The 71,292-nt window shown below is 47.8% G+C and overlaps 1 protein-coding gene across 1 annotated transcript; it reads left to right on the plus strand.

The window, feature by feature from the left end:
- Window positions 1–48,783: 48,783 nt before the first annotated feature.
- On the plus strand, window positions 48,784–51,878 carry LOC139412434 (uncharacterized). Its single transcript, XM_071159225.1, has 4 exons — window positions 48,784–48,882; window positions 49,136–49,547; window positions 49,704–50,225; window positions 50,344–51,878. The coding sequence occupies exons 1-4, from the start codon at window positions 48,784–48,786 to the stop codon at window positions 51,876–51,878; spliced, it is 2,568 nt and encodes an 855-aa protein (XP_071015326.1).
- Window positions 51,879–71,292: the final 19,414 nt, after the last annotated feature.

Below are 71,292 nucleotides of genomic sequence, written 5' to 3' on the forward strand. Positions count from 1 at the left end.
AGGGAAGCGGAGAGAGAGTGGGGGGGAGGGAAGGAAGGAGGGAGGGAAGAGAGAAGGAGAGGGATGTAGAGAGAGAAGGGGAGAAAGAGAGAGAGTAATAACAGTAGAAGTGATTAGCTCAGTGGGAGAAACAGTGCGTTTGTAGTCCCGTGATTATTATTGTGTTCCTCATCTCATAATGAGTTTGAACAATGCAGTTAATGGCATTATTGGCGCGCCACCAGGACTCTGGACATGTACAGTATACAAGCCTGATAGCACTTTTTCACCAATCAATCACTCCAACGCACACGGCAATATTCAAATCTATGCTATTAAAAATGTTGGAACAACAGTATCAGATTTATGCTCAGTTATTTTACTATGGATTGATCATCACAAACACCAATCGTGGGCATATCTGATTGGGGGGTGGGAGTTGGTTCAATCCATTTTGATTGCTCTGCAGTGGGACGTCTGAGTGTCGGCTGAATGGACAGCTGCATGCTGTGTGCGTATGTGTGTATGTGTATGTGTGTGTGTGTGTGTGTGTGTGTGTGTGTGTGTGTGTGTGTGCGTGCGTGCGTGCGTGTGTGCGTGCGTGCGTGCGTGTGAAACTCAGATGACTAGCTGTGGAGATGAATTACAGTATTGCTACTTACTTCAATATTTCCCATCTCTGTTATGTCTTCATTACAATACATCAACATATACAAATCGTTGGCGTTCCGCCAGACATGGCAAACTATTGTCTGATACTATATCCTGAGAGGAAAATATCTTTAAGACATACATTTTCTATTATTTCCTCCTCATTCTCTACAGATTTTATTTTCTGAAAGTAAGGTCTCAGATACTGTAAGCAATCATTATAAAACATCGCTTAAGTAATAGCCTTAAACATAGTTTTGCAGACAAGTCTCCCTCCAAGAGACCATGCTACTTAAGGGAATTCGAAAGATACACATTTTATTTAAAGCAAGATTGAAAAGGCAATTCTATGCATTGGAAGAGCAGAAAATAATAATTCAAAAGGCATTTGAAGGAAGCCACAGTGAGCAGATACTGATGGGAAAGAGAAGCTCTATCCTGGCTGGTGTAAATTAAGACATTTGGAGAGTTGTCTCTCTCCATGCAGGTAGCCTGGTGTCTCCTATATAAATGAAGAGATGTGTCTCTCTCCATGCAGGTAGCCTGGTGTCTCCTATATAAATGAAGAGATGTGTCTCTCTCCATGCAGGTAGCCTGGTGTCTCCTATATAAATGAAGAGATGTGTCTCTCTCCATGCAGGTAGCCTGGTGTCTCCTATATAAAGGAAGAGATGTGTCTCTCTCTTTACGCAGGTATCCTGGTGTCTCCTATCTAAATGAAGAGATGTGTCTCTCTCTTTACAGGTAGCCTGGTTTCTCCTATATAAATTAAGAGATGTGTCTCTCTCTTTACAGGTAGCCTGGTGTCTCCTGTATAAATTAAGTGATTTGTCTCTCTTTTTACAGGTAGCCTGATATAACATATCTGTACTGTTAGCCTGGCATAACATATCTGTACAGGTAGCCTGGCATAACATATCTGTACTGATAGCCTGGCGTAACATATCTGTACAGGTAGCCTGGCATAACATATCTGTACAGGTAGCTTGGCATAACATATCTGTACAGGTAGCCTGGCGTAACATATCTGTACAGGTAGCCTGGCGTAACATATCTGTACAGGTAGCCTGGCGTAACATATCTGTACAGGTAGCCTGGTGTAACATATCTGTACAGGTAGCCTGGCATAACATATCTGTACAGGTAGCCTGGTTTCTCCTATATAAATGAAGAGAGTTGTCTCTCTCTTTACAGGTAGCCTGGTTTCTCCTATTTAAATGAAGTGATTTGTCTCTCTCTTTACAGGTAGCCTGGTTTCTCCTATATAAATTAAGAGATGTGTCTCTCTCTTTACAGGTAGCCTGGTGTCTCCTATATAAATTAAGTGATTTGTCTCTCTCTTTACAGGTAGCCTGATATAACATCTCTGTACTGGTAGCCTGGTGTTACATATCTGTATAGGTAGCCTGGTGTAACATCTCTGTACAGGTAGCCTGGCATAACATATCTGTACTGGTAGCCTGGCATAACATATCTGTACAGGTAGCCTGGGATAACATATCTGTACTGGTAGCCTGGCGTAACATCTCTGTAAAGGTAGCCTGGTGTAACATATCTGTACAGGTAGCCTGGCATAACATATCTGTACAGGTAGCCTGGTGTTACATATCTGTACAGGTAGCCTGGCGTAACATATCTGTACAGGTAGCCTGGCATAACATATCTGTACAGGTAGCCTGGCGTAACATATCTGTAAAGGTAGCCTGGTGTAACATAACTGTACAGGTAGCCTGGCATAACATATCTGTACAGGTAGCCTGGCATAACATATCTGTACAGGTAGCCTGGTGTAACATATCTGTACAGGTAGCCTGGCATAACATATCTGTACAGGTAGCCTGGCGTAACATATCTGTAAAGGTAGCCTGGTGTAACATATCTGTACAGGTAGCCTGGCATAACATATCTGTACAGGTATCCTGGCATAACATATCTGTACAGGTAGCCTGGTGTAACATGTCTGTACAGGTAGCCTGGTGTAACATCTCTGTACAGGTAGCCTGGCATAACATATCTGTACAGGTAGCCTGGCGTAACATATCTGTACAGGTAGCCTGGCGTAACATATCTGTACAGGTGGATATAGCGTGGCGTTAGACAGCGTGTTCAATCTTGAGGTAGTGGCAGTCTGGGACGCTCCCGGACACAGCAGCCGAATTACCAACGTTCAGCACTGTGACAGTACTGAGATTACAATTGAGTTTCCCTCCCTCCCTCCCTCCCTCCCTCCCTCCCTCCCTCCCTCCCTCCCTCCCTCCTTCTCTGACTGCTCAATAGCAGGTGCTGTGCTAAGAAAGCTGTTACAACCATCCCTGAGTGGTTGTGTCAGCACCGCTGCCAGGGTTGAGCTCTCCAACCTGCTCACAGTTTCAGGAAATAAAAGAGAAAAAAGGAAAGAGAAAAAAAGCAACTCTCTGCTCCGGTCCCCAAATGACACCCGCTGGGAGCTATCGCATGCTAAATTTCTGCGGGTGGTTCTCCCTGCGTTCTGTCTCAGGCCCCTGGACTCCCATTTACAGACAGAGCCATACTGGTCCTTTCTGCATGGAGGGGCCTGACCAGCTGTGTTCAGCAGAAAAAAACCAACAACAACAAAATAAATAAATAAACTAATTAACAAACACATAAGAAACGGCTCATTTTGTCGCCTTAGAAAATGCTCGGATAAGGCACTTTTTGTGTGCCATCTGCAGAAAAATTGTAGTGCCGGACTTTGATTGCGGTGGGGCATGAATTGGGCATAACTGCTCTGAAATTCCTGACTGTTGTGGAAAAGTCACCTCACTGCCGCAAATCCACCCCCATAGGACTCACATTCACAGACGTTTGATGGTACTGTACTAAACGTTTGACTTGTAGAGCTGTTTTCTTTTACCCTGTGCCTGCATGCACTGATACGGTCTCTCGTCTTGAACACAAATGAAGATGATCTGTCGTTATGATCTCTCGTCTGGAACACAAATGTGACACTTAAGACTCAAGGGTTTTGCAGCGATAGCTATGCAAATGAACCTGCTTTGAGAGCAGAGGCAGCACCGTGCGCATCGTCTAGAGGTCACAATAATCACAGGGGGCTTGTGTGCAAACAAGAGACGCTAAGCATCTCAAACCTCTGCAAGCGACGCAAACACACACACCCGCACATACATATATGCAAACAAGACGTAATAAATCTCTTAAACCAGTTTGTATCACGCTCTAGCACACACACACACACACACACACACACACACACACACACACACACACACACACACACACACACACACACACACACACACACACACACACACACACACACACACACACACACACACACACACACACACACCAACAAAGTCAAACTCAGGTGATTGCTCAATGCCTGTTCTTTTACCTTCTAAACTTCTCTATTAGATATCCTTCCTTCCTTCTAGTCTCTACATGCCAATGTTGAAACCCTCTCTCCCTCTATGAATGAACTTCAGTTTTGTATTTTATTTCATTCATGTTTTGTTGACTTGCATTTCAATGTGTTTTGTAGATTTTTAAAGGATCACAATTATAAATTCATACTGTAGAGAGACACATTCTTCTTAAATCTATTGACTAGAGAGTCACCCAAGCTGCCAAGTACAGAACAGTTGAAATGACCTGACAAGGACAGGAACATGGATTTGGCCTCTCAGCATAATCCATGAAACCTTTTTTAGGAGAGAGATACGTTAGCATATAGGTAATCTAAATTTAGCATACACCCCATCATGGGCCGTTTCGTTTTACGTGGCCAATAATGATGAATTCCAAAGGTGACCTGATGGGTTTCCTTTCAGCAGATTGATCTGCCCATGTGAGGGGTGTCACAAAACGGACGGGCGGACACAGTACACCCTCAGTACACCCTCAGCACCATCCCAGTACACCCTCAGTACACCCTCAGTACCACCTCAGTACACCCTCAGTACCACCTCAGTACACCCTCAGTACCACCTGAGTACACCCTCAGTACACCCTCAGTACCACCTCAGTACACCCTCAGTACCATCTCAGTACACCCTCAGTACACCCTCAGTACCACCAGTACACCCTCAGTACCACCTCAGTACACCCTCAGTACACCCTCAGTACACCCCCAGTACACCCTCAGAACACCCTCAGCGGCCAACATAAGACATACTGTAGGCTATCTAACACTTTCACGCAGAGAACCATCTTCAGAGTATTTAGACTAAAGTCAGAATGGTCGACTATTCTGAATACAAAAATAATCATATGCGCTGTCTGTTCTTGTCTCTTTTAATATATTCCCCAAACTAGGAATTCTTCTTCTTTATTTTGGAACTAATTACAGTTTAGAAAGGCACAACATTTAGAGAAAACAAAATGTTTGAAATCTAAAAAGAAATGTGAGAAACAAACAGAGAGAGTGGATTTCCACAGTGTGTTTCAGAGCAGAGCAGTTGGGGAACAGAAACATTGTGCATCTTTTGTGTGTGTTTGGGGAAAAATCAGGACTGTAAGATTCTCCTTCTCTAGAACAAGTAAATAACCTCCGCAATTTATCACAAGTACAAGAAGGAAATGTCAAGGGCACAGGAGTCCCTTCTCTCTAGGTCATGCAGAAACGTGCACACACACACACACACACAAACACACGCAAATAAACACATGTACACAAACACAGTGTATGGTGCTGTGACCGCCACATATGCACTAAATCCAAGTTGGGGCATTGACAAATCACAGGGAGCTGGAAGAGGGGCCCAGGTGGGACTAATTGAAATGAACTTTACTTGGGAGGGAAATACCTAATTAAGGTGAATTTTCTGGGTGTGTTTGTGTTGCAACATCATGGGGCCTAACTTTGAGCTCATCTTTACTTAGGGAAACCTGGTTACAGTATGCAGATCACAGACACAACTAAATATCAAACAGTAGAAGGAATAAGGTGGTTGCTTCTCCTCAGTGAGAATGTGTTGTTTGGTGCTTGTTTCAAGTTACCTGGCTGAGACACTCAGTGGGTTGAGACGAAGCTATTCATTATCTACCTGGCTTACTGTCTGTGTGTGTGTGTGTGTGTGTGTGTGTGTGTGTGTGTGTGTGTGTGTGTGTGTGTGTGTGTGTGTGTGTGTGTGTGTGTGTGTGTGTGTGTGTGTGTGTGTATTAATCTGTACCTCCGTGTTTTATTTAACCATGCCTATCATTTGTATCAGTCAAAGAGTGTGTCTACTACTAGTGTTTGTGTTTGTATGCCATTTAGCAACTCTGTCTGTCTGTGAGTGTGGGGTTTGTTAGCTGGGGACACTGCACAGTCCCAAAAGCACTTGCAGGCTCCACAGACAGTAACTGGGTAATTCCTCAGTGGCTGTTTAGAGTGTCTCCAGCAGCGCTAAGTGTTCTCCTGTCTGTGCCTGATCAGAAAACAGGCCTACTTTAGTCCGTTTGTTTTAAGGTCCTCCGAGAAGGCTCTCCTGTCCTTCTCTCGCTCTCTTTTTCATGCTCTTTTTGTTTTATCCTCCCCATCTCTCTCTCACACACACACCCAGGCATGCATGCACTCAGAAACACACATACAAATGCGCTCTCCTCCCTGTTAGGCTGCAGACAATACAGGGAGAGCATGATTCATTGAAAGAAGCAGCGAGGACTACAGTGCCACTAATGATTAGGCAGCAGAGTAGACTAGTGTTCTACACTCAAGACTATATTTCAGTTTGAAATAGGCTACATATTATTGAAACAACATGTCTGCCTCAATTAGATAAACCCCAGTCTAATAATGAGATAATATCGTTCAACAATCCTCTTTATATTGTGTCAGACTGACACAAAATATAGTATTTATGTTAATATTTGAATGTATCCAAAAATATCCAAAAGTGGGCTAATGGTCGAATCAGTTCTCAAATATTTCTCCCACTAGTGTTGAATGCTTGAATATTTTACTCTTGTCACTTGCACTCACAGACCTCACCTTCTACAAGCCACAAACATGCTCTGGCACATTCCCAAAATACTTCACAAATGCATTCGAAATAACCCAGTGTCCTATTGGTTTGTCTTGTGTACATGTGCGCGTACACAGATATGCTTGTGTGGTATGTGCAAGGAAGATGTGTCAGGACGGGAGGGAGTTGCCCTTTCACACAAACTCACACACACACACATAATACATGGGTGCATTAGACTCACACACACACATAAATTATTAATCACAAGTTGTCCACATCACAGCCTAATGAATTCAATCACGACCATAATGAGCATATGTTATAGGGCTGTGTGTAATGAATGTCACAAGGAGGCGTCTGTATTCCTCACCTCTCCACCTCAGACACTAATTATAATACACCCATCACAATGCTGCGTCTGTGCGAAGACACTGGGCGAAGGGGGAACAGTGTGTGTGCGCACATGATCGTGTGTGTGTAGTGTGTAGGCCGAGGATGATCTATACGCAGGGCAAGCTGTACCCTCTCCTCCCTCCCCCCTCCCCAGCCCGCCATGGAGGGGTAATATGTACACAGCGCCCTCTTTACGACCCTGACGGTGACCGCTCACTAACGACACATACTGTGTAAAATAACTGACTGACAGACACACACGAACACACAAACACATGCATGCACACACACACACACGCACAAACACTCACCCACATATTTAGGGGTGATTTAGAGACGAATACTTCCAATCTTAACAACACCTGACCGTGACTTTACAGCCTCATCATGTACTAGACAATCTCAAGCTATTTTACATGATGAGATTGACAACAGATGACTACTGAAGGTCACTGTAGAGATAAACTACTAATCTGCCATGTTTACCATGGCAACTAGAATAATGGACCTTATTCTGACCTTACCAAGACCTACACCAGTTGATAGGAATAACAGATCTGACATGCCTGTCCATGCACCAAGCCATATAGCCTGCCTCACAATACATTATCCTTGTGTTTTCCAATGTCAAGAGAAAGATACTTGGCCAGTAAAATGTTTACCTTTTTAATAATGAGCCTCAGAATCCACTGCAATTACATGGAAACACCTGAGATATAAACTTTATCTAGACATACTGTCTGTGTGGGTTCTTCATCGAGTGGTCTGCTCTCTTCTGCTCTGTTCTGCTCACCCCAGTAAAGGTGAAGTTTCCTCACGGGAGCTGACAAGTGTGAAATTGCAATAGGAAGTAGTGCTTCAAACCCTGCCATTTACCCCTCTCATTAACATACCCTAAACCCCCAGTCTGCCTGGTTGATAAGCCAGTCCCTGCCTCTAAACATGAGCTCACCAAGGTAATAACATACATATTATGCATGACATTGCTTGCCTAAGAAATCTCTCTCAAACACACACATCCATTCTTAAGATTCAATGGTGTTAGTTTGCCCAGTGGTGTAGTATTGAGTAAAGGGCCAGGAACAGAGGTATTGGATTGAGCTGGATAGTAGAGAGAGAGCTGCATGGCTTAAAGGACATCTATAGCACCAGGCTTCTGGTCTGAGACACAGATCTATGTCTCTCTGAGGAGAACTGGCCTCTCAGTTTTACTGCCAACGGTACGGGGTGAAAGGGGCCACAGGTCATGACCTTCCTCTTTGAAGCCACTGCTTTTCTCTCTTCTTCTGTTTCTTTTTATTTGCCTCTTCCTCTCTTTCTTCCTCCCCGTTCTCTTCCTACATCTTCCCCTCTACCTTCTATCTCTCTCTTCCTCTCCCTCCCCCTTCTCTATTTCATTTAACTCCCAATCCCCCTCCCCCTCCCTCTCCACCTCACTTTATCCTTTCCTCTCTGTCTCTATACCCCCTCTCCCCCATCGCATCCCCCCTACTGTAGTTTAAGTGAATTGATCACTGGGCTGAAGGTTAGCAAGTCTTCAGGCCACTCCTTTGGTCATAGAGCTGAGAGAGAGTGGACTCTGAGCGGACACTGATGCTGGTTCTTTGTCTTTGCGGAGCTGAGCGACTGCCGGCCGTGACCGTGTCACTGCGGCAGCGTAATTGATACAGGCTCACGCTGTTGGGCTTAACAGAGACCCTGCTGTGTTTGCACACAGCCTGAGATCACACAGCTGTAGGGCTCACAGTACAGACAGGGAGAGCTCACACAAGATCATGCACAGCGCGCTGGCGAGATCACAGCTACAGAGACACAGAGAAGATTGTAAGAGATAGAGAGAGGTGCCTGGTTGGTTAAAGGTGCACTATGTAGCTCTGCTGTTTCCTGGTTGCTAAAATTCTAATAGTTTGCCTAATTTCTGTTTATGTGACAAACAAGCAAGTATAGTGTAGAGAATCATTGTACCATCTAAACTGCTGTGAAATATATTTTCCATTAGCAAAAATATTGTATTTTCAGCTGTTTGAAGCTGGTGTACAAAACTGAAAGTAAAAGACGCAAAAATCTGAGCATACAAATAGTGCCCATAGAATACCTACCAAGGAGAATGCATATCTATAATTCACATTTCTATGTGAATTTGGTTGGCTGGCCCCAAAAAGTTACATATCGCAGCTTTAAGCTGATATGATTAGAACATCTCAGTATGTGTAGCAGGTCATTTTACGCCCTCTACAAGAAGTGCCAACAATAACTACCTCTACAAGAAGTGCCTACAATAACTACCTCTGTGTAGCTAAGACGAAAGCAGTATTCACTCATTGTTATACAACTGATAAGGCTCTTCCCTTAGTCTGCTCCTTAGTAGCATGTTCATTCAATCATGTCCCTAGCCAACCAGCTTGCCTGGTGAAATCTGGGCCACACCTGAACAGAGATACCCTGCACAGCAGTATCACCTCAATACTGCACTAAAACCCCACCAAAGATCACTAGCAAGCAGGTCCTTGCCGCTTACACACACGCACACACACACACACACACACACACACACACACACACACACACACACACACACACACACACACACACACACACACACACACACACACACACACACACACACACACACACACACTCACACTGGTTTTATCCTTCCGCCTGACATTCAGTGACATTTCAGAAGTCGTTAAAGGTGTGTGCACAGGGACCAGGAGAACGTGGCCAAAGGCGCTCCTCAGGCGGAAAGAGACCGCCGTCGCTGTCAGGACATAAAACATGGCTGGATGAACTGATTATGCTGTCAGAAACATCCCACCCACACATTTCACCCAACTTCCCTCTCTGAAGATGTATTTAGTGTGTTGACAAATCATCTGTTCAGTATTTTAGACACACATGAAATGGATGCCTCCGGCAGGAAGGCTGGGCGCATGGCAGGTTGTTCAGTGCTCAAGGTAGTAGTGGCCTTTAACACACAGCTCTACGATCAGATTAGACTAGCACAATCCCAACTTTAACCATTAGTGGGATAGTAAAATACCCGATTGTAGATCTGTCCAGCTAGAGGACCAAGAGTACGAATAGAAGCCATATGTTGATCTAATGAACTGTAGCCGCTGGGTTGAGCAGTCTACAGCCTGCTCGGCTTTACGTCTGTGACACAAACACACACACACACACACACGCACGCACGCACACACACACACACACACACACACACACACACACACACACACACACACACACACACACACACACACACACACACACACACACACACACACACAGGGTTCTCAACAGATAAGAGTCTCCACTTTTACGAGCCTCTTCCTCCCCACTAACAAACAGACTATTAACGGGCCGTCAGCCGCTGGCTCCTACCCGGCTTGCTGACAGCTAATGTCCTGCTATTTGTCCATCTCTGGCATCCGACTCCAGAAAGGGCCGGCTGTAAAAAAAAAAAGCCCCAGTGACCCATGCCGTTAGGGGCCGACCCTCTTCTCCCAGTCTTTACTGCAGTGAATGTTTGTTTTTGGTTGGTTGGGTTTCCTATGCTGTGATTAGTGGGCTGTGTTAAAGACGGACTAGGAGGGGGCCGAGGAGGTGGGCCGAGGAGGGGGGTGAGGAGGTGGGCCGAGGAGGTGGGCCGAGGAGAGGGCCGAGAAGGTAGACAGAGGAGGTGGACCGAGGAGATGGGCCGAGGAGAGGGCCGAAGAGGTGGGCCGAAGAGGGAGCCGAGGAGGTGGGCCGAGGAGGGGGCCGAGGAGGTGGACCGAGGAGGGGAGTGAGGAGGTGGACCGAGGAGGTGGGCTGAGGAGGTGGGTCCGAGGAGGGGGCCGAGGAGAGGACCGAGGAGGTGGACTGAGGAGATGGGTCGAGGATGTGGGCCGAGGAGGTGGGCCTGAGAAGGGGGCCGAGGAGAGGGCCGAGGAGGTGGGCCGAGGAGAGGGCCGAGGAGGTGGGCCGAGGAGGGGGGTGAGGAGGTGGACCGAGGAGGGGGGTGAGGAGGTGGACCGAGGGGGGGGCCGAGGAGGTGGGCCGAGGAGGTGGGCCGAGGAGGGGGGTGAGGAGGTGGACCGAGGAGGGGGGTGAGGAGGTGGACCGGGGAGGGGGGCCGAGGAGGGGGGCCGAGGAGGTGGGATGAGGAGGGGGGACGAGGAGGGGTGTTAGGAGGTGGACCGAGGAGGGGGTGAGGAGGTGGACCGAGGAGGGGGGCCGAGGAGGTGGGCCTGAGGAGGTGGCTGAGGAGGTGGGCCGAGGAGGGGGGTGAGGAGGTGGACCGAGGAGGGGGGTGATGAGGTGGACCGAGAAGGGGGGCTGAGGAGGTGGGCCGAGGAAGTGGGACGAGGAGGGGGGTGAGGAGGTGGGCCTGAGGAGGTGGCCGAGGAGAGGGCCGAGGAGGTGGGCCGAGGAGGGGGGTGATGAGGTGGACCGAGGAGATGGGCTGAGGATGGGGCCGAAGAGGTGGGCCGAAGAGGGAGCCGAGGAGGTGGGCCAAGGAGGGGGCCGAGGAGGTGGACCAAGGAGGGGAGTGAGGAGGTGGACCGAGGAGGTGGGCTGAGGAGGTGGGCCCGAGGAGGGGGCCGAGGAGAGGACCGAGGAGGTGGACCGAGGAGGTGGGCCGAGGAGGGGGGTGAGGAGGTGGACCGAGGAGGGGGGTGAGGAGGTGGACCGGGGAGGGGGGCCGAGGAGGGGGGCCGAGGAGGTGGGATGAGGAGGGGGGACGAGGAGGGGTGTTAGGAGGTGGACCGAGGAGGGGGTGAGGAGGAGGACCGAGGAGGGGGGCCGAGGAGGTGGGCCTGAGGAGGTGGCCGAGGAGAGGGCCGAGGAGGTGGGTCGAGGAGGGGGGAGAGGAGGTGGACCGAGGAGGGGGGTGATGAGGTGGATCGAGAAGGGGGGCTGAGGAGGTGGGCCGAGGAAGTGGGACGAGGAGGGGGGTGAGGAGGTGGGCCTGAGGAGGGGGGTGATGAGGTGGACCGAGAAGGGGGGTGATGGGCCGAGGAGGGGGGTGAGGAGGTGGACCGAGGAGGGGGGTGATGAGGTGGCCGAGAAGCGGGGCTGAGGAGGTGGGCCGAGGAAGTGGGACGAGGAGGGGTGTGAGGAGGTGGACCGAAGAGGGGGGCCGAGGAGGTGGGCGGAGGAGGTGGGATGAGGAGGGGGGTGAGGAGGTGGGACGAAGAGGGGGATGGGGAGGTGGACCAAGGAGGTGGACCGAGGAGATGGGCCGAGGAGAGGGCCGAGGAGAGGGCCGAGGAGGTGGGCCGAGGAGGTGGGCAGAGGAGGGGGCCGAGGAGATGGGCAGAGGAGGTGAGCCGAGGAGGGGGCCGAGGAGAGGGCGAGGAGGGGGCCGAGGAGGTGGGCCGAAGAGGGGGTGAGGAGGTGGACCGAGGAGTTGGACCGAGGAGATGGGCCGAGGATGTGGGCCCGAGGAGGGGGCCGAGGAGAGGGCCGAGGAGGTGGGCCGAGGAGGGGGGTGAGGAGGTGGACCGAGGAGGGGGCCTAGGAGGTGGGCCGAGGAGAGGGCCGAGGAGGTGGGCCGAGGATGGGGCCGAGGAGGTGGGCCCGAGGAGGGGGCCGGGGAGTTGGACCGAGGAGGGGGCCGAAGAGGTGGGCAGGGGAGGGGGCCGAGGAGGTGGGCCGAGGACGTGGGCCCGAGGAGGGGGCCGATGAGGTGGACCGAGGAGTTGGGTGAGGAGGTGGACCGAGTAGGTGGACCAAGGAGGGGGCCGAGGCGGTGGGCCGAGGACGTGGGCCCAAGGAAGGGGCCGATGAGGTGGACCGAGGAGGGGGGTGAGGAGGTGGACCGAGGAGGTGGATCGAGGAGATGGGCCGAGGATGGGGCCGAGGAGGTGGTTAGAAGAGGGGTGTGAGGAGGTGGACCGAGGAGGTGGGACGAGGAGGGGGGTGAGGAGGTGGACCTAGCAGGTGAAGCGAGGAGATGGGTCGAGGATGGGGCCGAAGAGGTGGGCAGAGGAGGGGGCCGAGGAGGTGGGCAGAGGAGGTGGCCGAGGAGAGGGCCGAGGAGGTGGGCCGAGGAGGGGGGTGAGGAGGTGGACCGAGGAGGGGGGTGATGAGGTGGACCGAGAAGGGGGGCTGAGGAGGTGGGCCGAGGAAGTGGGACGAGGAGGGGTTGAGGACGTGGGCCTGAGGAGGTGGCCGAGGAGAGGGCCGAGGAGGTGGGCCGAGGAGGGGGGTGAGGAGGTGGACCGAGGAGGGGGGTGAGGAGGTGGACCTAGCAGGTGAAGCGAGGAGATGGGTCGAGGATGGGGCCGAAGAGGTGGGCAGAGGAGGGGGCCGAGGAGGTGGGCAGAGGAGGTGGCCGAGGAGAGGGCCGAGGAGGTGGGCCGAGGAGGGGGGTGAGGAGGTGGACCGAGGAGGGGGGTGATGAGGTGGACCGAGAAGGGGGGCTGAGGAGGTGGGCCGAGGAAGTGGGACGAGGAGGGGTTGAGGACGTGGGCCTGAGGAGGTGGCCGAGGAGAGGGCCGAGGAGTGGGGTGAGGAGGTGGACCGAGGAGGGGGGCCGAGGAGGTGGGCCTGAGGAGGTGGCCGAGGAGAGGGCCGAGGAGGTGGGCCGAGGAGGGGGGTGAGGAGGTGGACCGAGGAGGGGGGTGATGAGGTGGACCGAGAAGGGGGGCTGAGGAGGTGGGCCGAGGAGGTGGGACGAGGAGGGGGGTGAGGAGGTGGGACGAGGAGGGGTGTGAAGAGGTGGACCGAAGAGGGGGGCCGAGGAGGTGGGCGGAGGAGGTGGGATGAGGAGGGGGGTGAGGAGGTGGGACGAAGAGGGGGGTGGGGAGGTGGACCAAGGAGGTGGACCGAGGAGATGGGCCGAGGATGGGGCCTAGGAGAGGGCTGAGGAGGTGGGCCGAGGAGGTGGGCAGAGGAGGGGGCCGAGGAGATGGGCAGAGGAGGTGAGCCGAGGAGGGGGCCGAGGAGAGGGTGAGGAGGGGGCCGAGGAGGTGGGCCGAGGAGGGGGTGAGGAGGTGGGACGAGGAGGGGTGTGAAGAGGTGGACCGAAGAGGGGGGCCGAGGAGGTGGGATGAGGAGGGGGGTGAGGAGGTGGGACGAAGAGGGGGGTGGGGAGGTGGACCAAGGAGGTGGACCGAGGAGATGGGCCGAGGATGGGGCCGAGGAGAGGGCCGAGGAGGTGGGCCGAGGAGGTGGGCAGAGGAGGGGGCCGAGGAGATGGGCAGAGGAGGTGAGCCGAGGAGGGGGCCGAGGAGAGGGCGAGGAGGGGGCCGAGGAGGTGGGCCGAGGAGGGGGTGAGGAGGTGGACCGAGGAGTTGGACCGAGGAGATGGGCCGAGGATGTGGGCCCGAGGAGGGTGCCGAGGAGAGGGCCGAGGAGGTGGGCCGAGGAGGGGGGTGAGGAGGTGGACCGAGGAGGGGGCCTAGGAGGTGTGCCGAGGAGAGGGCCGAGGAGGTGGGCCGAGGATGGGGCCGAGGAGGTGGGCCCGAGGAGGGGGGCCGAGGAAGTGGGCCGAGGAGGTGAGCCGAGGAGGTGGGCCGAGGAGGGGTGTGAGGAGGTGGACCGAGGAGGTGGGACGAGGAGGGGGGTGAGGAGGTGGACCGAGCAGGTGAAGCGAGGAGATGGGTCGAGGATGGGGCCGAAGAGGTGGGCAGAGGAGGGGGCCGAGTAGGTGGGCAGAGGAGGTGGGCCGAGGAGGGGGCTGAGGAGAGGGCGAGGAGGGGGCCGAGGAGGTGGGCCGAGGAGGGGGTGAGGAGGTGGGACGAGGAGGGGTGTGAAGAGGTGGACCGAAGAGGGGGGCCGAGGAGGTGGGATGAGGAGGGGGGTGAGGAGGTGGGACGAAGAGGGGGGTGGGGAGGTGGACCAAGGAGGTGGACCGAGGAGATGGGCCGAGGATGGGGCCGAGGAGAGGGCCGAGGAGGTGGGCCGAGGAGGTGGGCAGAGGAGGGGGCCGAGGAGATGGGCAGAGGAGGTGAGCCGAGGAGGGGGCCGAGGAGAGGGCGAGGAGGGGGCCGAGGAGGTGGGCCGAGGAGGGGGTGAGGAGGTGGACCGAGGAGTTGGACCGAGGAGATGGGCCGAGGATGTGGGCCCGAGGAGGGTGCCGAGGAGAGGGCCGAGGAGGTGGGCCGAGGAGGGGGGTGAGGAGGTGGACCGAGGAGGGGGCCTAGGAGGTGTGCCGAGGAGAGGGCCGAGGAGGTGGGCCGAGGATGGGGCCGAGGAGGTGGGCCCGAGGAGGGGGCCGGGGAGTTGGACCGAGGAGGTGGATAGAGAAGATTGGCCGAGGATGGGGCCGAAGAGGTGGGCAGGGGAGGGGGCCGAGGAGGTGGGCCGAGGACGTGGGCCCGAGGAGGGGGCCGATGAGGTGGACTGAGGAGTGGGGTGAGGAGGTGGACCGAGGAGGTGCACCAAGGAGGGGGCCGAGGCGGTGGGCCGAGGACGTGGGCCCGAGGAGGGGGCCGATGAGGTGGACCGAGGAGGGGGGTGAGGAGGTGGACCGAGGAGGTGGATCGAGGAGATGGGCCGAGGATGGGGCCGAGGAGGTGGGCAGAAGAGGGAGCCGAGGAGGTGGGCCGAGGAGGGGGCCGAGGAGGTGGACCGAGGAGGGGGGCCGAGGAAGTGGGCCGAGGAGGTGAGCCGAGGAGGTGGGCCGAGGAGGGGTGTGAGGAGGTGGACCGAGGAGGTGGGACGAGGAGGGGGGTGAGGAGGTGGACCGAGCAGGTGAAGCGAGGAGATGGGTCGAGGATGGGGCCGAAGAGGTGGGCAGAGGAGGGGGCCGAGTAGGTGGGCAGAGGAGGTGGGCCGAGGAGGGGGCTGAGGAGAGGGCCGAGGAGGTGGGCCTAGGAGGTGTGCAGAGGAGGTGGGCCGAGGAGATGGGCGGAGGAGGGGGCCGAGGAGGGGGCCGAGGAGGTGGGCCGAGGAGGGGGTGAGGAGGTGGGCCGAGGAGTGGGGTGAGGAGGTGGACCGAGGAGGTGGACCGAGGAGATGGTTCGAGGATGTGGGCCGAGGAGGTGGGCCTGAGGAGGTGGCCGAGGAGAGGGCCGAGGAGGTGGGACGAGAAGGGGGGTGAGGAGGTGGACCTAGGAGGGGGTGAGGTGGTGGACCGAGAAGGGGGGCCGAGGAGGTGGGTCGAGGAGTTTGGACGAGGAGGGGGGTGAGGAGGTGGACCGAGGAGGTGGACCGATGAGATGGGTCGAGGATGGGGTCGAAGAGGTGGGTCGAGGATAGGGCCGAAGAGGTGGGCAGAGGATGGGGCAGAGGAGGTGGGCAGAGGAGGTGGGCCGAGGAGGGGGGTGAGGAGGTGGACCGAGGACGGGGGTGAGGAGGTGGGCCGAGGAGGTGGGCCGAGGAGGGGGGTGAGGAGGTGGACCAAGGAGGTGGACCGAGGAGATGGTTCGAGGATGTGGGCCGAGGAGGTGGGCCTGAGGAGGTGGCCGAGGAGAGGGCCGAGGAGGTGGGACGAGAAGGGGGGTGAGGAGGTGGACCTAGGAGGGGGTGAGGTGGTGGACCGAGAAGGGGGGCCGAGGAGGTGGGTCGAGGAGTTTGGACGAGGAGGGGGGTGAGGAGGTGGACCGAGGAGGTGGACCGAGGAGATGGGTCGAGGATGGGGCCGAAGAGGTGGGCCTAGGATAGGGCCAAAGAGGTGGGCAGAGGAGGGGGCCGAGGAGGTGGGCAGAGGAGATGGGCCGAGGAGGGGGCCGATTAGAGGGCCGAGGAGGTGGGCCGAGGAGGTGGCAGAGGAGGGGTCCGAGGAGGTGGGCAGAGGAGGGGGCCTAGGAGGTGGGCAGAGGAGGTGGCCGAGGTGGGGGCCGAGGAGGGGGCCGAGGAGGTGGGCCGAGGAGGGGGCTGAGGAGGGGGCCGAGGAGATGGGTGAGTAGGGGGCCGAGGAGGTGGCCGAGGAGGTGGTTGAGGAGGTGGGCAGAGGAAGGGGCCGAGGAAATGGGCCGTGTAGGTGGGTGAGGAGGTGGGCAGAGTAGGTGGGCAGAGGAGGGGGCAGAGGAGGTCGGTGAGGAGGGGGCCGAGGAGGTGGGCCGAGGAGGTGGGCCGAGGAGGGGGCTGAGGAGATGGGTGAGGAGGGGGCCGAGGAGGGGGGTGAGGAGGTTGGTGAGGACGGGGCAAGGTGAAGGCCCCTCCCCAGTGGAGAGGCTGTCAGGTCCAATACTAACACAAACACAGACAGAGGCAAGGCCCTGATTACAGGGCTAAAGCAAGGAGCTCTCATAGACAACTGGAGTCTGGAAGTAAGTGCACGAGGGCGTGTGTAAAGAATTTCTCGGAAATGGTAAGCTTGCTGGGTAATTGAAGGAAATATATACAAACAAACACTATTTTATTCTCATTTTCCAGCATATTATTAATCACAGCATGACAAGCTACACCAGACCTCCACAACACCCTATCTTCTTTTCTCCTGGCTGCAACCCTCAGGATAAGCCATTCCTCTCTGTGTACGCAGATAAAATAAAATATGATTTGATGTGGTGTCTGCTAGCCTTGCTAACGCCGGCTAGCCCATACCACAGCAGCCCTATATTTCTCTTCCATGTAAATCTGTCTCTCTGAGTCCCTACTAAGAGTGAAAGTCAGCCAGGTCACTGTCAGACCTCAGCCCATCAATCCGAGACGGCGTGGTGACGGCAGCATGCACTCCGCAAAGGGAGAACCTAACATTCCCACAATTCACGCAGAGGTAATGGAATCTCTGGGACGCCTGGGGGGGACATAAGTCAAGGCGAAGAGAGATGGTGACAGTGACAAAAGCCTGGAAGAGTAGCAGAGAGAGAGAGAGAGAGAGAGAGAGAGAGAGGGCAGGTAGGGGCTTTATGATGAATGTTAAAAGCTTGGCAGCTTGAGGTTTGGGGGTTTAAAGAGGAAGCAGATTGGTTCATATCCCGCATGGCCTTTGCACTATCTGGTTCTTCATCACTATCACAGCCCCCCCCCCTCTCTCTCTGCCCTGCAGAGGCCTACACGGCAGCTTTATAAAGAGGTGCAAATCAATCTTAACCTCCTCTCTCTCTGGTGCTGCTCCACTCCCCACAGGACACAGGTTGCATAGAGCCCTGAGGACCAGCTCTCACTGCTGCACGGAAATATCCAACCTACTGTATGTAGTACAGGAACGTTACAGTAAGATGACAATCACTACAGTACACCTCTATTCATCCTGAGAAGCTGAACTGAAACCCACTCTCCTGACCTGTTACCGGTTTATACAGTTCATTCATGTTGTCGTTTTTTTATAGATCCAAACATAAAAGTTGTTTCCACATTGCAAAGTCATTTGCTACCATATGCAGTCCTGTATGTGTGGCTACCTTTATTTTCTAATGTCTTTGTGAACTGTATGTATTTACATATCTGTAGACATACTGGCAACAGAAATGGGCTTTATGACTAGTACATGGCCCATACATGTCCATGAACAAACATGCAATATGCATTAAGCCTGTCACCAATAAACAATATACTGTAAATCAATGCCTTAATAGCATTTACAATAAATACATGTAGTCACTACTGTAAAGAACATAAAAGCAAAATAATATATTGCTCTATGGAGAGCTGCTACCTTTGTTTTACAGGCACTTTGATGAATAATTCACAATAGCAGTTCAATTATTTACATGAAGGTTATAGTGAACTGCTCTGCAAACAGCGACGCGGTAGGTTAGTGCAGCACTGTCTCCTGATTATGGGGCCATGTTTCTAACCTCACATGATAACGTAATGTTGCTGCAACACGTGTTCTCGCTCGCTGCTATATGGGTTTCCTTACAGTTGTAATCATCTGGGCCTGTAGCTTTAGCACCAGGGTCTCTCACAATGTTAATAGACCCTAACAGACATCTCCAGTGATCTAAGCCACCTCCATTTTTCAAAAAACATGCACCCATACAGTCCAATGCCCCTAGTACCAAATTTGACCCCTAGACCCTAAATTGACCCCTAGCCTCTTACCCTTATACACTTGTTTAGATGCAGGTTGCATAAGTTTGGGCATTATAGCCAAACTGACACCTAGCCTAGCTGTGGCTATCCTATTGTGCCATATGGATAACACCTACCTACTCCTTTCAGAGCTACTGAAAGTTCTTACAGGGTAAAGGCTAGAGTCCGATTTGGGATTTGGCAATAGCAGAAGTACGTTAAATGACTAAATTGGCCTGTCTGGCTTCAGCCAGACTGTAACAGGACTAAACAAGGACATCTGGTCCCCATAATCCTCTTACCAGGACAATACTGTGGAACAGTCCCCACAACAACTATAATGGTGAATCAATGGTGTCCCTGACATTGTGACATGGCAATTACATTTAACTGGTGTCCATTGATTATCCAAAAGCAGCTTATCCTGGCAAGGGTCAAGGAACAGCTAGAGTCCCAGCTAGAGAGGGCAGAGGGGATGGCTGTTCTGGGTACAGTTTCCCCTTCCCCCTTCAACTGACTGAACTGTGTGTGTGTGTGTGTGTGTGTGTGTGTGTGTGTGTGTGTGTGTGTGTGTGTGTGTGTGTGTGTGTGTGTGTGTGTGTGTGTGTGTCACTATCCATCTATCTACCTCCTATCAGTCTCTTCTATTCAGAAGGTCTACTTCCGTCCATACTGTGGTCTCTACAATTCCATGAACCTCATACAGACACTTTGGCTCATATTTCACAAGGGGAGAGAGATGGTGGTGGTGATGGAGGCAGACACATCTCACTGTGATACCCAGATTGTCCCCTACAAATCACTACCACCTGTTTCACCATGTCATTATGTTCATGACAGTATTAGTACACTTTCTGAAATGTTTGGTAGTAAACCTGAAAGATCACAGGACCATGGTGAGGATGCTTCTGGCTAGTCATTCCCTTATCCTCTCTCCCATGGCTCTATAATGGGATCTAATGGGCTCAGTCTTTACTGTGTGTCCATTAGGCCACAGCGATGCTGGATATTGGCAGGTGGAGAGACAGAGAGCTTCAGTTGTGAAGTATAGGGCTGTAAAACCATGTCAGCAGACAGGTAGGAAGTGGATGTTGTGATGGGCTGAGTGACATACTTTATGATATTCAATGGGGCAACTGGCCCAGCCTTTCTCTTTTTGTAAATAGTCTCCAATGTTCATTATCAATTGCTATAATTACTATCATGTATAAGACTGAAAAATTTGATTGTAACGATCAATTGACCTTCAAAGTTGGCCATTCACAGCACCCTAAATGAACTGCACCTAAAGCCAACAGTCAATGGTCAATGCGAAATCTCTTGAACACACTGCTGGCTGAGTGAGAATGTGCCTAAGGAAGGGGCGCGGGGGGGGGGGGGGGGGGGGGGGGGGGGGTGTACTTGGAGTGCACCCAAAACAAGTTGATTTATGTGAACCGGAGCAATATACATCTAATCGTTATCTCTTAGAGAGGACGATGAATGAAAATGTCTCTCCTGAAATATTGAAATGCAATCTTTATCTAAGTGAGGCGAGGAGGCTAGGAGGGGAACCCATTTAGCAAAGCCGTTACGTACTCCTCCATCAGAGCTCCAAAAGAGGGAGGAGATGAAAGACAAAGGGAATGACAGATAGAAGGAGAGAGAGCGACAGGAAAGACAGAGAGAGGGAACCGTGAGATAACAGAACGAGAGAGGAGGAAGCTGCTTCCCCCTGCCCCTCTCCCCATCATCGCACACGACCCCGCTCCCATCCCTCACACACATGTTCTCCCTCTCTCCCTGTCTATCTCACCATGTCAGCAAAATTGTTGTTTTTAATTTATTACACATTCCACAAGTTAAGCATGCAAACCTCCCGGGTGCAATTTTAAACAGAGGCGGGAAAACTATCAACAAATCTTTATTTGTCCCCTGGCAGAGAGCTTGGTTAGAAGGATAACAGTTGCCTCTGAGTAGAACAGGCTGGAACAATGGTGACAATGGGAACTCTAAACGGCTTCCTGTAGCACCACGCCGCAGTGCAAGACTGAACACTGCTTCAGAGGAATAGATAGAGAGAACGAGTCAGAGAGAGAGAAAGTCAGAGAGAGAGAGAGAGAGAGAGAGAGAAAGAGAGAGAGAGAGAGGTAGAGAGAAATAAAAAGAGAAAGTGAGAGAGCGAGAGAGGTAGAGAGAAATAAAAAGAGAAAGTCAGAGAGAGAGAGTGAGAGAGAGTGAGAGAGAGAGAGAGAGAGAGAGAGAGAGAGAGAGAGAGAGAGAGAGAGAGAGGTAGAGAGAAATAGAAAGAGAAAGTGAGAGAGCGAGAGGTGAGCAAATACAGAGAGGGATACAGAGAGGGAAAGAGAAAGAGAAAGGGAGAGAGAGAGAGAGAGAGAGAGAGAGAGAGAGGAAGAGAGAGAGAGAGAGAGAGAGAGAGAGATGGAGAGAGAGAGAGAGAGAGAGGGAGAGAGAGAGAGAGAGAGAGAGAATGAAAGCGAGAGAGACACTTAAAACACACAGCTTACTGACTCTGCTGGGGGCGACTGACTCTGGGCGACTGACTCTGCTGGGGGCGACTGACTCTGCTGGGGGCGACTGACTCTGCTGGGGGCGACTAACTCTGCGGGGGCGACTGACGCTGCTGGGGGCGACTGACTCTGCAGGGGCGACTGACTCTGCTGGGGGCGACTGACTCTGCTGGGGGCGACTGACTCTGCTGGGGGCGACTGACTCTGCTGGGGGCGACTAACTCTGGGCGACTAACTCTGCGGGGGCGACTGACTCTGCTGGGGGCGACTGACTCTGCTGGGGGCGACTGACTCTGCTGGGGGCGACTAACTCTGGGCGACTGACTCTGCCGGGGCGACTAACTCTGCTGGGGGCGACTGACTCTGCTGGGGATGACTGACTCTGCTGGGGGCGACTGACTCTGCTGGGGGCGACTGACTCTGCCGGGGCGACTGACTCTGCCGGGGCGACTGACTCTGCTGGGGGCGACTGACTCTGCTGGGGGCGACTGACTCTGCTGGGGATGACTGACTCTGCTGGGGGCGACTGACTCTGCTGGGGGCGACTGACTCTGCTGGGGGCGACTAACTCTGCTGGGGGCGACTAACTCTGCGGGGGCGACTGACTCTGCTGGGGGCGACTGACTCTGCTGGGGGCGACTGACTCTGCTGGGGGCGACTGACTCTGCTGGGGGAGACTGACTCTGCCGGGGCGACTGACTCTGCTGGGGGCGACTAACTCTGATGGGGGCGACTGACTCTGCTGGGGATGACTGACTCTGCTGGGGGCGACTGACTCTGCTGGGGGCGACTGACTCTGCTGGGGGCGACTGACTCTGCTGGGGGCGCTGACTCTGCTGGGGGCGACTGACTCTGCCGGGGTGACCGACTCTGCTGGGGGCGACTGACTCTGCTGGGGGCGACTGATTCTGCTGGGGGCGACTGACTCTGCCGGGGCGACTGACTCTGCTGGGGGCGACTAACTCTGCTGGGGGCGACTAACTCTGCTGGGGGCGACTGACTCTGCTGGGGGCGACTGACTCTGCTGGGGGCGAATGACTCTGCTGGGGGCGACTGACTCTGCCGGGGCGACTGACTCTGCTGGGGGCGACTGACTCTGGGCGACTGACTCTGGGCGACTGACTCTGCTGGGGGCGACTGACTCTGCAGGGGGCGACTGACTCTGCTGGGGGCGACTGACTCTGCTGGGGCGACTGACTCTGCCGGGGCGACTGACTCTGCTGGGGGCGACTGACTCTGCTGGGGGCGACTGACTCTGCTGGGGGCGACTGACTCTGCTGGGGGTGACTGACTCTGCTGGGGGCGACTGACTCTGCTGGGGTCGACTGAGCGCTGATCTTAAGAGAAGAGTGGGAGCAGTGCAGTGCAAAGCAGCGAGCCTCTCTGAAAAGTCTTTAGTCTTTTACCCAGGCCCTTTCCCTGTCCTCACAACCATTGTGACACGGTCTCACATACTAGAGGTCTGGAGACTGAGGCTACAGAGCTGTAGAGTTAAGACCGGGCTTTAAATCACATAGGACAACAACACTTAGGAATAACACTGGATTTGTCAACTGCAGTTCAGTTTTTCTATGAGTCATATTATTTATGTATATATGAAGACAAGAGGAGCAGGCTGGTTCATTACTGCCAGCTGCATAGCATAAGTCATTAAATATGTTGCTCTCTCACAGAACAACTGAATACACTTGTTGCTTTGTATATATTTGGTATTTGGTAGAAGCTTTGAATCCTGGTCCCACAAATATATTATCTCTATATTTACCATCTGGTGGCCTTGGCCTTGGGTCTCTCCAGACTTGACTTACCCCTGTGACCCACCATGCCCAAATAAGGTGTCGGTGAGAGTGCCACCAGTCACCAAGACATCCTACTCCTCACTAACATCCCCAGCCCGCCACAGCCCACCCATCACACCCTGCCAACCTCTAACAAACAACACAAAAAAACAAACACATTGAATCTCTAACTGACAGAGTGACGTACTGTCACCCGTCCCTCACACTAAAAACTGGCATCACACCCTGGGAGTGGCTCCTTCAGCCTTGAACCAGATCCTTCCACAGGGCCTCACAGTGTTAAAAATATGGCTTGTTTCTCATTAGCACAGTGCCTAAGATAGGACAGCCAAGAGTGAGTGGATGGGTAGAGGACTCTCACTGAACATGAAGGGGGGTTGATGACACTGTGGTATTGGCCAACTTCTAGAGTCAGTTTTAGTCCCTTTGTCACTTGTCTTGACTTTCAGACTCTGGGACACTTCTGTTACAAACAGCTGTGATCATTATGCTGTGCATATGCTGATATACACAGATACACATCCATGCATCAAGACGTAATAGTACTGTATGTACACACACACATATATACTCAAGCACACAAACATACATGTATGTGAACACATGCACACACAAACATTTATTTTGACCTCAGTATAAGAAGACATAGTCCAGAAAATAGTTTTTATAACTGATAAAAAGAGAGTCCAGAATATCAATGTATTTCTGACTCCATCTCAAACCTGACTCCCTGAGAGCAGCGCTGGAGAGGATAGGAGTGGGTAATCAGTAACAGAGGGCTTCTCTATGGATCCAGTCTGGTTTTCATTAGGATGCTGGCCACTGCCTCCTCACATCTCTGTGTGTATTTAAATAGTTCATGGACTAGCCATCCACTCTGCTACTGTAAGTAAGGAAGGGGGCCCCGATCCTCAGAAGTTCTATCTTTCAGATCAGGAGGAGTGACTTTGGAATACTGCAATATTCATGAAGTGTTTGGGAACTTTATACCCTTCCTTGTCTTTGAAGTCTCCTAGATCTCATCCACTTCTCCAAAAAAGCCTCCGTCCATTTGCTCGTCAGTAATTGGACACTGGTTATATATATTTTTTTTTCCCCTGTTGGTTTTCTTTGCATACGGTGGGAGAAACCGGAATGCCTTCATACTGTATGTTAATGCCAGTTGGACTCGACTCCTCGTGGGGAATCAAGAACGCTTGGATGCCGGGAATACGATCTGACCAGCCATAGCTGTGCCCAACAAGCCCTTCTCCCCCTTCATTCCTTGGTTCCCTCCATCCACCCACTCTGTGAATTCCCCCTATGTCTGACCCAGCCATGGGTCTCTCTCTTGGTAGACTTGGCTAACTGAGGGGCATGGTGGGGGGGTTCCTCTGTTGAGCTTAACTGTGCGTTCTGTGATGATCGATGAAGGCCATGGGAGATAGAAGCGATAACGCAAGCAGAGGAAGGAGAGAGGAGATAGGAGAGAAGAAGAGGTAGAGGAGAAGGGTAACACTATCCCCATGCAGGATACAGGCGAGAAGTCTGAACGACTAGCGCCAAGCCTGGCCCAGACACAGCAGCAGAGAGCAGAGATCAGTAAAGGCAGCTGGACACCTTTGAAGGAAACTATCAAATATTAAGGGGAAGTGGATATCTCCTCTCGGCTGACTAAAGTCATGTGGGTGGGAGCGGATCTGGCCACCCGTAGACCCACCGTAGTGGTGTGAGACATCTCTTTTTCCCTGTAGCACTTGCACTCTCTCTCTCTCGTGACCGCCACACTGTGTAGTCACGGTAATTAGGCTTCTCAAAACTCTGATGCTGCTGATGGTCATTAGTAGCCTACCTAACTGCCTGGTACTCAGCACTCTATTGTCCCTCTAATCACTCTGACATCAATGCAAATGTATTCAAAAATCGAATCAAACACTTTATGAACATGAACATGTGTTCATGTTGCGCAACATTTTGATAGGCTATGCATTTGCGAGAGAAAACAGAGTGATGGCCTCTACTAAAAATAAGAGGATCATCTTTCTATAGGCTAGACCTACGATATTTATTTCTCAACTTTCCTAATATTAAGCACATTGCTTATATTTACAACAGGAGTGTAGACTAGCTGGCTGGCATGAAAATAAACCACGGGGGAAAGCCCGATTTAAGTGCATAGATGACATGTATTTTTTCTCGCTGACCCTGTTTTGATACAGGTGCATGATAATGGTCCATTCTAAATCAAAGCACATTTCACACATATATTATTTAGTATATGTAAAGACAATATTAAATCAAGAATAGTCTGATGGGTGACAATATTAGCCTATCACTTGTGAATTCTATATTATCATTTGTGAATGATGCCCAGCATCGGAAACAACGCCTTTTTTTGCGACTTTTTCTAATTAACTAGTGGCCAAATAACTTCTTAAAATGAATCACATTAATCCGCTTTACAAGGGGTGTATAACCTAACTGGAATACATAAGCAGGGCGTGAGTTTCAAGTTAGGGGAAGATCATTTTCATCATAAAAATGCACCATTACATGGATAAATACATGTTTGGTCTCTTTTGATAATGGTGTTTTCCGCTAATGGAAAATGTGCCTTTATAGCGTACTACCATGTGCGCATTGCTGCACTTAAAATGTGAAGAAATATCATGATAGTTTATCAACATTTTAAACTAAATGTTCTGACATGTTGCATCAGCCACATTGCGTAAAACGTTTTTTTTTAATGCTAGTGGTTGTATTCATTTGGGATCTAGCGCATCCCACAACTGCCATATCAGGCAGTGAAATTCTAGGCATTATCAAGTGTTTGTCAAATTGTGAATGAGTGACTGATGTAGTGTGTACAACAAAGCAGAGCTCATGTCTTTCAAGCGACTTTTTTCAAATCATCATTAGAGTCGCATTATGCGGCCTTAGAATGTATTAAAAATCTAAACATATAGCCCAATGTTAGTAGAACAACTAAAGTTACATTAATAACTCTAAATTAAGCACATAGGAATACCTAATTATTTGTTAACCGCCCAACACAGAATTGCCGAATGTGCGCACTTCCTCAAATTTTTGGGAGAAAATATGCTTTGTTCAATTGTATTCTTCATACTATCAAATAATGCCACGGAATTCTAATCAAATCTTGTCTGCTAAATTAACTAATGTAGCCCACAGCCATTTGGCACAGCCAGATCAGGACAACTCAGAGTGTGCTATTCTGTTCTTCTGAAATAGACTACATTTTCTTTATATCATGCTTCTTTAGACCTGTCTAAAATAAATAATGGATTCATTGTGAAGGTGTAGGATGTATTACATGGATTTATTAGACTTTTTAAAATGTAGATGTTCCAAAGGTCTGCATTGGTGGCTTGTAGGCTAGGTGTGGAAGCCAGGAGATGCTAAATGTGTTAATGTTAATTTACGGTCTATTACAGAGAGACGGACAGTTATTTGCTTGACAATCACAGGCTGACAAAATGTTGTGACTGCCACAGCCCTACTCAGAGCCACACACAGACCTGCCAGGATAAGTGTTCCTGCCGGGTAAGCACACCTGTTGGCCCGGGGGGTCAAAGCATGAGTCCTGGACTTTGGTACAGATTTAACCCTCCTAAGATGTAACCCTCCTCTGCTACCATTTCCGACCCCCTCTCCCCCATCCTCCTCTTCATCTCCGCTAGTAAAACCAACCCTTAGCAGTAGAGACTGAATAATAAGATGGGCTTACTTTTGCTCATCCCTGCTTTAGCATTTAAAAAAATCCCCTTTCCTCTTTTAACGGCCTTAAAGCCAATAAGCGGCTTGTTACAGACTTTTTTCTGCCCGCACGCTAAAAGAGCAAACAACATCGGATGGTGTTTTGATATGCAAATTAAAGATGAACTATTAGTGTTGATGTCAGTACATTTCTATCGCCAGCTCACGGTGAAAAGAAGAAATAAGATGGCTTCTTAGATCATGCTCCTGTATCTATTATACAGTTCACCAGCGCTGTTAAACTAATACATAATCAGCATGGAAGAGGGTGAATCCATACACACATCAAATAATATACACAACAATAGAAACAACTCTTCAATAGGTTGTTTAGCAACAAACCAGAGTTGTGCGCAACTATGGGGCAAAACAGATGGGGTTGGCTTAGATTGTTGACAACATGCAAACTATACTTCGTTTGCACAATGAGCACTTGTTACAGTTGTTGGTTAGCTAGCTAGCAATTTTTTTGCCAAATTAGCATAGATGTGGCAACAGTCAACACACCTCAAAACAAGTTACGGTATCAAGAACAAGATAAAACTAGCTGAAACGCGACACCTACGATTCCCCACATGGCAGCTTCTTGTCATTGTTGCTAGCTATCTGGCCATCCAGAATCACAACAACACAAGGATTTCTGCCCCATTGAAGTGTGCACATCGTTTCCGTGACGTTGTCAGCTAACCCGTCTATACAGACTCCACCAGTGAGGCTGATAATATTAAAACACAGTCCAACTCTGCCATGTGTTTTTTTTCCCAAAATACATTTCTTTCCTTTGTAAATTTTCTGCAGAATCAACAGGTACACTATGGGAGGAAGAGATACAGAGTTGTTCTATGTCTCATACTAGAGGCAGAATAAAGGATATCTCTGCACTGTGGACAGCCTCTGAAAGAGAATGACAAAAACCCCAGTAGGCAAGCAAGGGAACGCCAGCGTTATCTAATACATTCATCAATATGTCCACTAAGCTCCTGACTGCTCTTAACCCTGCAGCTATCTCCCTCTCGCTCTCCCCCCTCCTCCCCTTTCTGCAGAACAGGCAGCTCAAAGTTAGTGATACTCACCGTGCCAGCCCAGATGGTCAGCCGCACGGTCAAAGCATGTACCACTCAGCTCAAACAGTCTTTGAACAAACCCTTCTCCCCACTCCAGATGGCATGCCATGCGTGACACTAATGCCACAGGGGAACCGTGACTGTATCAGTGTGACAAAGTCCCTAGAGGTCCGTGTGTGTGTGTGTGTGTGTGTGTGTGTGTGTGTGTGTGTGTGTGTGTGTGTGTGTGTGTGTGTGTGTGTGTATGTGGTGTATGTGTGTGTGTGTGTGTGTGTGTGTGTGTGTGTGTGTGTGTGTGTGTGTGTGTGTGTGTGTGCGTGCGTGCGCGTATGAGAGGGTCCCTTAGGTTTCTGGCTCTGTGGGGTAACTGGTCCCTGCAACGGGTATGAAGTTGATACAAGAGATTGCAGCCTGTCTAAAAACATATTCAAATAATTATCAAGTCTTATAATCTAAATTGATTAGATATGTTTTTTTAAATGTCTTACTAAATATAATGTCAAAAGTCATACATTATATTTCACTACTCATTAGAACTGTATTGTGTGTGAATGTTTTCACCAGAACTGCATCAGATAAGAATGAGAGAGAAGAAATCTGCTCATAACCACAACTCAGAGACAACAGTCAGACATCAGGTTCAATCAGCCTTCCTACAGATACATACTGACTGCCACTCTGCAAAGACATCATCAAGCCAGTCTTCACTACACCTGCCCAAGCACATTCTCCTGAAAGTGCAGTGATTCTGCAGTAATTGAGATGTATCTAAACGCTTGATTCAAGCATAGAGAAGCATGTTTTTTTACTTTGAGACTGATAAGGCGACAGAGGAGCCTCGAGGCACGCCAACAGCACATGCACACAAGCATGCTCACACACAAAAACACACTCTTAAACAAATCAAAAATCACCAGAGGAGCCACAGCCTTTGTGTGTTTGTGTGTGTGTGTGTGTGTGTGTGTGTGTGTGTGTGTGTGTGTGTGTGTGTGTGTGTGTGTGTGTGTGTGTGTGTGTGTGTGTGTGTGTATGCGCGCCCATGTGTGTATGTGCGTGCATGTGTGCGTATTCTCGGGCATGCAAGGGTTTTCTCCCGCTGTGCAGTTCCCCTCTCTAGCCTCCCAGAACGTCAAGGGGCTTTTATATCCAGAAAATATGGGAAACATTGACTGGCTATTCCCTGTGATATTCCTCATTCCTGCTGAAGGCCCCTCTAAATTAAAAAGCAGTTATGAATCGTCCTCAGTGGAGTTCTCTGCTTAAATTAATGTCTCAATTAGATTGGGAACATTAAAGGTAGTAATGATTTCCACTCCTCTGTATTGTAATTTAAGCCGTGCTTACTCTTGCCTGTGAAAGCAGCGCTTGGCTTTGATTGTATTAGACTAGATTAATGAAGGGCTGATACGGAGTCAGTCTGCTCTGTAGCCCTTACTTATGTGCCAGGCCATGAAGCTCTATCATGTTTCAGCCGAACAGATAATGTGTTTAATTAAATTAGATTCAAGATACTTGATTTATCCCACTAAGGGTAAATATGCTAAGAGCAGTGTGGATTGGAATATATAGAACACAACAGAATAAAAATATACATTTTGTGATTGTGATTTATCACTGAATAAAAACGATCAAAAGTCTCAGTAGGTAACGGTGTCATCAGGCAGATGACTCTTTCCTCTTCATAACTACTGTACCTACACTATGTTATATTTAAATATGTAAGGACAGTAGACAGTATGTCTGGGTGAGGGTACCCCTTGATCAGCTCCATCACCTCTAGTCTCCTGTGTGTCCCTCCCCCTGCAGCTCCCCTCTCTAGCTACCTGAGCTCAGGGGCGGGATCGTAACGATCGCAGGAGGAGAAAGCGATCTGTCCCCCATCGATCCAGACTGTCAGCACGGACTGGACGTCCACCCTGGCACTATCGCTAACACTATGGTGGCCAGGCTGGGTAACAGCAGTGACCGCAGGCTGTGTGCCTGGTCACCTCTAATCAAACGCCCACTCCCGATGAGGCAGGGGCATCTAGAGGGTCACCTCGAGTCCCCATGCTCCAGCCCTGGGTGCTGATGGGTGACTGGTGAGTGGGGGGAGTTCAACCGCAGTCAGGCCTAACTTCAGTGAAATTAGCAGGAGAGGGATGCCAGTTGGCTTATGTTGTATTAATAGGTTAAATCAATGGTGACCTTATTTTTGGTAAAGGAGCGTGGGTAATTGGAAGTCCCGGACCACGTTGAGGATTACAATGTTTATCCTCGCATAATCCCGATAAACATTAAGACATGACGAGCAACATGCTGATGAGCTTCAGGCAGGAGCAATCAATCACAAAGTGAGATAAATAGCCCCTTTGGCATTCCTGCCAAATGAAGGAAGGTTAAAGTCAATGCCTCTAGCGCCACAGTGGCTGTTAGTCTGTGGTTTTAAGTCCTGCACTCAGGTAAACTGCTCATTATGAAATTAGTTAACACGTCCAAATAGTTGGAGGGTATGACGGGGAGCCAAATGCGAGATATTACCAGCAACAAAGATCCACAAATAGTGCCGTTACACCGCCATCATTTCTCAATCGTTTTTGACTAAGTTTGGAACTAATTTAAAGTTGACAATTTTTTTGTTGTTGTTGTTATTCAAATAAACAATCAATTCTCTCCATAACTTGCAGTCGACAATCAACTCTGTAAACATTTATCACATACACCAGGCTTGTTGGTACGCCCGTTTCTTTTGAGTTACAGGGGGCCATTTTGCCAGGCTGCACATTTGCCTATTCACACAGGGAAATGGGCAGAAACTCCTCAAGCAGAACATATTCAGGAGGAGCGTTTCTGAGGACTTCATGTTTGCAAATGACTTGCAGGTACATACATAAACCCCTCTACCTGCGTGTGATAAAGGGACTTGTTGAAACCCAGACAAGCGAGTCTGCTTCTTAGCGACTCAAACCAGACGCTGAGCAGTATAGCGGAGGAGACGGGTGTGGGGGGCGGGAAGGAAGGGGGAGGGGAGAGGTGGGAGACAGACGCACGTTCATTCCCCGTCCGTGCGTCTCAGTGATAAGGAGACATTGGGAGCTTGTTTACATCCGGCAATGGGAAAACAAATTGAAAATTCCTGCCGGGACGCCGATGCATATCAAAACAGGATTATTTTCAAAATAATCGCCCATGCCACAAACTGTCACCAGCTAATCTATACTTTGTTAGAATTCAAATTACTTTCCCATGTTTACATTGGCATTGCGGCAAGGGCAGGGGCCCAGCCACTCTAAGGGGGCCTATTTGCACAAGAGGAGTAATAAAAAACAGATAAAATAAAATAAACTTCCAATAAATATTCCTGAAGGGAGAGAATGCAAAAGTCCTGTCATCTGAATGGGAATATTGAATAGGGAGGGCCTTTACAATAATAGTGGCGGAGAGTCCCCGTCGTGAAGCAGGAGACAGCAGACAGATGGTGGTAAGATTTGATGGCTTCCTCTGTGGGGGCGAGACGAGCCCAGTTGGGCTGAGCTTAGCTGAATCGGACAGGGCTGGGCTGTAATGAGCTGAGGTGAACTAGATCTGGGCTAGATCAAGGTGGAACTGTTTAAGCAAGTCTGGTCAGATCTGAGTGAGGCATTGCGGAGGTTTGCATTGTGTTTGCATTGTGTTTGCATTGTGTCAGGAGGAGTAGAGGCTTCTCTTGTCTCTGGATCAGGTTACCAGTGTTTATCACTAGGAGCTGTACTGTGCTGCATTGGCACTGAGGCCAGACACATTATCCCTTTTCGAGGCCTGTCAGTCATCACGGGCCGGGCCGTCTCACACCCGGCTGCAGCCGCAGCTCCACCCAGAGAGTAGCAGTCTGCAGGCCTCAGCACTGGAGGGAGCCATGGAAAAAGACACAGCTTCTATCCCTCCTCTCCAACGGATCAATGGGGCTTGTCTTTAAGTGAGAACGGAAGTGCAAACCTGGTGTGAGACAGTTCTCACGTAACATAAGCCCTGTCACTGAGTCACTGTCCCTGTCGCTGAAGGGGACTTAACTCTTTTATCTTTACTAAATAGGTAAGAACGCAGATGCATTGCGAATGCCTGGCCCTAAAATACTGTAAATGTATTCGCATATCACATTACAATGAATCAGTGTAATCATTTTAACATGTCATACTCAATCAAAATTAGCTACCTTCCTTAGATGCGAAATGTTGAGATGAATGCCCACTAACAACTAATACGTGCAGTCATGCATGTAATAAATTATATTAAGAGAGTTGAGTCTGTACATGTCTACACCTGCATATCCTGTAACAGCCTCACTGTGCATGTGCTCACTAGTTCCCTGTTTCAAGTTGACAGCTAGTGACAGACATAATCTATGGAGTATTTTCATCATTTCTTGTGAGCATTTTAAATCAATATAACTATAGTTACTCTTGTTTTCCCAGGTTGGTTCAGGTTGAATCATTTCTATAGGATGTTTTCTTATTTTAAATCATGTCTGAATGCTTGAGGTAATTATTTCCCAAGACAATCAGTCTGGCCCTACTCAAGGCCTGTCAGACTAGAATTAATTTACAAGTTAAGTCAAAGCACTGTTCTAAGATCAGTATCACACCTCAAAGCCATCTCCTTGATTAGTAAAACCCCCAACTGACTCTAGGTCTGTGTTGAATGTCTGCTGGTATGTTTGTCCCCTAGCTGTGCTGTCATGGAGGCTAGCCTTATAGTTCCTATGGGAATAGCTGTATGTGTCCTGTGGTGGAAACCACATTGAGTGACAGACACAGAGGAGACATGCAGATGACATCACACATATATGTTCTCTTTACCAGTGGTCGCTCTAAAAAAGGCCATTCACTTGTTGTTCTTAGCCATATTCTTAATGGCACTAAAGTTCTCAGCGGAAAGGCTGATACTTGCAGAATTTGTAATCTATTTTACATTCTCCCTTCTCTTCTAAAGGCTACTGGGAACAACAAACAAAAGTGTCATTTTACAGGGTAATATATTTTAATTGGCTTCCATAGCAATGCTATGTGACCCCGGAGCAGTCATTTCACATGTCCAGATCTTAAGGTCGTCCACGGGAAGTGTGGGTTCTACAGACTAGAGACACAGACACTGGTGAGGCTTCCTGTCAGCGCTAGTGCTAGTCTACCGCTCTCTTGGCTGTAACTTTGCTCCTGTGTTCCCAGCCCTTGCCTGAGGCGGCGAACGGCTTTGTCCGCCAAGGGAGGGCGGGGCGAGGGCAGTGGGGGAGGGGAGAGCAGCTTAGATTAGGTTTGACAGGGTAGTGCGTTGAACGGGGGGGGTTAGAGGATTTGATTTATTCTCAAACTCAGCCCATAAGGGGACAGTGCATGTTTCTATTAGGGGCTGTGATAGAGGCCATGCTAGTCTCATTCCCTTAGACACACATGAGCTGTACTCTACTGTCTCCTGTCTCTCCCTAACTCCCTTTCTCTCGCTCTCTCTCTCTCTATCGCTGTCTCTCGTAATTTTTTATCTTTCTTTCTATTTATCTTTCAATCTCTCTTTCTGTCTCTCTTTCTCTCAACAACAGTGGCTTGTGTTATCATCAGCTGTGTATGTGGATGAAAACTGAGTGTGTGATATGTCTGATCCAAATCAGAACCACATATTAGTCAAACCCAGGTCATCTGAGGATAGCTAACTGCAGGCCGCACTAATGAACTGCTCTGAGATCAGATATTGGAAGAGAGCTCCCAGACTTAGCCCCTGCAAGGTGTCTGTGACTGTTCATCTTCCAGTAGAGTCATTTCACGAAGCACAAAAGCGACCTGAAAAGTTTCCTTTCTTCTGGAAGTCTTCTGAGAGGTGCTGAAGTGAAACCAGGATGCACAGGAAAAAAATAAGCTATCAAATACTTATCAAATGAATGTATGGTTGACATGTAACATGCATATTAACATGGGCACCCTGCTCTCAGCTAATTCAGCTTCCTGTCTCTTTAAATCTTGAGGTCGCCTGTTGTTTCTCTGTTCAGCTGCTGGGCTGTTCTGTGTGGGAGCGCGGTGGTTTAGAGTAGAGCAGAGAGGGAGGAAGGATGACAGAGAATCGACAGTCAAACAGAAAACATGTACGGGCGAAGGAGAGAAGATCGGTGGCACCACAGACAAACTGCACAAAGAGGCTCATGACAAGGCTCTAATATGTGTGTGGTAGTACAAGTTGTGTTGTATAATGTATGTGGCAGTGGATAGATAGGATTCTGGATACATCTGTATATCCAGTGAGGAGTGTCAACAAATAAATAAATGTGCACAAAGTAGTCCATCGACAAGGCCAAAATGATGTCCAATAATGTAACATAAGTATATAATGATGCACATACTGTATTCTAATCTGATTCTCATTTTTCACTCCTTCTCTCTGTGTCTCGGTCTCTATCTTTCATATAAACTCTCTCTCACATACACTCATTTACACAAACATACAACTCTCTCTCTCTCTCTCTCTCTCTCTCTCTCCCTCTCTCTCTCTCTCTCTCTCTCTCTCTCTCTCAGTCTTGAGACATGATAACCATTTATTATCTGGTAATTTTTCCTTGCTTTCTGTTTCACAGCACCCCTAACCACACCGCTCAGCAGCGCGGAGGCCACGGCAGCAGTACATCATTTCCTGTCACTCAGGGGGGGTGAGTAGGGCTGTTATATATATTTTATTTTTGTAGATTGAGGTCAAAGGTCAAACACAACGCAACAGCAGCCAATGACAGTCATATGCTACAGGGTTGGCACAGGTACCGAAACCACACAGGAAGGACAGTTTGAAAATCATGAATCTTTGGGCTATTGAGATAGCCGTGATCTGGGTTTATGGTACCATCAGTGTGCCCATCTGCCCGAGCATAGCAGGAAGGAGAGGCAGAAATAGATTCCTTTTCATCTGCGTTTCCGGGAAAATGCTGCTCATATCGGACACTCACGTCCCCGGGTCAGTCACACTGGCATTGATGTAATAGGAGTATTTACGCTACGATACATTCGCAAAGTCAAACAGTTTTAGGCTACTGTATGAGTAAACCTGACTCTGCTTGAAATGTGTTCCATCTTCATCAGATACAGTAACTGTATAGGTTGGTTTGAAATGGGATCATAACCACTACAGTACATGGATCAGTTGTGATGAGTGTATTTCTGTCACTACCTTCTTTCCTCCTCCAGTGTATGACACACCAGAGCGGATGTGAGTGCAGTGTGTGGGAGCCTGGGAGGTGACCTGCAGGGCCTGAGCAGTCCACTGAGGTTAGAACGTTACAGGATCATGGGGTGGATAGGGGTTAGAGTAGAGCTGTGGTCAGGCTGTTGTCACACTGGTCAATCAGATCACGATCTGTCCCATTTGTCCTTTTCTAGAACGGAAGCGTTTAGTTCTCTCTATTTATCCATCGTAATATGACTACCTAACCTATCTATCTCCTATCTATCTACCTCCTATCTATCTATCTCCAGGCCATCTGACTGTTGGCAGCCGGCCTCCGCCCAGTACCCCGCCCTGAACCGTAGACACTGCCACTAGCCGGACTCCGCCCAGTACCCTGCCCTGAACCGTAGACACTGCCACTAGCCGGACTCCGCCCAGTACCCCGCCCTGAACCGTAGACACTGCCACTAGCCGGACTCCGCCCAGTACCCTGCCCTGAACCATAGACACTGCCACTAGCCGGACTCCGCCCAGTTCCCTGCCCTGAACCGTAGACACTGCCACTAGTCGGCCTCCGCCCAGTACCCCGCCCTGAACCGTAGACACTGCCACTAGCCGACCTCCGCCTAGTACCCCGCCCTGAACCGTAGACACTGCCACTAGCCGGACTCCGCCCAGTACCCCGCCCTGAACCGTAGACACTGCCACTAGCCGGACTCCGCCCAGTACCCCGCCCTGAACCGTAGACACTGCCACTAGCCGGACTCCGCCCAGCACCCCGCCCTGAACCGTAGACACTGCCACTAGCCGGACTCCGCCCAGTACCCCGCCCTGAACCGTAGACACTGCCACTAGCCGGCTACCACCTGGTACTCTACTCTACACCTTAGAGACTGCTGCCCTATGTACATAGACATGGAACACTGGTCACTTTAATAATGTTTACAGTCTGTTTTACCTACTTTATATCCATACTGTATTCTAGTCTAGGCTCATCATATATAACTACTGCTGTACACACATGTTCTATTCATATACTGTCCATACTGTCTGTACACACCATCACATACAGTACATATATATTTAGAATCCTGACTCTGACATTGCTTGTTCTGATGTCTTAATACATTTTTCTATTATATATTTTTTATTTAGTGGGTAGATGAGCTTTAATTTGCAGATAGATTGTGGCTTCCATCAATGCAAGTGTCTGCAATTGTTATTTTTTACAAACTTTTGGATAGTGTGTGTATTGTTATTGTATTGCTAGATATTAATGCACAGTTGTAGCTATAAACACTAGCGATTCGCTGCACCTGCGATAACACCTGCAAAACTGTGTACGCCACCAATAAACTTTGATTTGATTTGATTTACCTGCACTCTTTTTTTTGGTCGTTACTCATTTAGTCTCTTCTATGAACCATTACTTGATGTTAACTGTTCTTATTTACACACACACTGCATGGGGGGGAGATGCATCCTTGATGTGCGTCACATTATTAGTTTGGCTGATGCCAAAACAGCCTGGCATATTTAGACAGAAAATATACCCAAACCCACCCATGCTTTATTGTCTGGGATGCTTAGCTAAGGGGTACACACGTATTGCAGGTGTCAATTTAATTTGAATAATGCTGAGTATGTTTTGCAGGTTTGTTGACCCTGTGTAGTGTTGTGCAAGGAGATAGTGTGTGTGTGTGTGTGTGTGTGTGTGTGTGTGTGTGTGTGTGTGTGTGTGTGTGTGTGTGTGTGTGTGTGTGTGTGTGTGTGTGTGTGTGTGTGTGTGTGTGTGTGTGTGTGTGTGTGTGTGTGTGTGTGTGCGTGCGTGCGTGCGTGCGTGTGTGTGTGTGTATTTGTTGACATTGGCAGCACAGTGGCAGTTAAAGCAAACGCAGGTGCTGCTGACTTTTGATGTGGGGAAAGGTAATGTAAGTGTGCTAACAAACACACACCTCTGAGCTTCTATATGACCACCTCCACCACAGACACACCTTGAAATCCGCTGTCTGTTTATTTAAGAGCTTCAGAGGTGTGTGAAAGAGATGGGTGAACGGGAGCGCTAGAGTTGACCTTTGTAAAGGTTACAAGCAGAGTAAAAACAACTACTTATTTCATATAATTAAGGTCATGGTTGATGATCATGTAAATACTGTAAATGTAACTGAGGGAACTGACTTTACCATTTACTATTCACTTGAACGCTGCACTCTCCAGAAGCCCAAGTTATACAGAAATGCTGTGTCATGTAGAAAAGGGAGTGAGGTTTTGGTTGGCCCACGGATTACTAGAATACAGGGAGCGGGATCGGTCACAACGCTCTCCCGAGGTCCCTGGTGGGCGTGATGTTCTGATGAAACGACTGATGATTCACATCTTACTGTCAGAAGCTTTTAAGCTCGCTCATCCTCTCCAGAAACAGTGCGTGAACACACTGCTCAGTACAGGCCATTGAGTCATGTGGCCTTCAGTGTTTCAGTTAGGTCAATCTCATTTCATCATGACAGCTGGGTGTGATTCTACTGTGTTTTACGAGTTCTTTGTTATTGTGTCTTTAGTACCTAGTTTTGGCTCATCCATAGCAGAGTACAAATGCATTGTAAGTCAAGACTTAAACTTACGACTTTTAAGGAATACATGCACACATGCGCAAGCGCACGCGCACGCGCACACGCACACACACACACACACACACACACACACACTTCACCTCCCCCCAGAGACACACACACACACACACACACCCTCCCACACGTTCAATAATCCACTCTCATAAACTTTCTTCCCACAGACACAGATTAAAGACGTCACCTCTTGCAACTCATCCAAAATAGCACTCCTTTCTTCTCCACTCTCCTCCTCCTCTGTTCCCTGTGTGTCTTTGAGCTACAGATGGTTAAATGTGTGTTCTCACTCAGTGGGATCCCTATGGAAGCAGATGCCCAGGCAGGCAGCCCTGTCTGTGAGTGTCCCCATTGTGTCTAAAGCTGTCTGGGGCTGTACATGGCTCTACGTCTCCCTGTACTGGATGGATATCACCATCACCCTGGTCCCATTAACTCATTTGCTGAGAGGATGAGCCGGCTATTATCACTCACTATAACACTACACGTAACCTGCTAGGGAAGTCAGCCAGCTAGAATCATAATTACTGTAAGTAGTGATCAAATGGAAATGCATGAATTTTCTCATTGCTCAAAAGAAATTGAATAAAAAACATTCTCTGCACAATCCCTGTTATTGTGGCCTTTCACACATCCTGTAATATCTGTGTTCTTTAGAGCAGTGTGTGTTCTCTCAGCTCCAGTAGTGTCTGTCCAAACACAGATATCTTTATCATGGCTTCCGACTGCAGCCCAAAGACCCCTACTGAGAAAACAAACACACACACCAACCCATGTATCTGTCAGCAACCTGGACACAGGTATGTCTCAGGCTGGAAACAATCACAGTAGAGAGAGATTGTGTGTGTGTGTGTGTGTGTGTGTGGGTGTGTGTGTGTGTGTGTGTGTGTGTGTGTGTGTGTGTGTGTGTGTGTGTGTGTGTGTGTGTGTGTGTGCGAGTGTGCTTGCACGTGCATGTGCATATATTCTTGGAAGTGAGAATAGTTTGGGAATGTTACAGGAAGCTCAAGGTGGTCAACAGAGTTAAGGGGAGTGTATGGGATTGGACAGGAGTTGGATGTGGGTGTTACATAAGTGATCCTACAATCCATTATCATATCAGTTCATCTGGGAAGACGTTGCCACAGATGAGACTGAACTCTCCGGTCCTCACTTTCTCCCCAGCCCTCCTCAACTTTCCCCAGCACTCCTAAACCCTCCCCAGCCATCATCAACATTTCCCAGCCCTCCTCAAAACTCCCAAGCCCTCTCCAGCTCTCCCCAGCCTTCCTCAACCCTTCCAAGCCCTCCCCAGCCCTCTCTGGCCCACTGACCAGCCCAAGGCCAGGAGGCCTTGTCTTTTTACGGTCCCCTTGGGCTCATAAAGCTTTGATAGGACAGGATACAGGGCTTTTAAACTGCCAGCATGTGCAAACCCACTGCACTTCAGAGACAGAGATACGGTAGTTCAAGTCAAGGTGCTTGGTCTTTGATGCCACTCTAACTGCACTGTGCTGTTCTAGGAGATAACCACAAACCAGAGAAAGCCTTTCCTCACCCACACACCCTGCACCATGCACTCAGTCCAGAGACATACACCCTGCACCATGCACTCAGTCCAGAGACATACACCCTGCACCATGCACTCAGTCCAGAGACATACACCCTGCACCATGCACTCAGTCCAGAGACATACACCCTGCACCATGCACTCAGTCTAGAGACATACACCCTGCACCATGCACTCAGTCCAGAGACATACACCCTGCACCATGCACTCAGTCCAGAGACATACACCCTGCACCAAGCACTCAGTCCAGAGACATACACCAGGCACCATGCACTCAGTCCAGAGACATACACCCTGCACCACGCACTCAGTCCAGAGACATACACCCTACACCATGCACTCAGTCCAGAGACATACACCCTGCACCATGCACTCAGTCCAGAGACATACACCCTGCACCATGCACTCAGTCCAGAGACATACACCCTGCACCACGCACTCAGTCCAGAGACATACACCCTGCACCATGCACTCAGTCCAGAGACATACACCCTGCACCATGCACTCAGTCCAGAGACATACACCCTGCACCATGCACTCAGTCCAGAGACATACACCAGGCACCATGCACTCAGTCCAGAGACATACACCCTGCACCATGCACTCAGTCCAGAGACATACACCCTGCACCATGCACTCAGTCCAGAGACATACACCCTGCACCATGCACTCAGTCCAGAGGAAGTCATTACCTAAATCATCATTCTCCTTCAGAATGAAAGACAGAAAAGAAACAGAAAAGACAAGAAACCAGGGACAACAAGTCAAGGAAATGAAAATAGTGAAGGAGACCAGAAAGAGGGGAAAGAAAGAAAGATAGTGTTGCTGTTCTTTAAGAGTCTCCTTAGGATCTAAGAGGGTGCCAAACCTAGTTTCCTCTTTTCCCTTGCCCCTGTCTCCTCTCATCCTCACCTTTGACCCCACACACTTCACCAGTGCTGACGATGCCTCGCCCTGCCTTGCCCCTGGCTGCCCAACCCTTCATTGTTTCCCCTCTGCTTTTCCACTGGGAGAAACAGGAGCATTGAGGGCCTCCTTGAGTGTCTCCACAACAGGGAGGGAGCTCTAAGCCAGCCACTCCAGGCACTCCAAACTCTTCACACATTCCTGCTCGGGACAAGTTGAGGAGGCTCGAAGGCCACCAGGACCACAGCGAACCATGAGGCCTGACCAAAACAGAACCCTCTACACCAGGTTATGTTACAGTGGAACTGACACACACACACACACACACACACACACACACACACACACACACACACACACACACACACACACACACACACACACACACACACACACACACTCACGCTAAAGCGTCCGATGGCACTCAAGGTACTGTAGCAGGGCCCAAGTGCAGGATTTATAATGTGGTCACTAACCACTGTACCAGGGTCAGGCTTAAGGATGGAATGTTGTTTCCCCACCACAGGGACACTCATCCACAGCTGAGCAGGGTGTCCTATTAATAGAGCCCAGTATTAGGTTTCTCCCCAATTAGTGAGGGGGAAAAGGGTATTATACAGGTATGTGTCCAGAATGGTATTGAGTTCACCATAACACATTCATTCCATTCAAATTGTCACTTCATACAGCATATGGACCCCGGACAAATAAGGACATCTATTTTCACAACTTCCATACATGGCTGCAGTTAAATGTGAGTGTGACTCAATCAACAGTGTGAACAAATAATTCAATTAAGAATAATAAAAAGGAGCTTTTGATGTCGTACATCTTATCCACACCAGACCCAGAGTGAATATCAGCAGGGGCATGGACGTGGAACATTTCATTATATGCCCATCAGAAGAGAGAGAGAGAACAAGAGAGAGAACAAGACAGAGAACTAGAGAGAGAGAACGAGAAAGAGCGAGAGAACAAGAGCGAGAGGGAGAGAAAGAACAAGAGAGAGCGAGCAAAAGAGAACGAAGGAGATAAAAAAAGAGGAATGAAACACATGGGGACATGCCACAGGCAGACTGAAGCACAGACTTACAGCACCTCTAGTGAACATGATACAGGGCTGAGTGATAAACAGTGCAACAGCCTACATGCATGCCTCTGTCCCCAACAAAGACTAAGCTTGGTCTATGACAAATCAGCTCAGCAAGCCACAACACGATCCTTCTGCCATCTGTGAAGTGTAACGTTCTCCTTTCCCCTTTCGAGACAAACATACAGGGTCATTGAGACCATTGGAGACACACTAGGTTTAGGAGAGAGGTGATGCAATGTAGTCATGAATACTGGGCTGTAAGCAACAGAGAGGAAGATAGTTGTTTTAGAGAGAGAGAGAGAGAGAGAGAGAGAGAGAGAGAGAGAGAGCGTAACATAACAGAGCAGTCCAGGGCCGAGGGCAGAGAAATGGTGTGATTCAGGAGAAGCCTGTATTCAGAGCCAGTACTTGTGCTTGGCAGCCTGTGTGATCAATATAAATAGCACCAAATGGGCTGTTATAAAAATGTTGAGAGTTGTAAATGATCCCCAAAGACAAAACCGGAGCAGCAGTGAGCACACACACACACACACACACACACACACACACACACACACACACACACACACACACACACACCTTAATTTAAAGACTCAAACACACACATCGAGAGGCAATAGGGTATCGAATGCTGGTTACAAGTAGACATGGACACACTCATGCATACATGAAAAGGGAATGTCTTGTGTGATTGTGAGCTGTGATTGTGTATTTATGAATATAGCTATCGCACACGTATGTTGAAGAAAAAATTATAAAACAAACTTGCATGATTGCTGCCTTGTAATCTTATTTGACCAAACCACAAGCATGCACATACACACACACACACACACGCACGCACACACGCACACACGCACGCACGCACGTACGCACGCACACACGCACGCACATACACACGCGCATGCACGCACGCACGCACACGCACACACGCACACTGCTCAAAGCTAAATACAGGTAACGCTGTTCCCTTAGTGGTAAGGACCCCATCTTTATAGCTTTAGTTTGTACTACACATGATTTATGAAGATAGCTTATGACCAGTAGTATGCTGTAGACAGGCAGAGAGTGAAGAGTTGATTGTAGGGGTGGTGTGGGGGGTGGAGTTGAGCTGACAGGAGGCAAGTGCCTGCCCTGAGGCCCTAGGGTGGAGGGATCAGATACACTGCCCTGTTTGGTCGGTAAGTGCAACTGCACCCAACCTTTACAGCACTGTGAGGACCTGAGGGCTTTATAGCACTGTGAGGACCTGAGGGCTTTACAGCATTGTGAGGACCTGAGGGCTTTACAGCACTGTGAGGACCTGAGGGCTTTACAGCACTGTGAGGACCTGAGGGCTTTACAGCACTGTGAGGACCTGAGGGCTTTACAGCACTGTGAAAACGCTTGGGTGAAGCGGAATATCTGAAAATTGTCCCTTTGTCTAATATGTCCAATGTCCTTGCTCTAACTGATTGGACAGGTGGAATCACTGCATACGTTTAGGCCAAATTGATAATGCTTATCCACTGTTTCCAGATCAGTGGGGACCAGGAGATATGATAATCACGGAGTGAGATATCAGGACTAAGCCGTAGATTAAAGAGAAAGAAGAGAGTAGAAGAGGAAGGATGGGAAGAAGGCAAAATGAAGTGCTGAGCTGGCACTTTCTCCACACAAAGACTTTTCTAATGCATATGCATCCCCTAAATTTCTTTTAAAAATGAAAAGCGGTGCACCTTGAGCGACTTCATTCGTTGATATCTTTCCAACAAACTTTTGAGGTAAAACCCCCCACCAAAAAACCCCAAGAAAGGCTGAATTAAGGAGTGTGCTCGATTCCGGCTGACAAGAGCAGAGTGGTGCGTAACCGTTGGAAGCCTCTCTCCTTAGCCAGAGTGCTCGCGGTGATGGTCGCTAGCTGACGCTACCAGTGATCCTGAGCTATCATCACACAGACTGGCTAATGAGCATTAGTGCTTAGAGACGCACACAGGTAAAAGACAAACATACACGGGGGGAGGAGAAAGGAACCTCCCGAGGATATGCTCTAACTTTCTATTATAAATCCTCTTTTCTTTTCTCCCTCCTTTCTTTTCCCCCTACGGACCATTAGCCAGTATATCCCTGCCTTTATCCCTCCCTCCCCTCCTCCCTCCATTTCTTTCAGCGCGATGCAATTAACGTCTCTCATCGAATATTGAAGGTATAAAGACAAATGGGTCTTTTTAGCCGATTCTCTTCCGCTAAGACCAGTCCTCCGCTGAGGGATGGCTGAAGGTTTCGACTAAATCAGGAAGCTGAGCTAACTGCACTTAGAGCCAAACAATCACTGATCATTTATTTAGTCCTTCTTATTTATTCTGCCTGGCATGTTGTGTTGCTCTGAGGTGTGATTATAAGGCACTGTGGTTAGATGATATTGTCATGTGATTTCCACGCAGCTCGTTATGGATGGGGGAAACGGATTCAAGCTCATTTCCAAAGATGGAGTTTTATTATACCTCAGAAATGCTTTGGATAAAAGTGTCTGCTAAATGGCATGTAGAATGAAGAGGTTTCTTTTACAGATTACTTTATCAGATTGGTTGAAATATAAAATCAAATCAAATCAAATCAAATGTATTTATATAGCCCTTCGTACATCAGCTGATATCTCAAAGTGCTGTACAGAAACCCAGCCTAAAAACCCAAACAGCAAGCAATGCAGGTGTAGAAGCACCTAAAACAACTTTTATCATAGGAACTTCACAATAATTTAGCAGTGAGATGATATTTCTTAATGTGTTTATATTTGAATATATATGGCTTATTTTAGTTTCTTATATTTATATAGTCTCTTTATTTGTTATTTTTGATTAGTTTGAGTTGTTTTAGTACTGATTTTCATCTCACATTCTGTGTTGCTTAGTTCAAGCCTTACTGACCCCTGAGATAGCGTCTACCTTTGGTCGCACCCCCCCGCCCGTGCCTCCCCACGGTCCTGTCCCTAGCTGCCAGAAGTTCCTATTTTATTTCATTATTACAACCATATTTTTGTCTGTATTATTCTAAGTGCTTTTCAAAGCTTTTCTAGTAGTAAAATGAGCCCTAAAGAATATGTGTGGCCCCTGTTTTAAGTACAGTGCCAGGACCAGTGTAGAAGAGAACATTGTAGCAGTAGTCATGGGCAGTAGTCATGGGCAGTATTCCTGGGCAGTATTCATGGGCAGTATTCCTGGGCAGTATTCATGGGCAGTATTCCTGGGCAGTATTCCTGGGCAGTATTCATGGGCAGTATTCATGGGCATTATTCATGTGCAGTATTCCTGGGCAGTATTCCTGGGCAGTATTCATGGGCAGTATTCCTGGGCAGTATTCATGGGCAGTATTCCTGGGCAGTATTCATGGGCAGTATTCCTGGGCAGTATTCATGGGCAGTATTCATGGGCAGTATTCATGGGCATTATTCATGGGCAGTATTCCTGGGCAGTATTCCTGGGCAGTATTCATGGGCAGTATTCCTGGGCAGTATTCATGGGCAGTATTCCTGGGCAGTATTCATGGGCAGTAGTCCTGGGCAGTATTCCTGGGCAGTATTCATGGGAAGTATTCCTGGGCAGTATTCATGGGCAGTAGTCTTGGTCAGTAGTCCTAAGGGTGTTGTGGCTGGTGATGGCCATTGGCAAGGCTGAGAGAGGGAGCCCGGTCTGGTCTAACCCATGCCAGCAGACACTCCCAGGACCCAACACTCCCCTCAGCCAACATGACCCACGGCCAGCCCAGCACTAGCCATAAACGCACTATGCCCTACGGCAGCATAATCAGCAATGATCCTGATTAACACATAAACAATGGAGAACACAGACGTAAAAAGGAGCACACACATTACAGTCATCCGTTCTCTCACGGGCTTGATACCCAGGCACGGCTCACATCAGTTCACTCTATAAATACATTTACAGCATGGACTTAACAGATCCTGGCATGGCCTCGCACGGCTGGACGCCAGCACATGTGGCCTGTGACGCAAGGCTATGGAGACGGGTTATGGAGACGGGCTATGGGGTAGGGCTATGGAGACGGGCTATGGAGATGGGCTATGGGGTAGTGCTATGGAGACGGGCTATGGGGTAGGGCTATGGAGACGGACTATGGAGACGGGCTATGGGGTAGGGCTATGGAGACGGGCTATGGGGTAGGGCTATGGAGACGGGCTATGGGGTAGGGCTATGGAGACGGACTATGGAGACGGGCTATGGGGTAGGGCTATGGAGACGGGCTATGGGGTAGGGCTATGGAGACGGGCTATGGGGTAGGGCTATGGAGACGGGCTATGGAGACGGGCTATGGGGTAGGGCTATGGAGACGGGCTATGGGGTAGGGCTATGGAGACGGGCTATGGAGACGGGCTATGGGGTAGTGCTATGGAGACGGGCTATGGGGTAGGGCTATGGAGACGGGCTATGGAGACGGGCTATGGGGTAGTGGTATGGAGACGGGCTATGGGGTAAGGCTATGGAGACGGGCAATGGAGACGGGCTATGGGGTAGGGCTATGGGGCAGGGCTATGGGGTAGGGCTATGTGGCAGGGCTATGGGGTAGGGCTATGGGGCAGGGCTATGGAGACGGGCTATGGGGTAGGGCTATGGAGACGGTCTATGAAGACGGGCTATGGGGTAGGGCTATGGAGAAGGGTTATGGGGTAGCGCTATGGAGACGGGCTATGGGGCAGGGCTATGGGGAAGGGCTATGGGGTAGGGCTATGGAGACGGGCTATGGGGCAGGACTATGGGGTAGGGCTATTGGGCAGGGCTACGGGGCAGGGTTACGGGGTAGGGCTATGGGGTAGGGCTATGGGGTAGGGCAATGGGGTAGTGCTATGGGGCAGGGCTATGGGGCAGGGCTATGGGGCCGGGCTATGGGGCAGGGCTATGGAGCAGGGCTATGGGGCAGAGCTATAGGGTAGGGATATGGGGCAGGGCTCTGGGGTAGGGCTATGGGGCAGGGCTATGGGGTAGGGCTATGGAGACGGGCTATGGAGATGGGCTATGGGGTAGTGCTATGGAGACGGGCTATGGGGTAGGGCTATGGAGACGGACTATGGAGACGGGCTATGGGGTAGGGCTATGGAGACGGGCTATGGGGTAGGGCTATGGAGACGGGCTATGGGGTAGGGCTATGGAGACGGGCTATGGAGACGGGCTATGGAGACGGGCTATGGGGTAGGGCTATGGAGACGGGCTATGGGGTAGGGCTATGGAGACGGGCTATGGAGACGGGCTATGGGGTAGTGCTATGGAGACGGGCTATGGGGTAGGGCTATGGAGACGGGCTATGGAGACGGGCTATGGGGTAGTGCTATGGGGCAGGGCTATGGGGTAGGGCTATGTGGCAGGGCTATGGGGTAGGGCTATGGGGCAGGGCTATGGAGACGGGCTATGGGGTAGGGCTATGGAGACGGGCTATGAAGACGGGCTATGGGGTAGGGCTATGGAGAAGGGTTATGGGGTAGCGCTATGGAGACGGGCTATCGGGCAGGGCTATGGGGAAGGGCTATGGGGTAGGGCTATGGAGACGGGCTATGGGGCAGGACTATGGGGTAGGGCTATTGGGCAGGGCTACGGGGCAGGGTTACGGGGTAGGGCTATGGGGTAGGGCTATGGGGTAGGGCAATGGGGTAGTGCTATGGGGCAGGGCTATGGGGCAGGGCTATGGGGCCGGGCTATGGGGCAGGGCTATGGAGCAGGGCTATGGGGCAGAGCTATAGGGTAGGGATATGGGGCAGGGCTCTGGGGTAGGGCTATGGGGCAGGGCTATGGGGTAGGGCTATGGGGCAGGGCTAGGGGGCAGGACTATGGGGTAGGACTATGGGGCAGGGCTATGGGGCAGGGCTATGGGGTAGGGCTATGGGACAGGGCTATGGGGCAGGGCTATGGGGCAGGGCTATCGGGTAGGGCTATGGGGGAGGGCTATGGGGTAGGGCTATGGGGCAGGGCTATGGGGGAGGGCTATGGGGCAGGGCTATGGGGGAGGGCTATCGGGTAGGGCTATGGGGCAGGGCTATGGGGTAGGGCTATCGGGTAGGGCTATGGGGCAGGGCTATGGGGTAGGGCTATGGGGCAGGGCTATGGGGGAGGGCTATGGGGTAGGGCTATGGGGCAGGGCTATGGGCAGGGCTATGGGGCAGGGCTATGGGGCAGGGCTATGGGATAGGGCTATGGGGCAGGGCTATGGGGGAGGGCTATGGGGCAGGGCTATGGGGTAGGGCTATGGGGCAGGGCTATGGGAGAGGGCTATGGGGCAGGGCTATGGGGCAGGGCCATGGGGCAGGGCTATGGGGTAGGGCTATCGGGTAGGGCTATGGGGCAGGGCTATGGGGAGGGCTATGGGGCAGGGCTATGGGCAGGGCTATGGGGCAGGGCTATGGGGCAGTTCTATGGGGCAGGGCTATGGGGCAGGGCTATGGGGTAGGGCTATGGGGCAGGGCTATGGGGAGGGCTATGGGGCAGGGTGAGAAGAGAATACATTCCCTTGGCCCAATTCTCTTTGGCGCTCAGCTGATATGTTTTTATTGACTCTCTCTCTGTCGGATATTCTGCTAGCCCTGAACTGAGATCTGGTATTTGACTAACACTGAGTTTAATTAATGAAAGGGATAAAACATGTAAGGTTTCAGCTAGGAGCAGGGAGCAGGGAGGCAATATGAGCCCAGAGACAGCTGATCCAGATATATAGAAGCCCTTTAGAAAATAAATCCCAAACATTAAAAGTCAGTAACACAGCATTCCTCTGTGCTTCAAGTGCAAAAAGTACAGCAATAATTAGCTGTGTTGAATGACTCTCTGTGTAAGTCAGTTGATGATAGACTTGTAAAGTGTGAGCTATATAAATTTAAGGTCTCTTTGTCAACACTGAGTATAAGAACTGAACCCAAACAAATCTGACCCCTAAACAACCAGTTGTTGAGACTGCTGACAGAGGAACTTTAACCACTAGTAGTTCCGATTGGTGTGTGTGTGTGTGTATGTGTTTGTCTGAAAGAGAAGAGAAGAACCGGAAGAGGAGAATTGATTTGCACTACCGAGACCTCTTTTGTGAGATAGGGTGATATTGGTCTCATCTCTGAGCGTTTTGGAGAGGTAACCAATAATAAAAGACATGTAACTTGTCTTCTCCTACCTCCCACCACATCCTCTCACACAGCCGTGTGCTGCTACAGGACTCATGCACACACACTCGTGTCTACGTTCGCTCACACACACAGAGCCAGTTCCAGGAAGTCACGTCGTCCTGTGTGTGATTGTCAGGACGCAGCAAGCAGCTACTTATCAACCTCCACTTGATCTGAATAGATTCAGTTGTTTCTGATTGAAACAGACATCATTCAGACACAGTTAGTCTAACTGATTGGAGGAGTGGAGAGTGTGAGAAGAGGAGTAGTATTACAGGTAGTCTTTAGGCCAATGCAGGCCACACTCGGAGCCTGGCTTTCGCCTTCACTCTCTCCCCCATGAATGTTTAATGTTTTGGGGCCATTGTGGGGCCCTGGCCTGGGCTGGCAGGCTAACACAGGGGGTCAACACTGGAGACACCGAGGTGGAGGGGGACCACAGGGACGAGGTGACGAGAGGAGGGTTAGTCAGAGCTGTCACGCAAGGCGTGTGGTGGCCTGGTGTGGGGAGGGGGAGGGTTGAGGGGCTGAAGACTTAACGCCTTCTCAGGAGTCAGTAAGACCTGAACTCAGCAACATAGACTATATACATATAAGTAACTAAAATAAGCTGCATTTACTTCTAAACATAGATGCCACTAGCTACCATGAAACACTGGTGGATATTAGATCTCCTACCATCATAACACATCCATCATCCAGAACACGTCCACCACTCTGGCTAACACACCTCCAGAGAACACATCTACCACTTTGGCTAACACACCTCTAGAGAACAGATCTACCACTCTGGCTAACACACCTCCAGATAACACATCTACCACTCTGGCTAACACACCTCTAGAGAACACATCTACCACTCTGGCTAACACACCTCTAGAGAACACATCTACCACTCTGGCTAACACAACTCCAGAGAACACATCTACCACTCTGGCTAACACACCTCCAGATAACACATCTACCACTCTGGCTAACACACCTCTAGAGAACACATCTACCACTCTGGCTAACACAACTCCAGAGAACACATCTACCACTCTGGCTAATACACCTCTAGAGAACACATCTACCACTCTGGCTAACACCTCCAGAGAACACATATACCACTTTGGCTAACACCTCCAGAGAACACATCTATCACTCTGGCAAACACACCTCCAGAGAACACATCTACCACTCTGGCTAACACACCTCCAGAGAACACATCTACCACTCTGGCTAATACACCTCTAGAGAACACATCTACCACTCTGGCAAACACCTCCAGAGAACACATCTACCACTCTGGCTAACACATCTCCAGAGAACACATCTACCACTCAGGCTAAAACCCCTCTAGGGAACACATCTACCACTCTGGCAAACTCACCTCCAGAGAACACATCTACCACTCTGGCTAACACACCTCTAGAGAACACATCTACCACTCTGTCAAACACACCTCCAGAGAACACATCTACCACTCTGGCTAACACATCTCCAGAGAACACATCTACCACTCAGGCTAAAACCCCTCTAGGGAACACATCTACCACTCTGGCAAACTCACCTCCAGAGAACACATCTACCACTCTGGCTAACACACCTCTAGAGAACACATCTACCACTCTGTCAAACACACCTCCAGAGAACACATCTACCACTCTGGCTAACACACCTCCAGAGAACACATCTACCACTCTGGCAAACACAACTCCAGAGAACACATCTACCACTCTGGCTAATACACCTCTAGAGAACACATCTACCACTCTGGCTAACACCTCCAGAGAACACATCTACCACTCTGGCAAACACCTCCAGAGAACACATCTACCACTCTGGCAAACACCTCCAGAGAACACATCTACCACTCTGGCAAACACACCTCCAGAGAACACATCTACCACTCTGGCTAACACCTCCAGAGAACACATCTACCACTCTGGCTAACACACCTCCAGAGAACACATCTACCACTCTGGCTAACACACCTCCAGAGAACACATCTACCACTCAGGCTAAAACCCCTCTAGAGAACACATCTACCACTCTGGCAAACACACCTCCAGAGAACACATCTACCACTCTGGCTAACACACCTCTAGAGAACACATCTACCACTCTGGCAAACACACCTCCAGAGAACACATCTACCACTCTGGCTAACACACCTCCAGAGAACACATCTACCACTCTGGCAAACACACCTCCAGAGAACACATCTACCACTCTGGCTAACACACCTCTAGAGAACACATCTACCACTCTGGCTAATACACCTCTAGAGAACACATCTACCACTCTGGCTAATACACCTCTAGAGAACACATCTACCACTCTGGCTAACACACCTCTAGAGAACACTTCCACCACTCTGGCTAATACACCTCTAGAGAACACATCTACCACTCTGGCTAACACACCTCTAGAGAACACATCTACCACTCTGGCTAACACACCTCCAGAGAACACATCTACCACTCTGGCTAACACACCTCCAGAGAACACATCTACCACTCAGGCTAAAACCCCTCTAGAGAACACATCTACCACTCTGGCAAACACACCTCCAGAGAACACATCTACCACTCTGGCTAACACACCTCTAGAGAACACATCTACCACTCTGGCAAACACACCTCCAGAGAACACATCTACCACTCTGGCTAACACACCTCCAGAGAACACATCTACCACTCTGGCAAACACACCTCTAGAGAACACATCTACCACTCTGGCTAATACACCTCTAGAGAACACATCTACCACTCTGGCTAATACACCTCTAGAGAACACATTTACCACTCTGGCTAACACACCTCTAGAGAACACATCTACCACTCTGGCTAACACACCTCCAGAGAACACATCTACCACTCTGGCTAACACACCTCCAGAGAACACATCTATCACTCAGGCTAAAACCCCTCTAGAGAACACATCTACCACTCTGGCAAACACACCTCCAGAGAACACATCTACCACTCTGGCTAACACACCTCTAGAGAACACATCTACCACTCTGGCAAACACACCTCCAGAGAACACATCTACCACTCTGGCTAACACACCTCCAGAGAACACATCTACCACTCTGGCAAACACACCTCCAGAGAACACATCTACCACTCTGGCTAACACACCTCTAGAGAACACATCTACCTCTCTGGCTAATACACCTCTAGAGAACACATCTACCACTCTGGCTAACACACCTCTAGAGAACACATCTACCACTCTGGCTAACACACCTCTAGAGAACACATCTACCACTCTGGCTAATACACCTCTAGAGAACACATCTACCACTCTGGCTAACACACCTCTAGAGAACACATCTACCACTCTGGCTAACACACCTCTAGAGAACACATCTACCACTCTGGCAAACACCTCCAGAGAACACATCTACCACTCTGGCAAACACACCTCCAGAGAACACATCTACCACTCTGGCTAACACACCTCCAGAGAACACATCTACCACTCAGGCTAAAACCCTCTAGAGAACACATCTACCACTCTGGCTAAAACCCCTCTAGAGAACACATCTACCTCTCTGGCTAACACACCTCTAGAGAACACATCTACCACTCTGGCTAAAACCCCTCTAGAGAACACATCTACCACTCTGGCTAACACACCTCTAGAGAACACATCTACCACTCTGGCTAAAACCCCTCTAGAGAACACATCTACCACTCTGGCTAATACACCTCTAGAGAACACATCTACCACTCTGGCTAATACACCTCTAGAGAACACATCTACCACTCTGTCAAACACACCTCCAGAGAACACATCTACCACTCTGGCTAAAACCCCGCCACACAGGGAGGGACCCCTTCCCTTTTACAGATGCACCGCTTTACGACACACACATAGGCCCAGCGGCTGTGATTACCTGGACCAAGGACTGCCTCCCCTGTCATTAGGAACCATGTTAGTAGGAGGTTGACCTTGACCATTGTACCCTCTACTCAGGGCTGGGGGTGGAGTGTGTGTGTGTGTGTATAGTGTTGGGAGCAGTAGTAGAGACAGAGAGGTAAAGTACAGCACAGTGCTCTGCCTGAGGGTCGTTTTACAGCCAGGTGAGGGGTCACAGTCATAAAGCCGGGATGGGACAGGAATTGGGCATGACCGGTACAGTAGCATTATCCCTGTAGAGATCTGGTCTGGGTAAAATTGACCCTGTTTTGGATTTTGTGATGTATTTGAAATCCACTAATTGAGTAACTTGCAACATTCAGGATCTACTGTATTTCACTAAAAGAGAAGAGCTGTGCTGAGATGGGCTTGGGATGCCACTAACACAGGAACCAATTAGCTGTAAGTGTGCTTCCACTCACCACCATGCCACGCTATGCGTTGTTGGGCCTCCTCTGGGGCGTCCCAGGGCTGCCTGCAGCTACAGGCCAATGTGACATGCACACAGACAGCCTACAGGACAGACATACACACAGACAGCCTATAGGATAGACATACACACAGACAGCCTACAGGACAGACATACACACAGACAGCCCATAGGATAGGCATACACACAGACAGCCTACAGGACAGACATACAGTATATCACACAAGTGAGTACACCCCTCACATTTTTGTAAATATTTGAGTATATCTTTTCATGTGACAACACTGAAGGAATGACACTTTGCTACAATGTAAAGTAGTGAGTGTACAGCTTGTAAATTTGCTGTCCCCTTAAAATGACTCAACACACAGCCATTAATGTCTAAACCGCTGGCAACAAAAGTGAGTACACCCCAAAGTGAAAATGTCCAAATTGGGCCCAATTAGCCATTTTCCCTCCCCGGTGTCATGTGACTCGTCTTGTGACTCGTTAGTGTTACAAGGTCTCAGGTGTGAATTTACACTGTTATACAAGCTGTACACTCACTACTTTACATTGTAGCAAAGTGTCATTTCTTCAGTGTTGTCACATGAAAAGATAAGCTCAAATATTTACAAAAATGTGAGGGGTGTACTCACTTTTGTGATATACTGTACATACATACATACTTACAGACAGACAGACAGACAGATAGACAGACAGACAGACAGACAGACAGACAGACAGACAGACAGACAGACAGACAGACAGACAGACAGACAGACAGACAGACAGACAGACAGACAGACAGACAGACAGACAGACAGACAGACAGACTATAGGAAAGACATACATACAGCTTATAGGATAGACATACATACATACATACATACATACATACATACATACATACATACATACATACATACATACAGACTAAGGGATAGATAGACATACTGACAGCATATAGGATAAATACAGGACAGGCCGAGACAGGACATTGAGAGGCAGGAGCATGAAACTACAGGACAGACAATGACAGAGAGACATAGACAGAAAAAAGATACAGATGGTGGCGATAGAGAAGCAGACTGAAGGAACAACAGAGAAGAGCTAGAGGAGTGACAAGGAGACATAGACAGGTCATGGCCTATAGCAGAAGGAAGAGCCTACAATATACACAAATACACATGATACACAAAGCATGGCATGTTTTGAGACAACTTGTCAGCGGGGAAGGGGGAAATCAGGAAATATCTGCTTCTTTTATGTGCTAGAAACACCACCCTTCCCAATACACTAGCCAAACCTACACACATACACCCTCCTACACCAAACACATCCCCACAAACACACACACCATCCTAACCTACACACAACAACTCGGCCGTCCCACTCGCAGAGGGCACGGGGTGATGCAGGCTTTTTATGACAATTATTGATCCTCCGGAGCACAGTAAAAACTATCCCCAGACAGACAACAGAAATAACTGTAACCATATAACAGCTTCCTGCTTAGGGAACAGATCCCAGCGCTGCGGGGCCCACGTGGCAGCTATTCCTGGACACACATAACCCAGGGACCAGGGAAAGAAGTGGACAGAGGGATGGAGGGAGAGAAGAGAAGGGGAGAGAAGAGGAGTGAAGAAAAGAGAAGAGAAAGGAGAGGAGAGGGGAGGAGAGGAGAGGAAAGGAGTGAAGAGAAGAGAAGAGAAGAGAAGAGAAGAGAAGAGAAAAGGAGAGGAGGGGAAAGGAAAGGAGTGAAGAGAAGAGAAGAGAAGAGAAGAGAAGAAAAGAGAAGAGAAGAGAAGAGAAGAGAAGAGAAAAGGAGAGGATAGGAGAGGAGAGGAGAGGAGAGGAGAGGAGAGGAGAGGACAGGAGACGAGAGGAGAGGAGAGGAGATTAGAGGAGAGGAGAGGAGAGAAAAGGAGAGGAGAGGGAGGAGAGGAAAGGAGTGAAGAGAAGAGAAGAGAAGAGAAGAGAAAAGGAGAGGAGAGGAGAGGAGAGGAAAGGAGTGAAGAGAAGAGAAGAGAAGAGAAGAGAAGAGAAGAGAAGAGAAAAGGAGTAAAGAGGAGAGGAGAGGAGAGGGAGGAGAGGAAAGGAGTGAAGAGAAGAGAAGAGAAGAGAAGAGAAGAGAAGAGAAGAGAAGAGAGGAGAAGAGAAGAGGAGAGGGAGGAGAGGAAAGGGGTGAAGAGAAGAGAAGAGAGGAGAAGAGAAGAGGAGAGGAGAAAAAAGGAGAGAAGAGGAGAGGAGAGGAGAGGGGAGGGTAAGAGAGGGGAAGGTTACAGAGAAGTGTAGGTTAGTGAGTCTCCCTGTGCTCTGGGAGTCACTGGCTCCATCAGTGCTTCCTTCCATCCCGGGTTGAAAAATGAGCCTTTCCTGCTTTTCCGTTCACTTAGAGGCTTTCACTGGGATTGTTTACGTGCAGCTCCTTTCCCTCACCATATGTTCCGTTTCACTTTTAATTATGATAATACGCATGTCTTTGTCTTGCGTAGTCCATTTATGTAATAACATTTTCTCTATGCAACATTTTTCCCCTCCCTTTTTTCCATCTAATCAAATATTAGATAAATACTCCTAAAGAAACAAAAAGTCCATTGTCTGAGGTATTACACTGACAATAGAAAAGTGCACAGAGATTAATACAATATATAGCACACAGAGTTATTTCAAGTGTAGAAGGTAAGATTGGATTCCTGGCTTTGTGTGGCTAAGTTTGTACTGTGATGGCAGTGGCAAGATTAGTTCCTATTTCTTCCCCAGAACAATTTGGTAGTGGTGGAGAGAGAGAGATATTACTGTTATAAAGCTGTCTGGGGAGCTGCCGCCCCATCATTAATAGACTGTCACACACACACACAGCAGATCAGCTACAGGGGGAGTATGTTCCACGGACAAAGAGAGAGAGCAAGAGAAAGAGAGAGACAGAGGGAGAGAAAGAGGGGGGAGAAAGATTTGTTTTATCTTACAGAATGGGTTTCAACTAAGAAAAGGGGAGGCGATATGGAAAGAGAGGAAAGGAAGAGGAAAGAGAGAACTGAAAGAGAACTGAGAGAGTTTCCTACTGCACCGTTAGTTAGAGGCCTTTGTAAGCTGGGTTATAGAAGTCTGAATGTGCTTGGCTAACCCTAATATTGACCTCTGTTTGCATTTCTGTTAGGCTGGTAGAGAGAAAGATTAGAAGGAATTGAGAGGGTGATTAAATAGTGAAGTGTAAACTCAGAGTCATTTACTTCACTATGGTTATTGTGTGGGAAGCTACCCAGGAGGGGAGGAAAGGGACAGAGTCAGATTTTTATTTTTTTAATCTTTATTTAACTAGGCAAGTGAGTTAAGAACAAATTCTTATTTTCAATGACAGCCTAGGAACAGTGGGTTAACTGCCTGTTCAGGGGCAGAACGACAGATTTGTACCTTGTCAGCTCTGGGATTTGAACTTGCAACCTATCGGTCCAATGCTCTAACCACTAGGCTACCCTGCCGCCCCAGATATAGAGGAAGGTACAGCCTGTCAGACCGACAGTGCTCTTTCAGCCCTGTCAGAGTTACACTACACAATTTACACTACTCCCTGGCCCTCCGCCAAGACAGTGACACAGAACTCTCATCAATGCCATTCCTCATCCATGTGTTTCTCAATCTGGTCCATTTGGACTGCTTTTAAAGACCAAGCTCTGACCTGAGGTCAGCTGATTTACAACCACTCCACATTAAAGCCTGTCTACTGCCTAGCCTGTCTACTGTCTAGCATGTCTATTGTCTAGCCTGTCTACTGTCTAGAATGTCCATTGCCTAGCCTGTCCATTGCTTAGCCTGTCTACTGCCTAGCCTATCTACTGCATATCCTGTCTATTGTCTACCCTGTCTATTGTCTAGCCTCTCTACTGATTAGCCTGTCTACTGCCTAGCCTGTCTACAGCATAGTCTGTATATTGTCTACCCTGTCTATTGTCTAGCCTCTCTACTGCTTTGCCTGTCTACTGTCTACTGTCTAGCCTGTCTACCACCTAGCCTGTCTACCACCTAGCCTGTCCACTGCCTAGCCTGTCTATTGTCTAGCCTCTCTACTGCCTAGCCTGTCCACTGTCTAGCCTGTATATTGTCTAGCCTCTCTACTGTCTATCATGTATATTGCCTAGCCTGTCTACTGTCTAGCCTATCTACTGCCTAGCCTGTCTATTGCTTAGCCTGTCTACTGTCTATCATGTCTATTGCCTAGCCTGTCCACTGCCTAGCCTGTCTACTGTCTAGCCTGTCTACTGCCTAGCCTGTCCACTGCCTAGCCTGTCTATTGCCTAGCCTGTCTACTGTATATCCTGTCTACTGCCTAGCCTGTCCACTGCCTAGCCTGTCTATTGCCTAGCCTGTCTACTGTATATCCTGTCTACTGCCTAGCCTGTCTACTGCCTAGCCTGTCTATTGCCTAGCCTGTCTATTGCACTGCCTGTTTACTATATATCCTGTCTACTGTATATACTGTGTACTGCCTAGCCTGTCTATTGCCTAGCCTGTCTACTGTATATCCTGTCTACTGTATATCCTGTCTACCGCCTAGCCTGTCTACTGCCTAGCCTGTCTATTGCCTAGCCTGTCTACTGTATATCCTGTCTACTGTATATCCTGTCTACTGCCTAGCCTGTCCACTGCCTAGCCTGTCTACTGCCTAGCCCGTCTACTGCCTAGCCTGTCTACTGCCTAGCCTGTCTACTGCATAGCCCATCTACTGCCTAGCCTGTCTACTGCCTAGCCTGTCTACTGCCTAGCCTGGGGAAGAACTATTTGATCTCAACAATTATCTGTTTATATCTCCTCTCTTATGTGGTATCCACCAGCCATCACTTTGATATGTGGTATGAGTGAAATTGAGCACATTAACCACAGACACACACATACTGTACGCAGAGAGAGTTACAGTTCACACAGTACACACACACATGTGCACGTTAAAGCTTGCACACACACATACGCACTCATGCATGTGCTTAGGCACTCTCTTTCCCGATCATTAGATAGAGATTGATAATACACAGAGGTGTCTTTGATCATGTCTGTATAACCACACAGTGACTTTGGTGTTTTAATTGAAAGTGGTCGGTGGGCTAGTTGGTGTTTTGATAGAGTCATTCATAAACGCCTTTCTGCCTGCAGACTATCATGTTGTGTTGGGGGAAATACCATCTCCTGTTATTCTCCGAGGTAAGTGCATTGACTTTGTCTGCTGACAGAGTGACTCATTTGGTCTGTGTTCTCTCTGAGACAAACCTGTGAATTCTCCCTTTCCTGGGCTGCCTCCCTGCCTGCTTTTTCACAATGCCTCCTGGAGTCCCACTTTATACATACACAGACATTTACGCACACACACACACACAATCATGCATGTACAGTACACACACACACACACGCGCGTATATGTGTGCACACACACCATCCTCTCCATCCCCGCCCACACACTTTCGACCTCCAAAACCTCTGTCCCGTGGACTTGTTCTCCAGCACCATGGTGGTTTTGGAGCTGTGGCTTCTTCCTTGCTGAGCGGTCTTTCAGGTTATGTCGATATTGGACTTGTTTTACTGTGGATATAGATACTTTTGTACCTTTTTCCTCCAGCATCTTCACAAGGTCCTTTGCTGTTGTTTTGGGATTGATTTGCACTTTTCGCACCAAAGTACGTTCATCTCTAGGAGACAGAATGCGTCTCCTTCCTGAGCGGTATGATGGCTGCGTGGTCCCATGGTGTTTATACTTGTGTACTATTGGTTGTACAGATAGATGTGGTACCTTCAGGCATTTGGAAATTGCTCCCAAGGATGAACCAGACTTGTGGAGGTCTACATTTTTTTTATGACATCTTGGCTGATTTCTTTTGATTTTCTAATGTCAAGCAAAGAGGAACTCAGTTTGAAGGTAGGCCTTGAAACACATCCACAGGTACACCTCCAATTGACTCAAATTACAGTGCCTTGCGAAAGTATTCGGCCCCCTTGAACTTTGCAACCTTTTGCCACATTTCAGGCTTCAAACATAAAGATATAAAACTGTATTTTTTTGTGAAGAATCAACAACAAGTGGGACACAATCATGAAGTGGAACAACATTTATTGGATATTTCAAACTTTTTTAACAAATCAAAAACTGAAAAATTGGGCGTGCAAAATTATTCAGCCCCTTTACTTTCAGTGCAGCAAACTCTCTCCAGAAGTTCAGTGAGGATCTCTGAATGATCCAATGTTGACCTAAATGACTAATGATGATAAATACAATCCACCTGTGTGTAATCAAGTCTCCGTATAAATGCACCTGCACTGTGATAGTCTCAGAGGTCCGTCAAAAGCGCAGAGAGCATCATGAAGAACAAGGAACACACCAGGCAGGTCCGAGATACTCTTGTGAAGAAGTTTAAAGCCAGATTTGGATACAAAAAGATTTCCCAAGCTTTAAACATCCCAAGGAGCACTGTGCAAGTGATAATATTGAAATGGAAGGAGTATCAGACCACTGCAAATCTACCAAGACCTGGCCGTCCCTCTAAACTTTCAGCCCATACAAGGAGAAGACTGATCAGAGATGCAGCCAAGAGGCCCATGATCACTCTGGATGAACTGCAGAGATCTACAGCTGAGGTGGGAGACTCTGTCCATAGGACAACAATCAGTCGTATATTGCACAAATCTGGTCTTTATGGAAGAGTGGCAAGAAGAAAGCCATTTCTTGAAGATATCCATAAAAAGTGTCGTTTAAAGTTTGCCACAAGCCACCTGGGAGACACACCAAACATGTGGAAGAAGGTGCTCTGGTCAGATGAAACCAAAATTGAACTTTTTGGCAACAATGCAAAACGTTATGTTTGGCGTAAAAGCAACACAGCTGAACACACCATCCCCACTGTCAAACATGGTGGTGGCAGCATCATGGTTTGGGCCTGCTTTTCTTCAGCAGGGACAGGGAAGATGGTTAAAATTGATGGGAAGATGGATGGAGCCAAATACAGGACCATTCTGGAAGAAAACCTGATGGAGTCTGCAAAAGACCTGAGACTGGGACGGAGATTTGTCTTCCAACAAGACAATGATCCAAAACATAAAGCAAAATCTACAATGGAATGGTTCAAAAATAAACATATCCAGGTGTTAGAATGGCCAAGTCAAAGTCCAGACCTGAATCCAATTGAGAATCTGTGGAAAGAACTGAAAACTGCTGTTCACAAATGCTCTCCATCCAACCTCACTGAGCTCGAGCTGTTTTGCAAGGAGGAATGGGAAAAAATGTCAGTCTCTCGATGTGCAAAACTGATAGAGACATACCCCAAACGACTTACAGCTGTAATCGCAGCAAAAGGTGGCGCTACAAAGTATTAACTTAAGGGGGCTGAATAATTTTGCACGCCCAATTTTTCAGTTTTTGATTTGTTAAAAAAGTTTTGAAATATCCAATAAATGTCGTTCCACTTCATGATTGTGTCCCACTTGTTGTTGATTCTTCACAAAAAAATACAGTTTTATATCTTTATGTTTGAAGCCTGAAACGTGGCAAAAGGTCGCAAAGTTCAAAGGGGCCGAATACTTTCGCAAGGCACTGTATGTCAATTAGCCTATCAGAAGCTTCTAAAGCCATGACATCATTTTCTGGATTTTTCCAAGCTGTTTAAAGGCACAGTCAACTTAGTGCATGTAAACTTCTGACCCACTGGAATTGTGATACAGTGAATTATAAGTGAAAAAATCTTTCTGGAAACAATTGTTGGAAAAATTACATGTGTCATGCACAAGGTAGATGTCCTAACCGACTTGCCAAAACTATAGTTTGTTAACAAGACATTTGTGGAGTGGTTGAGTTTTAATGACTCCAACGTAAGTGTATGTAAACTCCGACTTCAACTGTATATCTGTATAGCAGACGCAGTAGCCGTCTGACATAGTTAGGGTTAGGCCTAAGCTTCTCTCTCTATATATATATATTTAGTATCTATTTAGTACTCAAATCTCTGACAGCTGATCCATGAGGACAATTATTATTTTAGGAAGGTAGCCTAAATGCTCAACATCGAAACACAAGGAATAGTGTTTTTGTAATTTGTTATAGCTGTTTTTAAGGACACATAAATGCCAGGTCGGATCTGAATGCACATGGATGTCCGTGAAATTCTTAAAATGTCCTGTAAATAAAAATCTTCCCTGTCATGTTGTCTGGCGCAACACTTTCCTGAAGGAAACTCTGAAATGGCATATTGTTTTAATGAAGATTTTAGAATATTCGCATGAAAATCTGTCGCCAACTGGATGCCAACCTAGCTGTGCTAGTCCAGTGTCACTTTGATTATGCCTTATTCACCAGCAGCTACAAACATCTAAAGAATAAGCTACCAGCCTCATACTCATCTGGAGGTTGAGCATTTTTTCATCTATGTCTCTGTAATGTGTCTGTATCTATGTAATTATATGTGTGTTTATGTACAAAATAGGGACCAAAATGGAAGTCCCCGACTTGATTGTGCAATCCTGGTAACTTGTAAAAAAAATGTCTTTTTTTTGTGTTTTACATGTTTTTTTTTACTGACAAATAAAATCTGTCAATCAATCCAATCCGTGCAGCGGCCAATTGATGAAAGGAAAGAGACATCTGTCACAAAACACCAAAAGGTTTAATGACAATTGCAGATTGTCAAACCAAGCCTTCAGTACTAGGTAAGCCTACAAGGTAGGAAGTATTTCCTGTTTGTCGGGATTGACATAGACTATTTACTGTGGTGTTGAAAACGCAAACCATGATATTGAAGTGCCCGAAGTCGGTGTGCTTTGTTTAATGGTTGTGTGGTGCATTGGCACCGAAATCTGTTGGTGGAAAATTTGTTGCACATATTTTATAAAATTATAAATATGGCATCAAAATGTAGAACATCTTATCATGGCCTGCAGCCAGCTCTGATCGTAGTATAAGGAAACAGCAGGGAGAGTGAGCTCGTCTGTGGTGTTTGGCGAAGCCTCAACCATTCTGGCCCGTAGCCCTGCATGGCATCCGATTGTGCCACAAAAGCATGTTGAAGTGGACAAGTCGATTTCGACGTTTATAAACACAGGGTCACTGCAGTTATTGTTATTTTTGGTGGTAAACATTATTTTGAGTGAATTTTAGGGGGGGGGGCGTTCAATTTATGTTATAGTACAAGGGCAGGGTCATGTGAAAATATGTTTAATGTTGGGAAGAGGGGTGCATTTAATTTTTTATGACAGCCCCTCCCCCGGTACATTTCGATCTGTCCCTTAAAATGTGTTTGCTCAACAAGTCTCAAATGTTCATTCAACTAGAAACCTAAAAAAAAGGCTGTGGAACTAGTTACAAACACAGTGCTTTCAACTTACATATTTGACACACATGATTACATTGTGCATGTATACAGTAATTACTATTCAACATGTCCTCCCCTGGGATTTGAACTCATAACCTCTTGGTTCATCACATTCCGATCTTTCTGCTACTAATTATTTTTAGTTCAGGTAACACTTGGACCAAATGGTTAAGTAAACTTAATAATAATAATAATAATTACTTAACGATAATTAGTTGAAACAGCTAGATTTATTTTACAGTGTAAAGTATGTAGGCAACAGGATAAATAATAAACAGTAGCAGCAGCGTATGTAATGAGTCAAAAGGTTAGTGCAAAAAGGGTCCATGCAGATTGTCCTGGTAGCTATTTGGTGTAGAAGCTGTTCAGGGTCACCCTGCTTCAGTATTCTCAACTTTTTATCTGTTACAGATCCACTTTGGATTTACCATTACAGCATTACTCCAAAAGTGTCAGACAGAGACGAAACTATCAAACAAATTAAACCAGACGGACGATAACAACAGCAGAATAGGAAAAGGTCGGCTTGAAATTGAAAATACACTGTTTCTCTCATGTCCTATTCTCTCCATTCACTGTTCTCTACCCCTGTGCATCTGTATGTGAAATGGATTCCTTTGGCATCCCAGAGTCCTTCACGCTACATGGACGTGACGTTCCTAAATAAGAGAAAAGTAAGTAGCTATGCATGCAGACTAAGCAGAGAACGATACCTATACGAGGAGTGGGAGCAGAGTTAGCGGAGAAAGATGAAACATCTTTTCTTCTCCTGGAGGAGAGGAAGAGAGAGAGAGGAAGACACGGAGTGTATTGTGCAGCGTCTGCAGTAAGAGTGTGTGTGTCTGGAGGCATCTCCGTTAGCTGGGGTTTCTCTGGAGGACCGGGGGGCAACATGAGGAGCCTGGAGAATCATGGGGTTCGCTGCAGGCCAGTGGTAGCAGGTTATCTGATTAAATAAAGCCCTGAGATGCTGTGGGATAGGAGGATAGGGGACACACACGCGGGAGGGATAACACAAACACACACACAGGGTTGCATGCACATTGCACGCACACACACAAAGACACAGGTTTGTATACACATGCACATATACTTACTGTACACAGAATGCAATGGAGCGACAAAACAAGCAATTTAAATTCATACTATATATGGTTCTCACACACTAACACTGAGTGAGAAAACAGAAAGTAATAGTGATAGTGATGATGCCACTGTGGGTGTAACCTGTAACCGGTAACCTGTAACCTGTAACGTATGATAGTACGCCTACCGCCTTCACTTCCTGAAACCATCAGGTGGGTACTACGGGCACCGGGGGTTTGCCCAAACATACTGCAAGCAACTCTTCTATGGAGCCCGAGATGAGTACCTATAGGGGGGCTTTCCACGCCGCACAAACGGACGTCTGACATAGTCACCCAATTGGGTCATGACCTGTCACCATATTATTTCTTTTTTATTTATTTAACTTTTATTTAAACCGGTTTTTCTCATTGAGATAACATCTCTTTTTCAAGAGAGACCTGGTCCAATAGCAGCAGGGGGAACCAAGTTTCAGACAAAACAACTTACATAGACTAACACAACATTAAACAAAACTATAGACACACATACAGCACAACAATTACATATTACGTTAAAAAAACACGAATGTCTTGACTAAAAAACAGCTGTCCTAAAGACAATTACACTCTTCTATGATATTTACATCCATCAAGTGTTTAAACTCCACCAATGAGACTAGATCATCACATTTTTAAATGTTCAGGAGAGAATACCAGGACCGCAGAGCTGAGTAACTACAACTATTTCTACCATGACCTGTTCTAATTCTTAGTGGTGTTAAAAGCAAATGAGAATGGGACTATAATTGATATTTATTTACCGACCTGACTAAAATAAGAACAGAGATAAAATGGCATTTTACCCAGTATGGCCTTATAAATCAGTGTATACCAGTGTTTAAGCCTATGCAAGGTCAATGACGACCAGCCAACAGCGCTGTAGAGATCACAATGATATGTTAGATGTTTTTGATTGGTATTGAACATGAGGGCCGCATGATATACTGAATCAAGTGCTCTCAGGGTAGTGGTTGATGTTATATCACCACAATCTAAAACGGCCAGTAATGTACATCGTACCAGTTCCTTCCTGGCCTCCAGAGAAAAACAAGCCTTATGCAGCTGAGCTTGAACTTGAGCTTCCTTATCAAGTTCTCTACATGCAGAGTGAAGCTCAGCTTATCATCAACCCACAAAACCAAATATTTGTACACTTTAACTTGCTCTATAGTATGTCCAGCCAATGGAGCAATGACATTATTAGTAACATGCCTGGCATTTGAAAATACCATGCATTTTGTTTTACCTGAATTCAGAAACAGCTTTAAATCATACAGATTATGTTGTATGATGTTAAACTTCCTTTGGGCATTTTCAAAAGCTAAAGATAAACTACTACCACTTGAATAAAGAACAGTATCATCATGAACATCCGCTGTTTCAATATGATCTCCAATGTTGTTGATATACAAAATGAACCACAGTGGGCCAAAAATAGAACCTTGCGGAACACCTGAGCACAACTCTATGGACTCAGATTTACAACCATCCACCATTACACATGGTGTACGATTTGATATGTAATTTATAAACCAATCTAGAGCATGACCAGTAATTCCACAACATTTGAACCTTTGCACTAACACAGCAGGGTCCACGGTGTCAAATGCCTTCGACAAATCAATAAAGACAGACACACAATGTAACTTCTTGTCAAGAGCACAGTGGATGTCATCTAAAACCTGACCATGACCTGTCATTACGGTTGAACTCCTTCACCATATCAGGAAACATAACCTTGTTAATTACAGCTTGATTAAAATAGTTAATGGTGCCATTTCCATCTAAATAAACAAGATAAATACATTTTTTGCACATCTTTAAGATGTTATGTTTGGCTGTGTTTGTTGTCTGTGTAAATGTGTTTTATTGAGAGGGGTACACTGGTAACCGTAACACACAGCAGATGGGGCTTCCAGTGGGAACAGCCCTGATCATTTATTGTGGTTTTGCTTCTGCAGTTTCCCTTTTTTCTAAATGGCAGTATTAGAGTTTTGAGTAGGGCTTTACAGACAAAACATCACAGCGCTCTATTTTCACAGCCTGCCTGTAAAAAAACAAAGGACAGTGGGCCTTTTAAAGAGAGCCTGAAGAGAAAGAGTCATAGATAGAAAGAGAGAGAAACAGATAGAAAAAGAGAGACATAGATAGAAAGAGAGAGAGACAGATAGAAAGAGAGAGAGACATAGATAGAAAGAGAGAGAAACAGATAGAAAGAGAGAGAGACAGATAGAAAGAGTGAGAGACAGATAGAAAGAGAGAGAAAGAGATAGAAAAAGAGAGACATAGATAGAAAGAGAGAGAGACAGATAGAAAGAGAGAGACAGATAGAAAAAGAGAGATACATAGATAGAAAGAGAGACATAGATATAAAGAGAGAGAGACATAGATAGAAAGAGAGAGAAACAGATAAAAAGAGAGAGAGACATAGATAGAAAGAGAGAGAAACAGATAGAAAGAGAGAGAGACAGAAAGAGAGAGAAACAGATAGAGAGAGAGACAGATAGAAAGAGAGAGAGACATAGATAGAAAGAGAGAGAGACATAGATAGAAAGAGAGAGAAACAGATAGAAAAAGAGAGAGACGTAGATAGAAAGAGAGAGAGAGAGACAGAAAGAGAGAGAGACAGATAGAAAGAGAGAGAGACAGATAGAAAGAGAGAGAGACATAGATAGAAAGAGAGAAAGACATAGATAGAAAGAGAGAGAAACAGATAGAAAGAGAGAGAGAGAGAAAGAGAGAGAAACAGATAGAGAGAGAGACAGATAGAAAGAGAGAGAGACATAGATAGAAAGAGAGAGAGACAGATAGAAAGAGAGAGAGACAGATAGAAAGAGAGAGAGACATAGATAGAGAGAGAAACAGATAGAAAGAGAGAGAGACATAGATAGAAAGAGAGAAAGACATAGATAGAAAGAGAGAGAAACAGATAGAAAGAGAGAGAGACAGAAAGAGAGAGAAACAGATAGAGAGAGAGACAGATAGAAAGAGAGAGAGACATAGATAGAAAGAGAGAGAGACAGATAGAAAGAGAGAGAGACAGATAGAAAGAGAGAGAGACATAGATAGAGAGAGAAACAGATAGAAAGAGAGAGAGACAGATAGAAAAAGAGAGAGACATAGATAGAAAGAGAGAGAGACAGATAGAAAGAGATGGAAACAGATAGAAAGAGAGAGAGAGAGAGAGATAGAAAAAGAGAGAGACATAGATAGAAAAAGAGAGAGACAGATAGAAAGAGAGAGAGAGACATAGATAGAAAGAGAGAGAGACAGATACAAAGAGATGGAAACAGATAGAAAGAGAGAGAGAGAGAGATAGAAAAAGAGAGAGACATAAATAGAAAGAGAGAGAGAAACAGATAGAAAAAGAGAGAGACAGATAGAGAGAGAGAGAGACAGATAGAAAGAGAGAGAAACAGATAGAAAGAGAAAGAGACAGATAGAAAGAGAGAGAGACAGATAGCGAGAGAGACAGATAGAAAGAGAGAGAAACAGATAGAAAGAGAAAGAGAGACATAGATGGAAAGAGAGAGAGACAGATAGAAAGAGATGGAAACAGATAGAAAGAGAGAGAGAGAGATAGAAAAAGAGATAGACATAGATAGAAAGAGAGAGAGAGAGACATAGATAGAAAGAGAGAGAGACAGATAGAAAGAGAGAGAGACATAGATAGAAAGAGAGAGACAGATAGAAAAAGAGAGATACATAGATAGAAAGAGAGAGACATAGATATAAAGAGAAAGAGTCATAGTTCTAATTCTGTGCTAATTCTTAGTGGTGTTAAAAGCAAATGAGAATGGGACTATAATTGATATTTATTTACCGACCTGACTAAAATAAGAACAGAGATAAAATGGCATTTTACCCAGTATGGCCTTATAAATCAGTGTATACCAGTGTTTAAGCCTATGCAAGGTCAATGACGACCAGCCAACAGCGCTGTAGAGATCACAATGATATGTTAGATGTTTTTGATTGGTATTGAACATGAGGGCCGCATGATATACTGAATCAAGTGCTCTCAGGGTAGTGGTTGATGTTATATCACCACAATCTAAAACGGCCAGTAATGTACATCGTACCAGTTCCTTCCTGGCCTCCAGAGAAAAACAAGCCTTATGCAGCTGAGCTTGAACTTGAGCTTCCTTATCAAGTTCTCTACATGCAGAGTGAAGCTCAGCTTATCATCAACCCACAAAACCAAATATTTGTACACTTTAACTTGCTCTATAGTATGTCCAGCCAATGAAGCAATGTCATTATTAGTAACATGCCTGGCATTTGAAAATACCATGCATTTTGTTTTACCTGAATTCAGAAACAGCTTTAAATCATACAGATTATGTTGTATGATGTTAAACTTCCTTTGGGCATTTTCAAAAGCTAAAGATAAACTACTACCACTTGAATAAAGAACAGTATCATCATGAACATCCGCTGTTTCAATATGATCTCCAATGTTGTTGATATACAAAATGAACCACAGTGGGCCAAAAATAGAACCTTGCGGAACACCTGAGCACAACTCTATGGACTCAGATTTACAACCATCCACCATTACACATGGTGTACGATTTGATATGTAATTTATAAACCAATCTAGAGCATGACCAGTAATTCCACAACATTTGAACCTTTGCACTAACACAGCAGGGTCCACGGTGTCAAATGCCTTTGACAAATCAATAAAGACAGACACACAATGTAACTTCTTGTCAAGAGCACAGTGGATGTCATCTAAAACCTGACCATGACCTGTCATTACGGTTGAACTCCTTCACCATATCAGGAAACATAACCTTGTTAATTACAGCTTGATTAAAATAGTTCATGGTGCCATTTCCATCTAAATAAACAAGATAAATACATTTTTTGCACATCTTTAAGATGTTATGTTTGGCTGTGTTTGTTGTCTGTGTAAATGTGTTTTATTGAGAGGGGTACACTGGTAACCGTAACACACAGCAGATGGGGCTTCCAGTGGGAACAGCCCTGATCATTTATTGTGGTTTTGCTTCTGCAGTTTCCCTTTTTTCTAAATGGCAGTATTAGAGTTTTGAGTAGGGCTTTACAGACAAAACATCACAGCGCTCTATTTTCACAGCCTGCCTGTAAAAAAACAAAGGACAGTGGGCCTTTTAAAGAGAGCCTGAAGAGAAAGAGTCATAGATAGAAAGAGAGAGAAACAGATAGAAAAAGAGAGACATAGATAGAAAGAGAGAGAGACAGATAGAAAGCGAGAGAGACATAGATAGAAAGAGAGAGAAACAGATAGAAAGAGAGAGAGACAGAAAGAGAGAGAAACAGATAGAGAGAGAGACAGATAGAAAGAGAGAGAGACATAGATAGAAAGAGAGAGAGACATAGATAGAAAGAGAGAGAAACAGATAGAAAAAGAGAGAGACATAGATAGAAAGAGAGAGAGACAGATAGAAAGAGAGAGAGACATAGATAGAAAGAGAGAGAAACAGATATAAAAAGAGAGACATAGATAGAAAGAGAGAGAGACAGATAGAAAGAGAAACAGATAGAAAGAGAGAGAGACAGAAAGAGAGAGAGAGACAGATAGAAAGAGAGAGAGACAGATAGAAAGAGAGAGAGACATAGATAGAAAGAGAGAGAGACATAGATAGAAAGAGAGAGAAACAGATAGAAAGAGAGAGAGACAGAAAGAGAGAGAAACAGATAGAGAGAGAGACAGATAGAAAGAGAGAGAGACATAGATAGAAAGAGAGAGAGACAGATAGAAAGAGAGAGAGACAGAAAGAGAGAGAGACATAGATAGAGAGAGAAACAGATAGAAAGAGAGAGAGACAGATAGAAAGAGAGAGAGAGAGAAAGAGAGAGAAACATAGAAAGAGAGAGAGACAGATAGAAAGAGAGAGAGAGACAGATAGAAAGAGTGAGACAGAAAGAGAGAGAAACAGATAGAAAGAGAGAGAGACAGATAGAAAGAGAGAGAGACAGAAAGAGAGAGAGACAGATAGAAAGAGAGAGAGACATAGATAGAAAGAGAGAGAGAGACAGGTAGAAAGAGAGAGAGACAGAAAGAGAGAGAGAGAGACATAGATAGAAAGAGGGAATTCAGACTACACCGTCAGCACCACAGCCATGGTGGTGTAGTGGTGTCTGAACACAGCTGTCAGACCCAGATGGTGGGGTGCTAATAACATTCAGAGTTTTGCAGCGCACCGTTTATTTTCTAATAATAAAACTGTTAGCGCTCGTTAATAGCGTAGCCGCCGCCTGCCAAGCACACGTTCCGGCTGACAGCCGTGCCACTCCTCTGCCATTTACTGTACGTGCCATGCCGATACCGATCGGCGGAATGGGCCTATGGTGGGCCCTTATCTTACACACAACACACACTGACCAGTTAGTTATCTGTCGTCTGCTGTCGAGCACATCAAAATACCCCAAATGAACACCTAGTAAACATACCGATGTAAGAGCAGTAAGTAGGTACACACGCACGTACACAAATGCATGCACACATATGCATACACACACACACACACACACACATATGCACACACACTCATATGCTGACCTGATGATATGCTGTACTGACCAAATGGGACAGTACAGTAGTTGTGGGAGAAGGCCAGGGCCAAAGGTCAATGTTTCCATAGCCTGCATCACATCATCATTTGAGTCTCATGGTTACAAGATTACAAATAGAAATACTACAAACAAACTGACTTGAGATTTCACTTTAGTGCACATGAATAATATCTCAAAAGTAAATGAGAAAAAATGACATCACATGACGTGTTGATTAAATATCATGTCACACATACTTGGGATCAATCAAAATATTTCTGAATGAGATGATTGTGGCGTGTGGGCAAAGCTGTGATCTTGGGCAGATACCCACACTGTCCCCCAGTGAGGCCAGAAACAAAAGGTGCTTTTCTCTCAAAGTGCTGACGCATCGCTGTTTCACAGGCCCACAATAGGCACTCACTGTGGCGTGACATAGCTTGTCATTGACCCCCAAACAGGTCCTGTTTCCTTTTATAAACCTCTGCTATCATTCTCAGTTACCCTAAAGCATTCCACTGATACCCAATTCATACATTTCTTTTTACAAATAAAATATATATAGATATATCTCCGTCTCTGTGTATAACAAACGCTCACATGCAAACACACACACACACACACACACACACACACACACACACACACACACACACACACACACACACACACACACACACACACACACACACACACACACACACACACATACACACTGCAGTCTTGTAGGGAAAATGGAAAGGATTTGTGTTCTCTCCATATGCAGAGAGAGACTGTAAGAGAACAAGAGAATGAGAGAGAATGATAGACAGAGATACTCTGAAGCCGCTTTATTCTGTGACGTCGTGAAGGTTGTTTAACCTCCAGACTTTATTTATTCAATATATTCAACGGGAGCCAATTTCCCTGTAAGTGTCATTACAATGTTTTCGCACAAGTACGCCTGCAAAGTGCCACAATTAATTGGGCTCTGTTGCTACCAGATAATTTCCCACTGTTAGGCAGCCTGTAAAAAGCACATCACCATGCACATAATTACAGAGAGAGGCAAGAGCGGCTAGGGGACTTTATCTCCCACCCAAATATGAGAGGCTGGCGACTAGAACTCCACTTCTTGTCCCTTTGAAGAGCTGTGTGCTAGCGCTACCCCAACTCTGATGTAGACGGGCAGCCATTGTGGTGTCCTTTAGGATGGGACTCTTTTGACTCGCTTCATTTAGGCCCCAATCCGACTGAGCTCAGATCAGTGTGTCACTGTGTTCTGAAGGAATTTCTCCAAGGGAATTATTCTCTGCTGCAGTACAATGCCTGTCTTGGCCACATGAGTATAACTGGCCACAGTATTAGAGGGGTGGAACAATGTAATACAGAATAACAATATTCCACAATATTAAAAATGGGTAAATTCCATGACCATGCTGTACCAAACTAAAACAGCTTTCTAGCAGCTAAAAGATCATTGGATTTTAACCATCACAAGCGTATACAAAGTTACATACATTTTTTGCTGATCGTCAGATA

Source organism: Oncorhynchus clarkii, chromosome 6 (genome assembly GCF_045791955.1).
Source record: "Oncorhynchus clarkii lewisi isolate Uvic-CL-2024 chromosome 6, UVic_Ocla_1.0, whole genome shotgun sequence".
Taxonomy (NCBI): domain Eukaryota; kingdom Metazoa; phylum Chordata; class Actinopteri; order Salmoniformes; family Salmonidae; genus Oncorhynchus; species Oncorhynchus clarkii.

Bases quoted from the DNA above. Each gene is read 5' to 3' on its own strand.
- LOC139412434 (XM_071159225.1), top strand. From the start codon at position 48,784: ATGTTTTGGGGCCATTGTGGGGCCCTGGCCTGGGCTGGCAGGCTAACA. The intron at 48,883-49,135 runs GTGACGAGAGGA...TCCATCATCCAG, and splicing joins AGGGGGACCACAGGGACGAG to AACACGTCCACCACTCTGGC. The intron at 49,548-49,703 runs GCTAACACCTCC...AAACACCTCCAG, and splicing joins AGAACACATATACCACTTTG to AGAACACATCTACCACTCTG.